The sequence below is a fragment of the Cajanus cajan genome, chromosome 9 (genome assembly GCF_000230855.2).
Source record: "Cajanus cajan strain Asha chromosome 9, NIPB_CcT2T_4, whole genome shotgun sequence".
NCBI lineage: Eukaryota > Viridiplantae > Streptophyta > Magnoliopsida > Fabales > Fabaceae > Cajanus > Cajanus cajan.
In genome coordinates this window covers 27,304,943-27,377,031 of record NC_138525.1, presented here as the reverse complement: position 1 = coordinate 27,377,031, position 72,089 = coordinate 27,304,943, and the positions used below count along the sequence as shown (strand labels likewise).

Below are 72,089 nucleotides of genomic sequence, written 5' to 3'. Positions count from 1 at the left end.
AGACACAGATGCTCTTTCTCTCTGAGTTGAGCGATGCCTTATGTTTGGCTGACGTCCTTTGACGTTGGTGGAGTATCCCGGTTTATCCTTATTCGGGTAACTCTTTTTTGATTTTCTGGTCTTGTTGCCTCTGTGTAGGCTGTTATCCGCTGGGGGATTCTGCTGTGATGATTTTGATTGGCCTCTTCTGTTAGGCGGATCATCTTGACGTTCAATGATCGGCTGAATGCCAAATTCCGCTTGGGGAATGATTATTTGATCTTTTTTGGATTTTCTCTTTTTGAGGGGGTGCCTCTTGAGTAGGCGACTGGGGATTTGGGGATCTTATGTATCCCAGAGTATTATTTAGGAAGCCTCTGCAGGCTTAGCCTCACTCAGCGCTTGAGTCAGAGAGCTATCTTCCACTGAGGAAGTTTCAAGTCCTTTGACTGAATATTTTGCTTTGGATGATCGCGCTTCCATTGGGAATCTTGTCGATCTTGCTTTGATAGCTCTCGCTGGGGATTTTGAATCCAAGAGCATGAGTTGAGGTTCCCTCTGGGGAGTATTATTTCTGCAAGCCTCTCCAGGCTCATTTACTCTGTACAGTTGGGGGAGTATTATTTCTGCAAGCCTCTCCAGGCTCAGTTATTCTGAAAGATGTGAAATCTTTGTCTTTTTTGTCGTCTTTTGACTTTTTCTGTATGTTTGCCTTTTTTGTCATTTTTTTGGCTTTTTCTGTATTTTTGCCTTTTTTGTCATTTTTGGCTTTTTCTGTATTTTTGCCTTTTCTATTGTTCTTCGGCTTTTTCTGTACAGAAATGTCTCAGTTATTATGAGAGAGTATTATTTCGGCGAGCCTCTCCAGGCTCAATTATTTTGAGGGAGTATTATTTCGGCGAGCCTCTCCAGGCTCAGTTATTTTGAGAGAGTATTATTTCGGCGAGCCTCTCCAGGCTCAGTTATTTTGAGAGAGTATTATTTCGGCAAGCCTCTCCAGGCTCAGTTATTCTGAGAGTATTCTTTCGGCAAGCCTCTCCAGGCTCAGTTATTTTGAGAGTATTCTTTCGGCAAGCCTCTCCAGGCTCATTTATTCTGAGAGTATTCTTTCGGCAAGCCTCTCCAGGCTCAGTTATTTTGTATGACGCTGTTGATTTTCTGAATCTTTGCATTTTGTTTGCTGCTGTCATACACAAGCAATTTTTCCTATTTTTCTATTTTTATGTGGTTGCCTCATGACGAGGTCTTTGAAAATTTCTTTATGGCCAATACGGCCGCATCCATTTCAGTATGCCCGTATTTGAATTGAAAATTTGTTCATAACCCTAATTTTGGTACGGGCGTACTGAACATGATACGGGCGTATTGTTTTTCTGAAGTTTATATATTTTTTTGTTTTTTCAATAAACAGAGAATAAGTGATCTTCCAGTACACCTATCATCTGTATGCATGTATGCAGTATGATGCACCTAATTCTATTTGATTCTTTTTTCAAAAGAATCAACCGATGCGTTTTTGTGTTTGGATTTTGCCATTCCTCCAGACGGACTGTGCTCTGCCGATTTCTGTTACCGAGGAATGATGCATATTTGATTTTGGTGTCATCAACCAAGTGATTCTTCCCTTTCTTTAAGAGATGTGTCAACCCTCCTATTGACCACTATATCTCCATGTTTCCACTAGATTATTCAAAAATCGTTGGGACAAGAGAGAAAAGAAGGAAAGGATATATTTTCAAAAGTTTGTGTTTTAGAGGGGATTATTTTATTTTTGAAAAATTGTTTTTGTAAGCATGGATGGCCAAGGTAGGCTTATTGTGTTTAGGTTTGTTTGATTAAACACTTATGAGGTTAAGCACATCTTTGTTATTAATGATTGTGCTTTGACAACTTGGATAACTTCCCTTGAACCTTTCTTTTTGAATTCGGTTCATGGTACCATCATGGATTTCTTTTGTTTTTTGATTGTCCTTATTTTTGCCTAAAACACCCTTTTGTGGCGTTTTAGCGGACCTTTGTTTTTGTTTATTTTTGTAACCCTAACTTTTGCCTAGGTCACCCTTTCGTGGGATTCCTAGCGGGTCTTTTGCTCTTATTTTTGCGCAGTCCCCTTTTTGGGTTTCCTGCCGAGCTTCTTTTATTTCGAAAGATTTCTTTTTACCCATGATGGCACTTGTCGAGGCCAAGGGAAGGTGCTCCAAGTTGTCACACACACCTCCACATAAAAATGATGTGGGTTTATTATCATTAAGATGATTTTAACCTCATTCATGTTTATTCAAACAGGGTTAAAAATAATGTGGTTTAGAATTTTATTATAAGCAAGAAAAGAAGCAATGAAGAATGATTTTATCATAATCTAGAGGAAACATGTGCCCTATCGACGCTCGGGGGTCGGGCTGTTCCCGAGGAGTAATCTCTAATAGTCATCAGGTCTATACATCCCTATCGGAAGGAGAAGAGCACTTGATGACGACGACCGGCCTTGATGCTTGTGAACCGGCCTTCCTAAAGATCTGGCTTAAAGAACGTCGAGAAGGATCTTGATTCCTCTTCGTTCTTTGATCTTTAACAGGGTTGTATCCTAACCCTTGTTTCCTCGGATTATCCTTGATAATGGGTAGCTCCGGGATTCCTTGGGAGTACTTGCCTAATCCTTGTCCTGGCAAGTATCCATTCTTTGTGAGCATATGAGCTACCTTCTTCATTTCTCGGGGAAACGTTTCAACATTGGCAATTTCCAATGCTTGGAAGGCGGTTTCCAAAGCTTCCTCTGCTGCATCCACATAGGGTATGTTGGATGGCTTACTGATGAGTATGTCATCTTCAGCTTGTACAGTCACCAGTTTGTCACCCACTATGAACTTGACTTTCTGGTGGAGCGTAGAGGGTACAGCTTTTGCATCATGAATCCAAGGCCGGCCAAGGAGACAGCTGTATGCCGGAGTAATGTCCATCACTTGAAATTCGACGTTGAAGATGGTGGGTCCAATTTGGATTGGAAGATTGATCTCTCCCACCACTCCTCTCTTAGAACCGTCGAAAGCTCGAACGATCATGTTGCTCGGGCGCATTTGGACTCCCTTGATTGCCACTTGATCGAGAGTTCTTTTAGGCATCACATTCAAGGAAGATCCATTATCTACCAAGACTTTAGCGATGTGATACTCCTTGCACTTTACAGAGATGTGCAAGGGCTTGTTGTGGTTTGGTCCCTCAGCGGGGATCTCTTCATCGGTGAAAGAGAGGTGATCATTAGCCGTAATGTGACTAACAATCGCCTCAAACTTGTCTTGGGAGATAGTGTGCGACACATATGCCTCGTTCAAGACTTTCAACAGAGCTTGCCGATGCGGTTCGGAGCTTAGGATCAACGACAACAGCGTAATCTTTGCTGGCGTCCTATGAAGTTGATCCACGATGGAGTACTCGCTCTGTCGGATATACTTTAACAGCTCATCTGTCTCCTCCTCGGATTCTTTTTCCTCGGTTTTCTCCTTTTCTTTTCTTTTATTCTTGGGAGCTTTATCATGAAGATCTTCGGGAGTGTAGATCCTGCCACTCCTAGTCATGCCCCCAAGTCCAGCGATGTTAGAGATATCGCTGTCGGCAGAAGAATGGATGTCGTATATCCATGGCACAGCCTTATTCGATTCGTAGGGAAAAGGCCTTGGAGCGATGATCCTTAACGGTGTTGGACCTTCCCCTTTGTTCGTCTTGATTACCAACAACGGAGTTGATGTGCGCTCGCTTGGCGCGGTTGTTGGCTTACACTTGATAACGAATGGCGTGCGATCCATCTTGAACATACGCATCGATTATTTCTTTCTTTTATTAATATTTATTAATGGAATACTAGGAGGGATGTATGAAATGAATGACTCCTAGATCCCTCCATGATCTATATGCATGATATGAGATGATGACGTTGAATATGCATGCATTGTGTTTATTCAACTAAGCATTATCATGTTTTTAGGATTTTCCTGAGATGATGCATGATATTGCTTGGTTTGGATAAATAACCTTTTTTTTTTTTTTTTGAATATATATTTTTTTGTATTTTTCTTTGGTGAAAATGGAAACTACCTACATGAATGTGATGAGGGTAGATGTTAACACCAAGCAAAGGAAGATTCTTATTCCTATTTATTTTTTATTTTTAAAAAGGAATGTTGTATGTTTAAATAATGCAATGTATGCTCATACAATGTCACATAAACAATGCACACACAATTCACTCATCCACGAACAGTCACGAGCGAATCACGAGGTAGGGGTCTCCTGCAGAAATGGTGCATATTCAAGGTAGGTTCTAACTGTTCTCACCAGTCCAAGGCCCCCAAGGTGCCCCCATTATAGGGACCCAATTCCTCTCGTCGTAGGTCGATGGAAAGTTCCAACGCACCGTCGGACTTAAGTTCATGGTTATCACCTTGAGTGATGTTTTCCGACAACGGTCTGCGGGCACCTATAGACCCATTCGACAACCGGCCGTACTAACATCCACTCCCTATGGTTAATCACTCATGCCCCCGGGTATAGAGGGAACTGTTGTGTGCAAAGGTTTGTGTACAGTTTGTATTTCAAACAATTGCGAAAATTTAAACATACAACAGTTATTTAAAGCCAAATAAATAAAGCATGTTATCATACAAACAAGGGGTAATAGAGTAATTTTAACTATTATTTGTTAAAAATAATCTGTCACTAAATGGGACTGACTCTCGAGGCTTCCCCAGTGGAGTCGCCATCTGTCGCCACCGGCCCGAAACGGGCTTTCGGCAATCGCGAGGGATGGTTGGACTCTTTTATTTGTTTAAAAATATGGATTGCTAGAATGACTTATTCTCAAACTGAGACCTCATCAAACGAGCAATTTTATTAAATGATTCACCAATCCATATTAATCCCAAGCGGGACCCTCCATGGATTAGTGGTTTTCGCAAAAGGAGGGTTCGTGGAGTCGCCACCAATGTTTTACTCAAAACATTGGAAAAAGGGATAAGGCAATTGATTTTATAAATCAACTTCGGCCATTACAACCAGAGTTGGGTAAGGGAGTCGGTTACGCGTGGGGAAGGTGTTAGCACCCCACAGCGCCCCTTTCGGGTTCCCTATGACAGATTATTTCTAAAATAACAGTGTAAAATTACTAAATTACCCCTATTTATTATAAGCGATTATAAATTAACTATCTACATGATGACAGTTTAAATATGCACACAGAAAGCAGTAAAAGGAAGGATTTAAGAAGAAACCTCTTGAAGCGTGCTTTTATATATTGAGTAAAACTGGGAAGCTTTTTGGCGTTCCCTCGCTCTACAAGCTCGCTCGCTCTCTCCTATAAAATTTTGACTATGGAAATCCGGAGGATTTCCCTTCGACTAGGTTCGAATCTCCAAGCTAAGTGCTCGGAATTCCAGAACTTCGTCGGATCGACTCCCAGAGAGATTTCTAGGGCAGAACACTGCTCAAAAACCCCAGAATACTCAAGGAGGGAGCCAAAACCGTGTGTAGAAGTGTGGTAGGACGTCCAAATGGCCTCCTATTTATAGGAATGGGGCTCAATACGGCCCCTGGGTTCAATACGGCCCGTATTGCATTTTTGCACTTCAATACGGCCGTATTGAATTCAGTACGGCCGTATTGAAGCACCGACACTTCAATACGGCCGTATTGAATTCAGTACGGCCGTATTGAAGCACCGACACTTCAATGCGGCCGTATTGATTCAATACAGCCCGTATTGTAGTGCAAAACATGCAATACGGCCGTATTGAACTCAAGGGAGGCCGTATTGAGCTCCAATACGGCCGTATTGGTTTCAGTACGGCCGTATTGTAGTATAAAATGTGCAGTACGGCCGTACTGAACTCCAAGGAGGCCGTATTGAGCTCTAAACCTCCCACTTTCTTATTTTTTGCTACTCTAAGACCTCTAAACCTACAGATAGTCATCCTATGGTCTTCTGGGAGTCCTTCTGGCTGACTTTCCTTTGATCTTTGAGAGTCTTCGAGTCTTATTTCTGACCCGGACAATTTTAGGGGTCTACAGTTATCAAGGAAGTCTCAAGAGGAAACTTTCAATGAGTCTTTTGCTTGCAAAGACATTGTGGCTCCAAAGGTACTCTACTCGTCTTGGCTTATAGAGCAAGGTTTTACATTTCCTACTCTGTTATCTTGTCAAGGAGTTAGCAAATTTGTTGGGTTAAGTGGACTGTACTACCCTGATCTTGTTAGGGTCTTTTACTCAAATTTGGGAAGAGATGAAAATGGTGCTTTGGTTTCAGAAGTTAAAGGAATAAAAGTTACTCTATCTGCTGATGTATTTTTGAAGATTGGTGGATTAACCAGAAATGGTATTAAACCTACCTTCAATGAATTAAAGATGAAAAATTTCTCAATAGGTAAAGATACGTTTTTTATGAGTATGCTGAGGGATGTTTCAGCCTGGGAGGCTAATAAAGAATACAAAAGAAAAGAAAAGAGGAAAATTACATATAATGCTGGAGGTCTACGAGTGGAAGATAGACTCCTACATTATGTAATTGTTTGGATTCTGGCAGCAAGGGGGAGCAATCACGCACAAATCAGTGAAGAAGATATGGCACTGCTCGCAGCTTTTAAGAACAACATTCAAGTTGATTGGGTATATGTGGTAGAAGACATAATGCTAAAGACAAGGAGGTTAATGGACTGCAAGTGTCCATATGCTGTGTTCATAAGCAAGGTATTGGTGTTCTATAAAGTTCCCTTAACTGGTGAAGCAAGAGAGGTCACCAGAGATGTTCATGATATCAAGGATAGAGCTCTGAAAATGATGAAGCTAGTGAAAACAGATGCTGGTTGGATAGCAAAGGAAGATGTTCCTACTGCTGAGACTACAGAGCCGTCTCAACCTGAAGTTCAAACTGAAGAAGAGGAAGGAGCTGAAGAGCCCAAGCCTCTTTCTACTTTTGAGCTATCTGTTCTGGCAAAGCTAGATGACATCAGAGAAACTCAGAGAAGAGATTATCAAGAGCTGAAGGCTTGTCTTGAAGCTATATCTGAACGACTGGATGCGATGAACATACCCTACCCTGAAGAAATTTAGTTATGCATTACATTTTAGGCACTGCATTTTAATTTGTTCTGCATAAATACTTTGATTTATATTTCAGACTTAAAGTTTGTAATAGTTGTAGTATTTGTATGCTTCTGAACATTTTTAATGCTTATATGATGAAAGTCTTATTAAGTGCTTGTTGTTTTTGTTGCATAAGTATCATGTTATTTCTCTGTTTACTCTATTTTTTTTTTTGGTTTGGTTAAGCCAAACAGGGGGAGAAATTCATGAGAAACTGATTAAATGTTTATATGGTTGTTTATGTATTGTATAAGAAAGAAATGGAAATAGAACTGCATAATGCTTTGTATGGAAGTTTTTGTTCTAGACATATGCAGGTTCAAATTCAAGTTCAAATTTCAAACAAACAAGTGAAACAAAACAACATGATGATTGTGAAAGTCAACATGAAGAGTTTGGCTCATCAAAACCAAAAAGGGGGAGATTGTTGAAGATTGAAGAATCTACATCTGGAAGATGTTCCCTAGATGTTTTAGTTTTGATGTTTTGCTCATGTTGCTTTTTATTTTAAGCCTATGTCAAAAGGATAATGTATTGATTGTTTAAAAGATTAGGCTTGTATGTGTTGTGTTTGTTTGTTATGTGTTAAAAATTAGTAATTAACATGAAGGTGAAAATATCATAATACTCATTTTTCTTATTTCATTCATTGTTGAGAACATGAAGTATTAATTTACTGAGTGTTTGAGACTTTAAATGAAAACTTGAAAACATCAGAAATTTTCTGAGTTAAGGAATAGATTACCTGAACTGGTAATAGATTACCTGACTCATGTTGAAAAACTGATTGATACTGGAATAATCGATTACCATGTGTGGTAATAGATTACCAAACTGATTCTGATGATTTCAAGAGGAAAAAGGATCGTGTTAATCGATTATCTCTTTAAAGTAATCGATTACCTCTGTTCCAAATGTGAGTTTTGTGTTATTTTGGCATCGTGTTAATCGGTTACCATGTTAGGTAATAGATTAAAACAGGAGCTGAAATAATTAGTTCAGTTATTCTAACTCGTGGTAATAGATTACCATCACAGGTAATAGATTATCTCCGTTATGAATATAACTGAAATAACTGTTTCCTTGCACATGAAAATTGTCTTTAAATAAGATTAAAACTGAAGCTTTTAAAAAGAGAATTTTCACACACGGAAAGAAGAGAAATACTTACACGAACAAGAGAGACTTTTTTTTTAGAATACACATTACTGCAAAAGAGAAAAAGATTTTCTGAAAAAGAAAGAAAGAACATATCTGCTGAAAATCAACTTTTGGAAAAAGAAGTGTGCAAGATCAATTCAAGAAGATGAAGTTCATATAGAAAATTCATTCTAAACTGGTTTACGTTGTTGAAGATCATATCTACACGAACAGGTGTACTCGTTTCTGATCTTTTGTTATTGTTTGAATGGTTTTAACTCTTGAGATTAGAGAATCTCTGGAAGAGTTGTGTAAAGAGAAATCTTGAGATAGGTTTTTCTCAAGTAGGATATTGTGGGATCAATATTCTTGGGTTATATGTTTCTTGTGGAGTCAAGAAATGGTTTGTTAATCTTGTGGGTGTCAAGATTTGCTTGTTAAATTCATTGATTGGATATTGCTTGTGCAGGGTGCATGTAAAGAATATCAATAGTGGATTTGACTGGATTTAGAGGTGTATCTAAATCTGAAACTGGATGTAGGCCTTTGGATGGCTGAACCAGTATATATCTTGGTGCATGATTTTCTTAACTCTTACACTCTTTACATTCTGTATAAGTTTCTTGATTAATGTTGTATGAAGAAAAACATTATCTGCAGAAACTGAACTTTAAAGATTCTTGGTAATTGATAAATTCAATCTTTACATATCTTGTATTAATTGTGTTATTCAAATCTTGTTGGATAAGCTGTGCATATATAACTCTGAATTACTTTTTATGTTTAAAGGTTTGTTTTAAATCAAGATTTGTTTGGTAAAGATTTAGAAAGCAAACAAGAAAAGGAAAACTAACATAGAATCTATTCAACCCCCCCTTCTAGATTCTAACCGTAGGGACCAACACTATCTTCCACTGAGGAAGTTTCAAGTCCTTTGACTGAATATTTTGCTTGGATGATCGCGCTTCCATTGGGGATTTTGACGATCTTGCTTTGATAGCTCTCGCTGGGGATTTGTTCCATGAGCTTAAGCTGAGGTTTCTCTGGGGAGTATTATTTCTGCGAGCCTCTCCAGGCTCAGTTATTCTGAGAGAGTATTATTTCGGCGAGCCTCTCCAGGCTCAATTATTCTAAGAGGGAGTATTGTTTCTGCAAGCCTCTCCAGGCTCAATTATTCTGAGAGAGTATTATTTCGGCGAGCCTCTCCAGGCTCAATTATTCTGAAGGAGTATTATTTCGGCAAGCCTCTCCAGGCTCAATTATTCTGAGAGAGTATTATTTCGGCGAGCCTCTCCAGGCTCAGTTATTCTGAGAGAGTATTATTTCAGCAAGCCTCTCCAGGCTCAGTTATTCTGTGAGAGTATTATTTCGGCAAGCCTCTCCAGGCTCAGTTATTCTGATGAGGGAGTATTATTTCGGCGAGCCTCTCCAGGCTCAGTTATTCTGAGAGAGTATTATTTCGGCAAGCCTCTCCAGGCTCATTTATTCTGAGAGAGTATTATTTCGGCAAGCCTCTCCAGGCTCAATTATTCTGTACAATTGGAATCTTTGCCTTTTTTTGTCGAATTTTGACTTTTTCTGTATTTTTGCCTTTTTTGTCATTTTTTGGCTTTTTCTGTATTTGATTGCTTTTTCTGTCGATTTGCGGCTTTTTTGTTGACCGCTGCCATACACAAGCAATTTTTCCTATTTTTCTGTTTTATGCAATTGCCTCATGAAGAGGTCTTTGAAAATTTCTTTGTGGCTAATACGGCCATATCCATTTCAGTACGCCCGTATTGAGTTGAAAATTTGTTCATAACCCTATTTTTAGTACGGGTGTACTGAACATGATACGGGCGCATTTGTTTTTTCTGAAGTTTGATTTTTTTTTTTTTTTTTTTTTTTTTAATAAACAGAGAATAAGTGATCTTCCAGTACACCTATCATCTGTATGCATGTATGCGGTATGATGCACCTAATTCTATTTGATTCATTTTTCAAAAGAATTAACCGATGCGTTTCTCTGTTTGAATTTTGCCATTCCTCCAGACGGGCTGTGCGCTGCCGATTTCTGTAACTGAGGAATGATGCGTGTTATATTGAGATTTGGTGTCATCAACCAAATGATCCTTCCCTTCCTTTAAAAGATATGTCAACCCTCCTATTGACCACTATATCTCCATGTTTCCACTAGATTATCCTAAAATCGTTTGGGACAAGAGAGAAAAGAAAGGAAAGGTATATTCTTTTTTGAAAGTTTGTGTTTTAGAGGGGATTTATTTTTATTTTGAAAAATTGTTTTTGTAAGAATGGCTGGCCAAGGTAGGCTTATTGTGTTTAGGTTTGTTTGTTTAAACATTCATGAAGTTAATCAAATCTTGTTATTGACGTTGTGATTTGACAACTTAGATAACTTCCCTTGAACCTTTCTTTTTGAATTCGGTTCATGGTACCATCATGGATTTCTTTCGTTTTTTGATTGTCCTTATTTTTGCCTAAAACACCTCTTTGCGGCGTTTTAGCGGACTTTTGATTTTTGTTCATTTTTGCAACCCTAACTTTTGCCTAGGTCACCCTTTCGTAGGATTCCTAGCGGGTCTTTTGCTCTTATTTTTGCGCAGCCCCCTTTTTGGGTTTCCTGCCGAGCTTTCTTTTATTTTAAAAGATTTCTTTTTACCCATGATGGCACTTGTCGAGGCCAAGGGAAGGTGCTCCAAGTTGTCACACACACTTCCACATAAAAATGATGCGGGTTTATTGTTATCAAGATGATTTTAACCTCATTTATGCTTATTCAAACAGGGTTAAAAATAATGTGGTCTAGAATTTTATTGCAAGCAAGAAAAGAAGCAATAAAGAATTAATGAAGAATGATTTTATTATAATCATAGTGGAAACATGTGCCCTATCGAGGCTCGGGGGTCGGGCTGTCCCCGAGGAGTAATCTCTAATAGTCATCAGGTTTACACATCCCTATCGGAAGGAGGAGAGCACTTGATGATGACGACCGGCCTTGATGCTTGTGAACCGGCCTTCCTGAAGATCTGGCTTAAAGAACGTCGAGAAGGATCTTGATTCCTCTTCGTTCTTTGATCTTTGTTAGGGTTGTATCCTAACCCTTGTTTCCCCGGATTATCCTTGATAATAGGTAGCTCGGGAATTCCTTGGGAATCCTTGCCAAGTCCTTGTCCCGGCAAGTATCCATTCTTGGTGAGCATATGGGCTACCTTCTTCATTTCTCGGGGAAATGTTTCAACATTGGCGATCTCCAATGCTTGGAAGGCGGTTTCTAAAGCTTCCTCTGCTGCATCCACGTAAGGTATGGTGGATGGCTTGCTGATGAGTATGTCATCTTCAGCTTGTACGGTCATCAGTTTGTCATCCACTATGAATTTGACTTTCTGGTGGAGCGTAGAGGGAACAGCTTTCGCATCATGAATCCAAGGTCGGCCGAGGAGATAGCTATATGCGGGAGAAATGTCCATCACTTGAAATTCGACGTTGAAGATGGTGGGTCCAATTTGGATTGGGAGATTGACTTCTCCCACCACTTCTCTTTTAGAACCGTCGAAAGCTCGAACGATCATGTTGCTCGGGCGCATTTGGATTCCCTTGATTGCCACTTGCTCGAGCGTTCTTTTTGGCATCACATTCAAGGAAGATCCATTGTCTACCAAGACTTTAGCGATGTGATACTCCTTGCATTTTACAGAGATGTGCAAGGGCTTGTTGTGGTTCGGTCCCTCAGCGGGGATTTCTTCATCGGTGAAAGTGAGGTGATCATTAGCCGTGATGTGACTAACAATCCCCTCAAACTTGTCTTGGGAGATAGTGTGCGACACGTATGCCTCGTTCAAGACTTTCAACAGAGCTTGTCGATGCGGTTCGGAGCATAGGATCAACGACAACAGAGTGATCTTTGCTGGCGTCTTATGAAGTTGATCCACGATGGAGTACTCGCTCTGTCGGATATATTTTAACAGCTTATCTGTCTCCTCCTCGGATTCTTTGTTTTCCTCGGTTTTCTCTTCTTTTTCTTTCCTTTTATTCTTGGGTGCTTCATCATGAAGATCTTCGGGAGTGTAGATCCTGCCACTCCTAGTTATGCCCCCAAGTCCAGCGATGTTAGAGATATCGCTGTAGGCAGAAGAATGGATGTCGTATATCCACGGCACAGCCTTATTTGATTCGTAGGGGAAAGGTCTTGGAGCAGTGATCCTTAATGGTGTTGGACCTTCCCCTTTATTCGTCTTGATTACCAACAACGGAGTTGATGTGCGCTCGCTTGGCGCGGTTGTTGGCTTACACTTAATAACAAATGGCGTGCGATCCATCTTGAACATACGCATCGATTATTTCTTTCTTTTTATTAATGTTTATTAATGATTTATTGGGAGGGATGTATGAAATGCAAACCTAGATCCCTCCATGATCTTTGATAAGAATGCATGACATGAGATGATGACGTTGAATATGCATGCATTGTGTTTATTCAACTAAGCATTATCATGTCTTCGGGATGTTCCTAAGATGATGCATGATATTGCTTGGTTTGGATAAATAACCCTTTTTTCTTTTTTGGGTATTATTTGTATTTTTTGGGTGAAAAGGGAAACTACCTATATGAATGTGATGAAGGTAGATGTTAACACCGTATAATGGAAGATTCTTATTCCTATTTATTCTTATTTTTTAAAAGAATAGGAATGTTGTATGTTTAAAGAAATGCAATGTATGCTCAAACAATTTCACATAAACAATGCACAAACAATTCACTCATCCACGAACAGTCACGAGCGAATCACGAGGTAGGGGTATCCTGCAGAAAAGTGCATATTCAAGGTGGTTCTAACTGTTCTCACCGGTCTGAGGCCCCCAAGGTGCCCCCATTATAGGGACCCAATTCCTCTCGTCGTAAGCCGATGGAAAGCTCCAACGCACTGTCGGACTCGAGTTCATGGTTATCACCTTGAGTGATGCTTTCCGACAACGGTCTACGGGCACCTATAGACCCATTCGACAACCGGCCGTACTAACATCCACTCCCTATGGCTTACCACTCATGCCCCCGGGTATAGAGGGAACTGTTGTGTGCAAAGGTTTGTGTGCAGTTTGTATTTCAAACAATTGCGAAAATTTAAACATACAACAGTTATTAAAGCCAAATAAATAAAGCATGTTATCATACAAGTGAGGGGTAATAAAGTAATTTTAACTATTATTTGTTAAAAATAATCTGTCACTAAATGGGACTGACTCTCGAGGCTTCCCCAGTGGAGTCGCCATCTGTCGCCACCGGCCCGAAACGGGCTTTCGGCATTCGCGAAGGATGGTTGGACTCTTTTATTTGTTTAAAAATATGGATTGCTAGAATGACTTATTCTCAAACTGAGACCTTGTCAAACGAGCAATTTTATTAAAAGGCTCACCAATCCATGTTAATCCCAAGCGGGACTCTCCATGGATTAGCGGTTTTCATAAAAGGAAGGGTTCATGGAGTCGCCACCAATGTTTTACTCAAAACATTGGAAAAAGATTTAAGGCAATTGATTTTATAAATCAACCTTGGCCATTACAACCAGAGTTGGGTAAGGGAGTCGGTTACGTGTGGGGAAGGTGTTAGCACCCCACAACGCCCCTTTCGGGTACCCTATGACGGATTATTTATTAAATAATAGCGTAAAATTACTAAATTACCCCTATTTATTATAAACGATTATATATTAAATATCTACATGATGACGAATTTAAATATGCAACAATCAGAAAGCGATAAAAGAAGGGATTTTTAGAGAAGAAACCTCTTGAAGCGTGCTTTTTATATATCAATGAAGTTTAGGAGGCTTTTTGGCGCTCCCTCCCTCTACAAGCTCGCTCGCTCCTTCCTAAAAAATAATTTTTACTATGGAAATCTAAAAGATTTCCCTTCGACTAAGTTCGAATCTCCAAGCTAAATGCTCGGAATTCCAGAACTTCGTCGGATCGACTCCCAGAGAGATTTCTAGGGCAGAACACTGCTCAAAAATCCCAGAATACTCAAGGAGGGAGTCAAAACTGTGTGTAAAAGTGTAGAATGACGTCCCATTGGCGTCATATTTATAGGGATGAGGCTCAATACGGTCTCTGGGGGTCAATACGGTCAGTATTGTAATTTTGAACTACAATACGGCCGTATTGAATTCAATACGGCCGTATTGAAGTTCAAAAAACCTCAATACGGCCGTATTGAAGTTCAGTGCGGCCGTATTGAAGTTCAGTGCAGCCGTATTGAATTCAATGCAGCCGTATTGAAGTTCAGAAACTTCAATACGGCCGTATTGAGTTCAGTGCGGCCGTATTGAAGTTCAAAATGTTCAATACGGCCGTACTGAACCTCTGGGAGGCCGTATTGGGCTTCATTCCTCCCACTTTTCTTATTTTAGCTATCCTAAGACCTCTAGACCTATAGAGAACCCTCCTTGGGCCTTCTGGAAGTCCTTCTGGCTGATTTTCTTTCAGTCTTCGAGAGTCTTCAAGCTTTATTTCCGACCCGGACAATTTTAGGGGTCTACACTGACCTTAGTGAAAGGGTTGCTAGATCCCCAAGACTAGTACAAAGTGGGTTACCTGACCTTAGCGAAAGGGTTACTAGATCCCCAAAACTAGTACAAAGTGGGTTACCTGACCTTGGTGAAAGGGTTGCTAGATCCCCAAAACTAGTACAAAATGGGTTACCTGACCTTAGAGGAGGCCGGCTGAAGCCTTAAATATCAGTCCAGCTTGGAGAGGCTGAGCTACGAAACTACTTCAACAAAAAGTGGGTTACCTGACCTTAGAGGAGGCCGACTGAAGCCTTAAATATCAGTCCAGCTTGGAGAGGCTGAGCTACGAAACTACTTCAACAACAAAGTGGGTTACCTGACCTTAGAGGAGGCCGGCTGAAGCCTTAGAATATCAGTCCAGCCTGGAGAGGCTGAGCTCATAATATACTCTTTCTTCAACAAGCAACAAATAAAGGAACACATTATCACAAGGGAAACAATGCATAAGCATTAGAGAGACGAAGAGAAGACCCGGACGAAAGGTCTACGTCTTTCCTTGCCTTTGGAAAAGCAACACATTACTATTCCAAAGGACAAGTAAAGAGGGGCAGCTGTAGACACCCAATTTCGTCCGGGAGGTACAAAACAACAATATAGGACGTCAGGGACCCAAAAGACAAATTAGGGATTTTTAGGGGCTCGGAACGGGCCGTTCCGAATTCAGAACGGGCCGTTCTGGTTCCCCCGGAACGGGTCGTTCCGATTTCAGAACGCGCCGTTCTGGTTACCCCGGAACGGGCCGTTTCGATTTTGGAACGAGCCATTCTGGCCCGAAACGGGCCGTTCTGAATCCAGAACAGCCCGTTCTGGTCCCCCCGGAATAGGCCGTTCCGATTTAAGAACGGGCCGTTCTGGGGTACAAAATTTAGGCACAACGGCCATATCCAGAACGGCCGTTCCGGTTTTGGAACGGGCCGTTCTGGACCCCCTCCCCGAAGCCTATAAATAGACAGCTGGGGCTCATTTTTCCAGACTCTGAAATTTCGTCCAGCTCGAAATTTCTCTCTTTTTCTCTCTTCCCCTCTCTTTTTGTATTCCTTGAGATTTTTGTGAGGCATTGTAGTGTGAAGGGCTGCCAAAAAGCACCCAAATCTCCATCTTTGAAGATTAATAGAGCTCGTTCAAGAGGTATTCAAATCAATTTTCTTCTCTCTATTTTATTTCTTACATTTGATAAATATTGTTTATAATAAGAGCAATCATGTAGATATTTTAGAGTCAATTGTTAATTTAAATTTTAAATCATGTAAATAATCATCAATAAAAGGGGATATAATATATAATTTATTATTTCTTATCGCATTAACTTCATCATAGGGTACCGATTTAGGGCGTTGTAAGGGTGCTTAATACCTTCCTTACACGTAACCGACTCCCGAACCCAATTCTGGTTATGAAGGCCATTATTGGATCTTTTAAAAATCTTTTCTTTTTCCAATGTTTTGAGTAAAACATTGGTGGCGACTCCATAGAACCTATTTTCAAAACCATTGATTAAGGATTAGTCTGGTGTCCGGGCATTCCTTAATTGATGAGATCTTTAAAAGGATGTTTAAACCATTAATCGCAAGATCGGAAATTTTTGGGTTGCGACAGTCCCTTGCTGCCATTAAGAAATGGTCTTTCATTCAGTTGGATGTCCAAAATGCTTTCTTGAATGGATATCTGAATGAAGACATTTATATGAAGATACCATAGGGATACAAAATAAATCAGAAGGATCAAGGTAATCTTGTGTGTAAGCTGAATCGGTCCCTATATGGTCTAAAACAAGCCTCAAGATAGTGGTTCAAGAGGTTCTCTACATCATTGAAATCTCATGATTTTATTCAGTGCATAAGTGACTGCTCTCTCTTCAGTTTTGGTAGTGGAAACAACATAGTTTACCTACTAGTATATGTAGATGACATAATACTAGCAGGACCATCTATAGATTCTTTGCGACAATGTCAAAATCTACTTCACAATTTGTTTAAACTGAATGTTGTAGGAGATCTCAAGTATTTCCTTGGGTTGGAAATTGCTAAGTCAAATCAAGGCATTCACTTATGCCAAAGGAAATATACTATTCAACTTTTAGAAGACACATGTTTTAGCAATGCAAAACCAACTGTTGTTCCAATGGACCCAAACTAGCATTTCAACTCAGCTGATGGAGAACCACTTCAAGACCCTTCTGCTTATAGAAGGCTGCTCGGAAGACTCATGTACATTAGTATATCTAGACCTGATGTTTGCTTCATTGTAAACAAGCTAAGACAATTCATGAGCCATCCTAGGACACCACACCTTCAAGTTGTTCATCAGGCTCTACGCTACCTGAAGGCAACTCCAGGGCAAGGCATTTTTTTCTCTTCCCAATCCAAGTTCAATCTGAGTGCATATGTAGATGCAGACTAGGGAAGCTGTGTTGACACAAAAGATCCACCACAGGTTTTTGTATCTTCATGGGAGATTCTCTTCTAACATGGAAATAAAAAAAAACAAGCTACTGTAGCTAGATCTTCTGCAGAAGCTGAGTATAGAGCAATTGCTTCTATTACTTCAAAATTATTATGGCTCAAACAACTCCTATGGTTCTTCCAAACTCAACCTTAAATGGTAATGGTGTTATGTGACAATATTTCAGCCATATATCTGTCAACTAACCCCATCTCCCATCAAAGATCAAAACACATAGACATTGATGTCCATTTTGTCAGAGAACATGTTGAATCTGGTTTCATCAGGCTTATCCATGTGAAGACAAATCAACAAATAGCAGATCTCTTTACCAAAGCTCTTCCAAGACATAGGTTTGAAGATCTAGCAAGCAAGTTGGCTCTCAAAAACATTTTTCGTCCAACTTGAGCGAGGCTATTACAACATTCCATTTACTAATTGTATTTCAATTTTGTATTCTTTTATTAGTTAGTATAACCAGTTTAACAGGTAGCCCAAGCAGATTCAATTTTATTTCTCATTCCATCATATATTTGTACAATTTTGTTTTTCTGTAATCACACTTAGAAACATTATTGCATTCAGTCTATTTTTTCTTCTCAATCTCCTTCCCTTTCTCTCTATTTTTCCGATCATTCCCTCAGCCGTTGATGAAACTCTGATGTATGTTTCATTTAAATTCAAAAAATATAAAAGTAAACGAATTAACAATCAATATTAACAATAAAAATTAAAGTTATCAATAAAAGTAAATTAGCCAATGTACACAAAGAAAACTAAAACAATGTACAAAATGATAAATCAATCCTCAAATTGACTCAAGACAAGTGGATACACATCAGATATCTTCCAACTCTTCATCGACAAATAAAATTAGAATTTTGAATGCCTATAATTAATTCAAAATAAAGATATATAAGTTAAACATTAGTCAATCATTAAATAATTAAATAATCATTTAAAGTAATTAAATTTATTTAAAAATATTTTACATCTTTCCGTGTGTAACATCCCAAATATTTTAAAATAAAATAATTTAATTTTAATAAAAAAAATATATTATAGGCTTAATTAATTAATTATATTTATGATGTAAATAATATTTTTATTAATTAAATAAAAATAAGTGTTCTAATAAAAGAGTTATATTTCCAACTGAATTAATTTAATTAATTGGGTTAGTGATATGATTAAAATGTTTTTGGAAAAAAATAGGCAACGGGTCAGCGAGGAGTCTTGGGATGGACTCTTAAGCCCAACCCATAGCTTAATAATAATAAGAGAAAGAGGGTTAGGTCATATATACATTTTTTAAAACTCTAAGAATGTCTGTAGAGGAAAAACCTTGAGGAAAATCTTAATGAGTACGTGGAGTAACCTTAGAAGAATAGAGATTGTGCCTGTTGTTTTGAAAGTCATCATCTAAGGAACTAACCAAAAAGTACAAGCTATCACGCTTCATGAAAGTGAGAATCACTAATAGTAGGTGATTGTGTAGTGAAGAAATTGTAAAGCAAGTTGTTGATGTTGTAACTTGAATAACAATGTTTGTGATAGTGAAAAATTTCGCAAGGTTGTGTGAGGACGGGATGTAACCTAGTTTAGAATGAATTAATATCAAATTTAGTGTATAATCTTTCTAACTATATCCTCTTAACTATTGTACTTATTTTATATATATTATTGCATAATCTGTTATTAAAACTAAACTACTCATAAAATATTTTTATAAGATAATTAAGTTTATGAACACTCAAAAAGTTATCTTCTAAAAGACAAATTCAAAAAGTTATCTTCTAAAAGACAAATTTTCTTAAAGGACGTATTTATAAAATAAAAAAAAACATTTCAACCCCTTTTTATTGTCTAACATTAACTTCATACCTCTTGACTTTTATTCCCTTAACACCAAATACATAAATACCGACACACACACACACACATATATATATATATATATATATATATATATATATGATAAAAATGGTACATATTTGTTTTAATTTAATTATTGTCTCATATTTAAATTTTGAAAATACAATTATATTAAATACTTGAAAGAAAATTTTTATCACTAATTATGATATATAAAAAATAGCTTAATTAAATAAATACACAATAAATAGATATTCGGTGCCTCGTGTCACTATAATATTTGAAGCAAAATAAGATACTATAGTATATCTAAATTGTTGAGACCAAAGAGGCGTGCAAGCCTCATAATGTCTTGGTAACAACAAAAGGATATTAAAATTTACGAAATGTTAACATACGCTATTTTACAAAATATAAATGAATTCTATCTTCCATACGTCCATTAAAAAGATTAGACTTAAATTTTCATAATTCCTTTTTAAATTTTTGGCTAAGCACCCATGAAATACATGGGTTATGTTTTACACTACAAATAATATATGTCGCAAACAAAGCAAAAATGTCCATAAAATGATTTAACTTAGACATCCATAAAGTTAAATATCATAAGCATTCTTCAGTTGATTTTTTTTTAAATAAAGTATGACACTTTGCTATTCAAAAACATTTTAACATAACCGTGTTAAAAATATATGACAATTTACTATGATAAATATCCATACCCATTTGAAAAAAAAATCACATTTCACGTCTTAATAAAATTCAAGTTCATAAAAAAACGTGTCAACTTTTTAAGAGATAATTCTAACTATGGTCGGTCTAATATTATCAAATTTTAAAGCAAATATTAAAATGAAACTTTTTAAGATTAATAATATCTTTTAATAGAAAAATAAAAATATTTCACAATGTAACATTTTAAATTTTCTACTAATATAATATTTTAATTATTAATTATTTTTATATTTATTGAGGTTATTTTTTTATAATTGTTTTAATTAATTAAATAAGTTTTCATAAAATATTTTAGAGATTTTTAATAATTATAAATATTTTAATTAAATAATAAATATTTATGAAAATTATTTTGAATAATATTTATTAGAGAAATATGTATTTTTATCATATTTTGTTATAATAAATATTTGGAGAAAAATATGTCTTTTTATTATAATTATTTATATATTTTATTTTAATTATAATTGTGCCGAAAGAAATAGATTTATTTTTTATATTATATATTTGTTAATTATTAATTATTGTATTTTATTATAATTATTTGGATTAAAAGAAATATGTTTACTTGATATATTACTTATTTATAAGTTTTAATATTTGAAGGAAAGAAAAAGATAATCATGGTTAGATTATTTTTACTAAAGGGTTAAGTGTTTCAAAAGGAGTCACAATTTTCTATTTTTACGCTTCTCATTTTCTATCATTCTAAAGAATGGAAATGAGAATCAGAACTTGTAGGAGAACACTGCAGAGATCTACGTCTTTCATCAAGTGTTCATCATGGTAAGTGGGGGTGAGTAGTGTCACTTTAGGCGTGTTAGGTAGTGAGGTTGGTCACAATCCTTTATCTATTGCTTGTATTGTATGAAGGAGTTTCCCCAAATGATTTCTTTATGTGTTTTTTGATCTTTCATATGATTCTTTATTGTTCTATTTGATGTGGTGTAGTTGTATATGTCTCTAATTTCATGATTAAATATATAATTGTGAAATTTGGATTACCTATGGCTTCTCGTGAAAATCCTATTATTGTGTGAGTAGTTAATAAGAGTATGTAATTAGAATATGAAATTGATATTATATTTATGTAACTAATGGTATAATAGAGTAGTATTAGACTTTAATATAACTTTTACCAATTGGATTGAGAGAAAAGAGTCTGGGTGTGAGTTGTGCCTTGTTTTGAGAATTCTTGTAAGAACATACATTGATATTCATGTGATTTCTGTATGTGTGATTAATGAAATTGAGTTCTGATTGTTGGGTTAGAAAGTAAACATTTGGGACTATAATTTAGACTTAAGAATCACATAAAAATGTTAAGGAATGACCGAGTTATGTGAGTTAAGAGATGAACCTCACATTCTATGCATGAAATGTAACAAGTGTACATTGTAAGCCTTACTCATAGACTACTTTAGTGTATTGCTAACAATAATGCACAAGTGTGATATGTGATATTTTTAATGGCGCCACATGTATGATAACATGTAGTCCGTGTTCATTGCATATGCATTATAATCTTATCTATTGTTGCTTACTATGAATGAGTTAAATATGATGATGTGTAACTGTGTATGTTATATCATGTTATATGTGTTGTTTGTGTTTGATTAATCGGTTTGTATTCCTACACCATGAGGTAGAGTGAGATGTTTCCCACTCCCTTTTCTTTTGTGTTGTTTGTGATTTTTTTTAGGTAATCATCAACATGGTGTTGGGGATATTGGTGATGAGGCCTAGTCTTCAATATTGGTTCGCTTGGATAAGACATGTGATATTGGGGAGTAGTTAGAACTAGTTAAGATTTGATTCATGCTATTTTATTTCCTTTGTAATTTATTATTTATGTTAAATTTAGTTTATGTTAAAATGTGATGCTTTCTTTCTATATAAATTTTGATTTTATTATTTTTTTATTCCAGTTTACAATATAAAATGTTGTTATGTACGACGAATAGAGGGTGTCACACATGAAATTTTAAAAAATAATTATATTCTCATATTTTTTAGAAATAGATTTTTTAAATTGAATTATTAAGGAAGTAAAAAGTAACTTTTAAATTATAAAATATTAAAAAAATTATATAATATTAATATAAAATAATTTTTTTAAAAAACATAAAGTGAAGACTTTGTTAATCTGCCCTTGAAGCTGACACTGATTATAAAAATAGTCTACTAAATCCTCTCTAGAGTTTCTAGCAACTGTTAATAGGGATTTTAGACCTTATTTATTTAATATAATAAAATGCATTATTTTTATTTATTGAAATTGTGTGTTTATTTATTATTTATATAAAATATATATTTACATTTTAGAATTTTTATATATAAAAGGTCTTATTTATTATTTTTTTTGGTTGGTTCCATAAATTTCAAGACTGACCTTAATTGTTTGGGCTATTTTAATTTTTTTTAATGAAAATGATTACTTTTAAAATTAAATTAAACTGAAAATAGAAATATGTAACTAAAACACATTTTTAATTTTTCATCCTTTTATTTAGTTTTAATTTGACTTGATCTCTTAATTTTAGAAAATTAGTATTTTAGTTTATGTATTATATATATTAAATTTTCATTATATATAACTAAAGTTTATAATAAGTTATATATATATAAATTATATTTTAAATTTATAATAAATAATTTATATTATAGTATAAGATTATTCTTTAATCATAATTTATTTTAAATATTAAAAATTAATTCATAAATAATTATAATAAATATAAATAAATTAAATAAACTTTCTAAAAATAAATTAGCCCACCAAAAACAAAAGCACTTCAAGAGATTAAATTAAAAAATAAAAAATATTTTAATAAAAATATATTTAAGTTATCTATCTATCTATCCGGAAATCTAGATAATGTTCAGTTGCAGGCGATTGTGTTGTATTGTCGCTACTCATTGGGCCAGATCAAGTAGGGCCCACAGTGTCTTAGCAAGCCCAACATCCCAATGGACCCAACCCAACCCCATATCCACCACTCCGCGAGCGAGCCATTGCAGATTACACAAGAGAGAGAGAGAGAGTGTGTGTTGTTTCGTTCCATTTCCATGGCGAATGGATAGCGTAAGCGAAGAACCCTCGCCCAGAACAACAATCCTCGAAAAATGCTTCGGACTCACATTCACGTTTTCTCTTCCTTCGCCGCTCCACTCCATCATTCCTCGCGCGTCCGTTCCTCTTCTCTTCCGACACGGCGTCGTTTGGCGAGGACCGCCACCACGACTCACGAGGCCAATCTCAAGCACCTCACTTCGCGCATTGTGCAGCTCACTCGCCGAAAGCAGCTTCGCCAGGTGAGAGAGTGTTTGGAGAGAGGAGAAGAGCGAATGCGGATTGCGTTTTGATTTGATTTCTTGTGTTGTGTGGAATGTTTTCGGTTCAGATTTTGGACGAGGTTGAAGCTGCGAAGAGGCATTTCGGGAAGCTTAACACGATAGTGATGAACGCGGTGATGGAGGCTTGTGTGCGTTGCGGTGACATCGATTCGGCGCTCAGGATTTTCGATGAGATGAAGAAGCGCGATGCTTGCGGTGTGGATACTGTCTCCTATGCCACGCTTTTGAAGGTATTGCTATTAATGTTTATACTTTTTCGCATTTCCTTTTATCATTCCAAAGTTTGCATTTCTTTTCTGTTTGTTCGTTATGACACTGTTAGTTTAATACATCATTTGGTTCTCCAACGTTTTAGGACTTTTCAATTAGGTGCCTAATTTTAAGAATTTTATAGTTAAGTATTTTATTTTATTTTTATTATATTATTGTAATTTAGTCCTTAGAATGTTTGTTTACAATCCATGAAAGTTTACAAAATATTCTTGATACTTATGCACTAAATAATAATCTCATATGGTTGTCTAGGTATGCAGATTTTCATGGTTTGTAAATGAATTTTTAATCATAGAGACAAAATACTAAATCACAAAAAGACGAAAGGCCTAATTTCGAATTTTTTTAGTTTAGGGATCTAATTAAAAATTTCTTAAAAGTCCAGGGGACAGAATGATGTATTAAATTTCTAAATTGATGTATTAAGATATGATACTAAATAATAATCTAATATGGTTGTCTAGGTATGGAGATATTAAGAATATTTTGTGAAGTTTCATGGTTTGTAAATGAATTTTTAATCACAGGGACTAAATTACATAAATATAAAAAGACAAAAGACCTAATTACAAATATTTTTAGCCCAGGGACCTAATTGAAAATTTCTGAAAAGTATAGCAACTAAATAATGTGTTAAATTTTTTTTTTTAATTAAGTATTCTGGTTGTAGAAATGATGAAGTAACTGAATGATATACTGTAATTAAGGTATGTTTGAATGAAGTAAAAGTAAGATAACTTAAGTGTTTTATTTCAGGTAAAATATTTCATTTTTAATTTAAGGAGTTCTCTATTAGATTCCAGTTGACATGTGATAAGTCAAAGATAGAAAAATTTTATGAAAAAGAAAATACTCCAGTTTCTTTTTTCTGTCCACTTAAGTTAGGAGGATAACATACAGGTTTAGGAATGTAACTAATATTAAGAATATTTCTTTTTTATTTATGGTAAGTGTGAAAAGTATTTAAATATTAGCATAAATAAGCATTAAGGACATAAATGGGAAGATAGTAATTAATATTGTTTGAACTTCTTAGTGGACTTATAAATAGAAATGAAATTTTCTTTCAAAGTGGATTGATAGAAGAAAGAAACAGAGGATATTTATTTATTGAAAATACGAAAGAGATTTGATGTCTGTTTATTAATAGACGTGTTCATGCTTTAGGTTCAGCATAAAAACTAAAACTAGAAATAAGGTTTGATACGGTACTAAACTGGTTATAAGTTATAACTGAAGACAACCTCCTAAAAATTAATTGTGATTAGAATTTAAAATTCAAACCAATCCAGTGATCATTTTTCTGTGACTGTGTTGGAGACAAATGTAGGAGATCACCAAAAGGGTTCGAATGAGATCAGATTTGAGATTTGGTTCTATGGATGAGATTAGGCTTATTGCTTTGGGATTTAGGATTCCTAATTTCCTACTTAAGGATTCAGTTCTTAGGATGAAGATGATTGATATGAGTTGAATTGCTTTCTGATTCGGAATTGAGTGTATTTCTGACTGAGTCTGAGATTTAGTGTTTATTTTATCTCATTGTTCTTTAAGTTGGCTTCATTTGCTGAACCAAAAGCAGACAGTTGCGGTTAATGAACTGCTTTAAAGTTTAAACCAAACAGTTTGGTTAGTGAACTTATTAAAAGGTTTGGATCTTTTGTAGTAGAAATGTAGAATTGGATTTGGTTTGCAATCTGGATCGGTTCAATTTGGTTTGCTGAGTTGAATTGCTTTTCTGATTCACAATCGAGTGTGTTTCTGACTGAGTCTGAGATTTAGTGTTTATTTTATCTCATTGTTCTTTAAGTTGGCTTCATTTGCTGAACCTAAAGCAGACAGTTCTGGTAATGAACTGCTTTAAAGTTTAAACCAAACAGTTTGGTTAGTGAACTTATTAAAAGGTTTGAATCTTTTGTAGTAGAAATGTAGAATTGGATTTGGTTTGCAATCCGGATCGGTTCAATTTGGTTTGCTGAACAAGCATTTGATGTGGTATATTTAATGCATTCACACTATGTCTACATGGACACCTAATAGACAACCCCTTAATTAAAATATTCTCTTATGTGAGGATATTTTGAAATGAAAGGATTCTTTCATTTATCACTTAGTTTTATAATCCTTTTATAAAATTCATTTAGCTGCTCCTTTCCTTTTCCTCTAAACCCCTCCAAATGTACCCTTTTAGTCTTACTGATAGTCTCAATTCTTTTAATCAAACAACTCAATTGTCATGCTCTTTAATTGTGTGTTCTTTCTGAGCTTGATTGAAATTTTATTTTACATGCTATATAAAGGGGTTAGGTGAGGCACGAAGAGTTGATGAGGCTTTTGAATTGCTTGAAACTGTGGAAAATGGCACTGCTGCAGGAAGCCCAAACTTGTCAGCTCCATTGATCTTGGGTCTGCTAAATGCCTTAATTAAAACAGGTTAGTCAGAAATCTAACTGATTTTCTGGAACGGTATATAAATTTAGCATATGGACAATGGACATTGGTATTTACTATTTATCCTGATGGGTGTTACTGGAATTGTTGTTATTGACTTATTGATCTCTGCTCTTTGCCTCAGCATGAAGTCGTTCTACTTTTGAGAACTTCTAGCCTTTGAAAGTATATGTTTCTTATTTTCTTGTGCACGAAAATTTTGCTTTTGGTGTTTGGTATATACTACAGTATTGCATGCTTGACAGAATTTTTGTTGATTTTCAATTTTGTAGTGCTAATTGTTTGTTTTTTTTGGTTTGAGACTATCAAGATATTTTTAAAACTTCATGTTGACTGGTGATGTTTTACTTGCAATGCTATAGTGCAGGAGACTTGCGTCGTGCAAATGGTCTCCTTGCCCGTTATGGTTTTGTGCTTCGTGAAGGTGGCAATTTTTCAGTCTCAGTATACAACATACTAATGAAGGTTTTGCTCTGATTCATAATCTTGAAAGAGAGAAAACTTCATTATGAATAACATGTTGCAGTAGTAGGAACTACAAATATTAGTCATAATGGAATTTAATCTTGAATGCTTCCTTTTTCCAAAATTTAGGGCTACATAAACTCAGGCTGTCCACACACTGCAATAAACATGCTCAATGAAATTTTACGTCAAGGCATAATGCCTGACAGGCTCACATATAACACACTAATTTTAGCATGTGTCGAGAGTAAAAAGTTGGACGTTGCAATGCAATTTTTTGAGGAAATGAAGGTAATTGGGATTATTTGAAATTTAAGTTAAATCTTTGGTTGAGAAATATAAAAAGTGTTTTGAATTTTCAATCTTTGATATTTTTAGGGCAAAGCACAGAAATTCGTCAATAATGATCTGTTTCCAGATATTGTTACATATACAACAATGCTTAAGGTCAGTTCAAATTTATCAGTTCAAATTTTGCTTTAATCTGTAGAAGTTTTTGATGGGTAGTATCCATTGTTGTTTTCAATCAGCTTCCACTGATTTCAGTTACTTTCAGTTGTTTTATTTTAATGGATATTTATGTTCACTTATAAATAGTCACGTAACTGATATGCTTTATATATTTGTTTTAGTTTTGGCCTATTATAAACCCTATTGCTGTTTGGGTGTGGGAGGGCTCTTCTCAGTATCTCTCCCTCTTTTTAATGCAGGGTTTTGCACAGGAAAAGGATCTTGCTTCAGTTCTGAAAATAGTGCTGGAAATGAAATCTTATCGGGAATTATACATCGATAGAACTGCTTACACAGCAATAATTGACGCTTTACTAAAATGTGGCTCAGTTAAAGGTATGCTGTCATTTGTTAGAGTTTCTTTAGTTGTGTAGTGATAGTTTCAGGAATGAGTACAAAGTTAAATGTTTATAGTAGTTCCTTTTCCATGGACAGGTGGAGTAAGATATTTGTAATCGTAAGGAGAGCTAATAATTGAAATTATGCCTATGTAATTAATGGATTCTCCTTGTCTCTTGAATTGAAGGGTCAAATAATATTCTACTTCTGTTATTCTTCATTAAATTGTGAGGAAAAAATGTAACTTACAGTTGTGTTTACTGGGGTCACATGTATTCACTAGGATAAGTCAGACTTGTAGGCAACTGAAGCACAAAGCCACTTAAAAATTAAAGCATTCTCCTTTATATGTATGTAATATGTATCTAGCACAAAGAAAAATTAATTAAATTGCAAACAAAAGAAAAAGAAAAAGCTGCTGTTTTTCTAAATATTTGTGATGTATTGGCCACTGCTGCTTGCTGAATGAATTTCAACTGCAAGTTTGTTCTGTACTGTCTGAGATGATTCCATTCTTCTCCCTTATAAAAGAAATACCTATTATTTGGATGGGAGGAAGTAGAGTGGAAGCAGAGATAGGGCGGAAATATGGTTTTTCTATTGTTTTGGAAGGAAAAAGAGAGAAATTTTATGGTGTGGTTCTCACCATTTTTTCTCTCCTAACTAACATGGAGAGAATTTTCTCATTTCTTTACTTTTGTGAGCCACTTACAACTTTTTAAATTTTTATCATCCATTTCTCCCATTCTCCCCTACACAGGGAAAAACTGTATATACGTATCCTCTATTTCTTTCTATTCACTCTTTCACTCATCAAAACAATGCATAGAGAAATTTCCCATTTTTATCCATCCAAATAATACATCTTCACTACATGTGTCTCTTATTTTCTTTCCTGCATTCAAACAAAGGGTTACTCTTTGTGCTTGTGCCCCATCCTTTTGTTTCTTTAAATAATTGATGATTTTCCATTATGTTCTTTTTCTAATTAAATAATCTTTGGGATTTAGATGCTCTGTGTATTTTTGGAGAGATACTGAAGCAGGCTGGTCTGAATCCGGAGTTGAGGCCAAAGCCTCATCTCTACCTTTCCATGATGCGTGCCTTTGCTTTTCTGGGAGATTATGATCTTGTTAAAAATTTTCATAAACGGATTTGGCCAGATTCAGCAGGAACCATATTATTAGTTGCTCAAGAAGAAGCTGATCACCTTCTCATGGAAGCAGCACTGAATGCTGGCCAGGTATTCCCACCCTTACTATTAGTCATTGACATTAAGGCTGAAAAGTTTTTTTTGGTTTTCCCTTGTTAGTTATAATTATTTTATTACGTAAAGAGAAAGGATCTAGGGAGAAAACCTTTAAAAAGGAGGCGGAGTGCATTAATACAACATTTATTGCAGTAGAAGTGATAGTATGAGTACAGCTAATAAAACCATATCTAGTAGACAGTTTTATCAATGATGTATGTGGATGGCATTGTGTCAAATGGTGGAAATATGGTGGTTATATTAAAAAATAAAATATGTACAAGAAATGCAAAAATAATCTGCTGAATATAAATAATGAGATTAATAACTTATATCACGAACAATAAAATTATAGAAAAATCTACTAGGAAATAAAATTCACCAAAAGGTGTAAAACAATATACTATAATAAATACAGATGGATGTGGTAACTACCATCTGAACACTCTCCTCTTCAATTGGGCATATAAATCATATGTATTGAGCTTGTTATAAATGTAGTGAGAACTCCACAGCAAATATTATAGATTTGTCAATTTGGGCCTGGGTTGTCAGGTTGATCCGTTCAACATGGCAATTTTTTGATAAATCAACGAACTCGTTATAAAACCCTGGCTTGCTTAACTACCTTCATAGTTTGCAATAAATCAACGAACTTGGCTAGCTTTTCACTAAACCTAATTTTTTGATCCTTGCATGGCTTGACAATATGTTTTGGTTCAAGTGGGCTGGGTTGGCCTATCTGACGAGTCTTGTAGTTGGTTGTTTCAATTGAATAAAATTAGTAGTCATGCATCAAGACATTCAAATGAAATGGTAACCAACTCAATAGTTTAGTCTTTTCATGAAAGATCAAGTTGGAGCAATGTACAGAGATGCTTGATTGTTGCATTATCCGCTGCATTTGTTTTATTCCTCCAAACTTTAATTCTTGAACCTGAAGCAGTTGACTCAGCCATGATCCATGAGTTCACCCCTTTCTAATGCTATCGCAGCTTAGTGTTATGTGTTTGCACTTGACTTGGAAACGTCATCCTTTTTTTTACTTTTACATAATACTAGGCTCACCCCCCTATAAGAACACATTGCTTTCATCGATGCTAGGTTGCCCCCAATAAGAAAACATTACACTGAAAATGAGCATTAGCAAGAGACCAGACCCAACCCAATCTGCATCTGTAAAGTGAACCACTTACTATGTCCTGTATTCTGAATGTTCCTTTGTCATTTTTGAGAATTGAGGATATGATGGTCATATAGTTGAATTTCCCCACAACTCTCTAGTATCACCTAGGTTATGTTAGTCACTCTTCCTGTACAAGCATAAACTAAGCTTAGATCTGGTGCGACAGCCATGGATTACAGGTTGTATAATAAAAGAGGAATTCAGTTGCTGAAGATGAAGCAAAACCACATAAAAAGGAAGATTCCAACAGGTCAAACATACTGAGTCCAACTGTCCAAGAAACACATCAGCATAATGAGCTGCAGGAGAAACTAGGATCATTATACCTAGCAATTGATATTATGTAAAGGGAGAGAATCTAGAGAGAAAATTGTGTTAATATACAAGTGGGAGAAATTCACCTGCATGGGGTCATTTGGAAACAGATTACCGGTTTGGTATAGTTTCTACTTTCAAAATGTTTTATCCTAATGGGAAAGCTTTGTAATGTTGGAAAATGTCTCCCTTCCCCCCGCCCCCCTCTCCCATGTAAGCAAATGTGGCATTTTGTTGAATTGCAGAACTCACGAGAGTACATTTATCAACCATGCAAAACTGCAGCTCCAAAACCACTTTGAATTTATATCCTGTAGAACATATAATAAGGCCTTGTTTCGCACAGTGATCTGGCTTGCACTCGTCAGGCACGCTTCATGTGCTGGGGTTGAGTCTTGATATAAGATGTTTTTCACTTTGTTTTCTTTTAATTTCATTTCTAGTGCATCAATTTGTTTTGAAAAAGAAAGACAAAATGTTTCAGTTGGGTTTTGAGCCTGAAACCTTGAAGTTAGACCGTTAAACTTAAACCATATAATTTGCTTCACACTTTCAAAGTTCCTTGACACAATATTTGTTTAAATGTTTTTGGCATAAATATAATTAAACCATGTTGGTGAGGTGATTCTGAATTGCCTTTTGAAGGGGTGCACATACTTTCCTAAATAGTGATGGCGGATTTAAGTTATGGACAAAGCAAGGGAGAGATGTTTCCCTTGATAAGATATACTTGATGAGTTAAGCCTTCTCCATGACCATGGAAATGGCCATAATAAGTAGATAATCCAAGAAAAGTATAAGCAAAATGTAGGGTGACTTCGGATTTAGAAGAGTCACGCTTATAATTTTTAAACCCATCCCTATTCCTGCTGGGTTTTTTTGGGTTTAGATAAATCTGCGGGAAACTCATCATATATATATATATATATATTTTTTTTTTTTTCATTTTTAATTTATTTATACATTTATAAATAAATTATGTTATGTGATTAATTATATTTTAATTCAAATAATATATAGCAATTAATAAATAACAAAGAACTTAAAAAATAAAAAGTTGAGAAATAAATAATATTTTTTGTTAAATGTATAATTTTATGTTTGTTATTTAATTATTGTTATGATTTAAGTTATTGAACTATTAAAACAATTTATATTTTTAATGTTGCAGATTTCACATCAATTAGTGGTATGGCCAAATTAGAGAATATAAAAGGAAACAATTTTCACCTTACAAACTGGTTTTGTAAGGTTGAGTTGGATTCAAACCCACGTTCTAAGATGGTATTAGAGCTTATACTAGTTATTGTTGTTGGTATACAATGCCTCACGTGATCAGGCTATTATAGGACCTCTTGTAAATGTCTAGTCTTACAAAATTCATGCTTGAGATGTTTGATCCTCGTGGCATGAGGAGTGTGTTGAAAATCTCACATCAACTAGTGATATGGCAAAATTAGAGAATACAAGGGGAAAACAATTCTCATCTCACAAATTGGTTTTGTGAGATTGAGTTAGGATCACTCACACATTATAAGATTTAGTAATTAAAAATAAATAATGAAAATAAAAAAACTAAAATCTTATCTTTAATATATAGACTCAAGTGAGAATATTTGCTGATATGAGAACATGAAAACAACTAATAACAACTCTTAAATTAAAATAATCAGCTTCGATTAAAAGATTACAAATAAAGTTACTACGTATCACTACCATCATAGTTATTTCCACCATTGTCATGTCATCCCTGTGGCTACTATATCACAACCATTGCCATTGCTACTACCACTGCTGCTGCCGTGTGTATATATATATAAGAACAACTAAAACTAACCCTTGGTTGACTTCATTGTCACTTCCCCCACCCTAGTGCCAACCATTGTTACTGTTGTGACAACTTTCATCATTGTTGCACAACCATTGCCCCCACATTATTATTCCATGTGGTGACAATGATGGTGGGGTGGTATTTGTAGTGACAATGACAACCACCATCATTGCTATGGCTATCGTAACCATTATCACTATCATTGTCACCACAATTAGCATTGTTGCTACCACATGGCGATAGTGAAGGGCGATAGTTGTGGCGACAATGAATGGTAACAATAATAATGATAGTGGTAGAGACAATGACAATGGTGGTGGTGGCAGCAATGGTTGTTATCACTCTCGCCCCAACAATTGCTTTCTAGCTGTTGTGATAGCAATGATTGTAGGGACAATGATAGTGGTGGCATTGATGGTATTGCCACCGTTGCCACAACCACAACCACATGGAGATGGATGTGCTAGTTGTTGCCATAGTGTTGACAATTGTTACGGTGGTGGTGACACCATCTACCCCATATTACAAACATATGAATAATAGTAAACAACTGAAAGTTTGAATAAAAATTTTAATTGTAAGATGAAAATAGTTCGCAAAATGCCTCCTTAGGTAGAGGACTCACATTTGTTTTGTAATATTAAATTAAGTTTTAACTCAAACTTTTAGAAAAGATAAAATTTGAATTAAGAATAATCCGAGAAGCATAAAAAGTCATACAAAACTCCAAAAAAACTAATAAAAAGGTCTGCAATCAACATAAATGAGTTCTAACATAAGATTCCAAAATGAAACATACAACATACATCATAAATTCCAAATCTCCTGATGTCACATCCTTTATTAGAGCATATCCTAACCATAGCCAAGGCATTATGCCTCATCACTAGTATCCTCATGACCCTAGTTGCAAAACACATAACAAAAACAATCAACACAAAACACGAGAGTAAAATGCGTCTAACTTTGGCTCCCATTGTGAGATAATGCCGAGTAGCCACACCCATAAACATATACTGAGGGATATAATATCAGTCGCATAATGCACATTCATTTGCATTCACAAGTCATACAACATACACAGATGATATTAAAATCATAAGCAACACAATAGAATTAACAATAATGTATCACTCAATTTGTAAATATTCACAACTCATACACTTGATGCAATGGACACGGACTTATCTAGATATATACATGCATGTGCCAATAAAATTCATGTACGATAAAACATTTTATGCACATGATGCACATGTATGAGCATAAAACATTTTATGCATATGATGCATGTCATACATATAAGACTCTATGAAACATTTCACTTCATAAACTCATCACATACTCATGTCATTCACATAACATATCCATTACAAAACTCCTATACATACTTTTCTCAATTGATCATATAGCTCACAAACACAAACATCTCAAACACATAATAACTCATAGCACAATAGTTTATCACACAGCATCTCAAATACATAGCTCTAACCCTTTAAACTTTTCATATACACATTATAATTACTCTTTCAACTTTCATATAACAAGTCATGAGACTAAGTCCCTCTGAGTTTGCTCATTGTTCTTAATACTCACCATTATAACTCCAATGCTCTTTTACTATCTTAAGCTTCTATGACCTCATGTGGTATAAAGACGACATCTATAATTACACCTATTATATCAAGTTCATCTTAATTTTATTAGAAAGTTAAGACAATAATTTACAACTTCTTTGTTGACTTCAAGGGTTAGTTTTAACATTACTATTTTTAAAAAATTACAAAACTGTAGCATTTAAGCCTAAATCTAATAGCTTAATCTTCACTCACTAATTTGATCATATCATAAGTTTTAGACCTTCTTTTTATGTGATTCCAACGTCATTGGAATACTAACATTCAAGGTGACAACTCTTATGAAGATCACAAAACCTAATTTAGTTATTTAAGTCTCCTCATAAGGTTTATGAGGTAAAGAAGTTACTTCTCGTGCAGAGGACCTGAGACTCATCTTCTAACTCACATAAATGAATAATGATGAAAGCATGTATTATGTGATTTTGTATCATGATATTTCATAATTCGTATAATTGTTATTTTATTGTATGTGAAATTAATTTATTTCATACAAAGTTGGTTAATAACATTCGTCTTCATATATCACTTAACTTTTCTTTGTATAAAAGAAAACTCTTTCACTTAATTTCCTATCATTTTGAGTTTTGAACATTTTTATTAGCATTGGGAAGTTAATAATGCTCAACCTTTTGATGTTATCTTCATTTGTGTATCTTTGCCAGGTTGATGTTGCCATTAAAACTCTTACAGAGATTGTTTCAAGATGGAAAGGCATATCTTGGACAAGTCGTGGGGGCATGGTATGTAATGTAGTGGTTTACAAATATTGTTGTTTTGAATAGATGCCATTGTTAGTTGTTAAAAGTGTAAACCTTGATTTGTATATCTAGTTTTATCCCTTTCATAGTATATTTTTTGGACCAACTGGTTCTTTAACTGGCCCAGTGGTGGTGTCCTTTAAAGAATGCAAAAAAGAAATTCCCTTGTAAAGTGTAGCTCTTGGCAAGCTTTTGGTGCTAGATTAATATATATTTTTGTGGTCATATGTCATGTAAAGCTGTTTTTTTACTTTCCCCTATTGCTATGACTGTCTAACTCTACTAGGATTCAGAATGTAATACTTTTTGGTCTCATTGTAACTTTGCTCTTGCATATATATATATATATACACACACACACGCACACATACTTCTGCTGAGTGAAGTTGAGTCACTCAAGCATTTATTTAAATCCTCTAAATCTCAAGTTGGTATCAGTGCGAGAATCAACCATAGCCTCACCTGTAGACCTAGGAATAGCAACAAAATCCAAAGAGGAAACAAAAGAAAGATAGGAAGGAGAGAATCGATGACAAGAAAAAGTACATGCATATAAAGGGTTAAGATTACGCGTAGATTGAATCATAGTAGTCAATCGCAGTTGGAGCGGCTGCTATTGCGGCGCTCTGGATCGGAGCGGCCCAACACTGCAACTGTGATGATGTCGCGTCTCGATTTCATGTCACAGTTGGAGCGGCCGAGTCAATCGCAGAGCGGAGCGGAAAAAATCGCGGAATCGTGGCGCATCTTGGACAGATCCTTCATTAAGGGTAAGTCTGTCATTTCACTTGGGTTTTTTTGCCCTAATTCTTCCTTTCTCGTGTGATTTTGCGAAACCACTCTTCTTCTTTTCTCAACTTCTCGCACTCCCTCTCTCTCTCTCAAACACGATTCTCTCACGGGGACGACCGACGACGCACTCCGGTTGTCTTTTTCAGGCGTCTCTCTATCTCTCTCAACGAGGTCATTCAACGTCTCCTCTAGTTTGTCAGATCTGACATCTCTTCCAGTCTGTCTCGTCTGTCTTCTTTTGTCTTCTCTATTTCTAATTCAGTATTTTTTATTTTTTATTTTTTTAATTTCTGATTAATTCAGTTGCTTCTCTATTTCTAATTCAACAGCTTATTTTTTTTAATTTCTGATTCTGTTATCTTTTTATTAGGCTGTTTTTGTCTTTGATAATCAGTGTAATCATGAGCCAACCAACCGCTGCTGGAACTGAAACTAATCCCAATTTTGGTCCCACTCCCACAACAGAAATGTTTAAGCCCATTGGTGACAATATTGATATCTTTTGGAAGTGGAACAGCTTAAAAGACAAAAATAATAAGAGTCACGTTTGATTTTTGTCTAAAAACATCTACCGAAGGAATTACTAGAGCAAAAAAACATCAACTTGGAATAAAAGGCGATGTAGGTGCTTTTAGAAAAATTCTCGAGGATCTAAAATTGGAAATGAAGGTTGCCTATGAGAGGTAAAAAATTTCCTCAGAAGTATAGTTGGAGTGTGTGGATGAAAATGAAGAGGAGGATGACATCCAAGGCATTGCTAGAATTAAGAGACCTTTATCCACATCAAGTGAAGCCACTTCTGTTACCAAGAGGAGTATAAATGTCAAAGGTCCCCTTGATTTGCACTTAACTAGAAAGGCAAAAGAATGTATCAAATTGAATAAGGGGTTGAGGCAAACAAGTTTAAATGATGCTTGTAATAAGGAAGCAAGAGCAAGGGTAATTCAATACATTGCTCGCTTTTTTTATCGGAATGGAATTGCATTCAATGTTGCTATAGATCAAAGAGCTTCAAATTGATGGTTGAAGCTATTGGCACCTATGGTCCCCATTTAACGCCACCAAGCTATAATGAATTAAGAGTGCCATTCCTTAAAAACATAGTAGTCAATAGCGGTTGTCATAGTCGCAATCGCGGCGTGTCGGGTTGGAGCGAAGCGGCTCCGTGCCGCTACAAAAAGTTTGTTGCGGAGCACTTTGAAGGAGTGGTCAGAGCAGCCGCGAAAGCGGCGAAGCGTGGCGGCGCGATTGCGGGTGGGCGACGAATCTTCTCTTCTTTTTCCGGCAGATCTCCACCGATCTGTCTTCTTCTCCGACGAATCTCCGTCGATTTGTCTTCTGTGGTAGATCTTTGTCTATCTGTCTTCTCTGACAGCGCTCTGTCTTCTCCGATGGTGGCTCTGTCTTCTCCAGCATCTACAGACCTGTCTTCTTATAAGAGGGAAGGCAGCGGTGACGGCTCACGATTAGAAGGGTGGAAAAATAATTAGGGTTGGAAAAGTTGGGCCAAATGGGCCAAGTTTTATTTTTTCTTTTGATTTGATTAAGGGCCTTTTACTTCACTATTTTTTTTTTTAGAAACTAACTTCTCTTTATTATTAATTATTATTATTGTTGAGAGAAATGGTAAATGCAATGAACATATCCTTGTGTATTGCAAAATGAAAGATAGGTTTATATACAAAGTAGTGGGCCTAAGCCCATGTAGTCAAACTATATCTAACACTCCCCCTCAAGCTGGTGTATATAGATCATATGCACCAAGCTTGTTACAAATATAATCAATCCATAGGTGTATCAATGGGCTTGGAGCTCATTAGCCCAGTTTCCTCTAAAATATCCAATGCATACTTCCTTTGAGATATTACAATTCCATTTTTAGATTGTGCTACCTCAATCCCCAAGAAATATCTAAGTTTACCAAGGTTTTTTGTCTGAAAGTGATAGCAAAGATGTTGTTTTATCTGAGAAATGCATGATGGTCACTGCCAGTAAGAACAATATCATCAACATACACTATCAAGTAGATGCACCCAACAGTGGAATGTCGATAAAAAACAGAATGATCAGCTTCACTTCGAGTCATACCAAATTGTTGGACTACGGTACTAAATCGACCAAACCATGCCCTTGGAGACTGTTTAAGACCATAAAGTGATTTGCGGAGACGACATACCAAATCGGAAGACTCCCCCTGAGCAACAAACCCAGGAGGTTGCTCCACATAAATTTTCTCTAGCAAATCCCCATGAAGGAAGGCATTTTTAACATCTAGTAGTTGATAGAGAGGCCAACGGCGAAGAGCAGCCATGGCTAAGAATAATTTGACAGAGGCCATCTTGGCAACGGGGGAGAATGTATCACCATAGTCTAATCCAAAAATTTGAGTATAACCTTTGACGACCAAACGAGCTTTGAGGTGATCAATGGTGCCATAAGGACCAACCTTGATTGTGAAGATCCAGCGACACCCAACCACATACTTCCCAAGAGGCAAAGGAACAAGATCCCAAGTACCATTGTTCTGAAGAGCACATAGTTCATCAATCATGGCCTGTCGCCAACCAGGGTGGGCTAAGGCATCACCTACAGTTTTAGGAATAGACACAGAGGAAATAGAAGAGAGACAAGTATACTGGGAAGAGGATAACCTGTGATAACTCAAAGTAATATAATGAGGGGAAGGATTACGAGTAGAACGATTACCTTTCTGGAGGGAAATAGGGAGGTCAGACTCAAGTGGTTGGGCCGGAGGGGACGAAGGTGGTGGCACCGGAAGAGAGTTGCCAGGGGGCCCAGTAGGAAGGCGAGAGCGTTGCCGACGATGATAAACTTGAAGGGGAGGTGGAGGTGGTGGGTCGGGTGAAACAACAAACATAAGAGGAGGATCAAGGGCAAGAGGGGTCGAGGAGGGGGCAAGGACATGTGTAGAAGAAGATGAAGGAGAAGGAAAGTAAAAAGAAGACTCGAGAAAGGTGACATCAGCTGAAATTAAATAGCGACGAAGGGAGGGTGAGAAACATTTATACCCTTTTTGAGACCGAGGATACCCTAAAAAGACACATTTGTGAGACTGAGCGGATAGTTTGTCAAGGCCAGGACTATGATTATGGACGAAACAAGTAGATCCAAAGACGCGAGGAGGTAGAGGGTGGAGAGGGTGATTGGGAAACAAAATAGTGAGATATTTGATTATTGAGAACAGAAGATGGCATTCGATTGACGAGATAACATGCAGTGAGAACAACATCATCCCAAAAAGGTTGAGGAACATGACCATGAAGTAAGAGGGTGCGAGTGGTCTCAAGCAGGTGTCTGTTTTTGCGCTCGGCCACCCCATTTTGTTGAGGGGTATATGCACAAGATGTCTGATGCAGAATACCATGGGAAGTCATGAAGGCTTGAAAGGAGTGAGAGAGATATTCACGAGCATTATCACTATGAAAAGTACGAATAGAAACACCAAATTGATTATGAATTTCATTATAAAAGGATTGAAATATGAAAAATAATTCAGATCGATTTTTCATTAAAAATAACCAAGTACATCGAGAGTAATCATCAATAAAAGTTACAAAATACTGAAATTCTAAAGTGGACTTAACCCGACTCGGCCCCCAAATATTAGAGTGAACTAAAGCAAAAGGAGACAACGCTCGGTTGGGGACACTCTGAGAAAAGGAACTACGACTATGTTTGCCTAATTGACACGACTCACACGACAAATGAGACAACTTAGACAGACGTGGTACAAGATGTTGAAGCTTGGCAAGACTAGGATGGCCTAATTGGGCATGGATGAGAGAAGGGGAATCCACCACCAAACCAGCAGGAGCAGAAGGGCGTAGGTGATAAAGGCCATGAGACTCACATCCGGTGCCAATCATCCGTCCCGAACTCCGGTCCTGTAAGAAAGCAGAATCTTTAGTAAAAGAGATAAGACAATCAAGAGAGCGAGTAAGACGACTAAGTGATAATAAATTAAAAGGAGACTCTGGGACATAAAGGACATTGTCAATGGAGAGAGAAGGAGAAAGATGGATAGTACCAACACCATGAGAGGTGGCGCGAGAGCCATTAGCCATAGTGATAGAAGGTAAATAACGAGAGGTAGAAAGAGAGGAGAAAAGAGACCGATTACCAGAAATATGATCGGTAGCACCAGAATCTAGGACCCAAGGGCCAAGAGAAGTGGAGTGAGTGAGACCAACAAATGAAGGGCCTATGTGCGCAACAGAGGCAGTGGAATTGGAAGCCTGACGTTCCTCATGCCATTTAAGGAAGTCATAGAAGAGAGTCGGAGGTCCAGCTCCAGAACCATCAGAGGGGGTAGCACCAGATGTAGTAGAGACAGAGGAGGTAGAGTGGGCAATATCAGTAGCAGGTCGAGTGGGACGACCATGTAAGACGTAACAACGGTCAATTGTGTGACCTAGTTTGTGACATCACACTTGGGACGACCTTTGCCCGGTTTGCGAGAACGCTGACGATCATCACGCTGAGAAACCAAAGCAGAGGAGTCACTAGTGGGAGCGAAAGACGGTATGTCAGGCAAAGACTTGTAGGGCACACGCAATAGGGTGGACCAAGTCGAGTTCAAGGTAGGCACGGTCGGAGATCCTAGAATCTGATCACGAATGGAAGAGTACTCATCAAGGAGTACATACAATGCCATCAACATAAAGAAAGTTTGGCGTTGCTCTAGTTCCTTGGCAGAAGTGGCAGCAGGAGGCAAAAGTTCATTGAAGTCATAGAGAAGGCCATGAACTTTGCCTAAATACTCAGCCATGGAGCCCTCAAGGCGTTGGGGAGAAATGATACTCTGGATATTTTGACACACCATAGAGACGTTGAGTATCATTGGTGTACAACAATCGTGCCTGTTCCCATACATCAACACATGTCTTATGAGCACGAAAAATTTGCTTGAGGGAGGGATGAATGGTCGACTTAAGGACACTACAAATTTGAGCATCAATTTTCGACCAGCGAGGACGATCTTTCTCATCAACAGAAGCAACTGTCTGTGTAAGGTGAGCAACATAATCCTGTCCCTTAAGCCACAACTTGATATCGGAAGCCCAAGTGTCATAATTGGTTCCATCTAACTTGTCAATGGAAAGAGGGACATTGACATAGTTAGTGAAAATAGAGGATTCAGGCCGAACAGCAGCAGGAGAAGCCATATATGCTGAAAGAGGAGAGAGAAAAAGGCCCAAGAAGGAAGGGACCCGTGACAAACCAAGTCCGATCACGAAACAATATGTAGATTGGGGTAGAGGACGTCGGGGCGAGTCCGGCATCGATGGTCGCTGTCGAAAAGGTGGCCGGACGCGCCGCCACGGCGGCGGCCAACAGGGAGGAGAGAGAAAGGCGCGAGAACGAGATTGGCGTGTGTGGGCGCGTGCGATCTCCGTTCGCCGTGCGACTGGTGGTGTTGAGTCGCTGGAGCAAAGCGACCTGGGTGGGTGGGTCGCCGGCCGGAAAGTCGACTGCGGCAGCGGTGGATGGCGGCAGCAGTGAAGAAAAATGCCAGAAAAATAGAGAAAAACGGCCGAAAGGAAGCATAGCGAGGTGGGTAGCCAGAAAACGGAATGAGACACGTTTTCCGGGCACCGATGAACAGTGGGTCCACCGGGAGGTCAAGGATTAGGCTCTAGATACCATGTTGAGAGAAATGGTAAATGCAATGAACATATCCTTGTGTATTGCAAAATGAAAGATAGGTTCATATACAAAGTAGTGGGCCTAAGCCCATGTAGTCAAACTATATCTAACAATTATAATTCATATAATATTTTAGGTAATAAAAAATTTAATATAAGACCTTAAACATTTTGTTTTCTTAATTTTTTTAACTATTATAAATTTTTATTAGTAAAAATATTTAATGTATAAATTATGTTATGTTTCTATTTTTATATGTATATTATTAATTATTTATATTATACATTATTTAATATATATATAAATTTTAAAAAATAGAATAACGGTATCCCGTTATTTATTATTTAAGGGAGAGGAAGACTTTAATCTTGATGAGGAAGAAGATTAAACTATAATGTTTAATTTTTTACTTAGAGCTTTAGCACTTTGTTTTGAAGATATTTTATATTATGTATTGTTTGAGTACTATGAACTTTTAATTATTAAATTTAATGCATGAATTTAGAGTTATTTTTTGTTTTTTTAGCTTTTATATATATATATATATTATTAATTATTTAATATATATATATAAATTAATATTAAAATAGTGGTTATCTCGCTCCGTGTCATCTCGCTATCCCATTTTTAGGGTCGACCACTCCGCTCCGCTCTGCTATCCGGGATTGACTACTGTGCTTAAAAAAGAGTTGGAATACACCAAGGGCTTATTGAAGGGTCATGAAGAGGAGAGAGTAAAATAAGAGTGCTCAATTATGTCTGATGGTTGGACAGATAGGAAAAATAGAACTTTGATTAACTTTTTGTTAAATAGTTCAATGGGAACAATGTTTGTGAAGGGTGTGGATGCTTCTGAATATACCAAGATCGGTGAGAAGGTGTTTGAACTTTTGAATAGTTTTGTTGAGGAAATTGGAGAAAAAAATGTTGTTTAAGTAATAACAGATAATGGAAGCAATTATGTTATGGCGGGTAAGAATCAATTATATTCTAATTTTATACTCATAGGATTATAAGTTATAACTTCTAATTTTAATTATTTTGTTATTGTGTTTTAGGCAAAATTTTACAAATTGTGAGACCACTTTTATTTTAGACTCCATGTGCTGCTCATTGTCTTGATTTGATGCTAGAAGATATTGGAAAGATCCCTAAAGTTAAAAGGGTAATACAAAGAGGCATCAAGCTCGTGGGTTATATTTATAATCATACCTTGACCCCGAACACCATGAGGAAGTATACAAATAAGGCCGAATTGGTGAGACATGGAGTTACAAGATTTGTTACCACCTTCCTTACTTTGCAACGATTGCATAAGTTAAAGTCAAACCTTAGAAGGATGTTTACTTTCGATGAATGGTTGCAATCAAAAGGAGCCAAAGAAGCTAAGGGGAAGAAAGCAACGGATGTTGTTCTTATGCCTACATTTTGGAGTGATGTTGTTTATGTTTTAAAGGCTATGGGGCCTATTGTACGTGTGTTGAGGTTGGTATATAATGAAAAAAAACTGGCAATGGGTTACATTTATTAAGCAATAGAAAGGGTTAAAGAGGCAATTCAAATTTTTTTTAATCATAATGAAGAAAAATATAAGGATATATTTACAATTGTTGATAGAAGATGGGATTGTCAACTCCATCATCCGTTGCATGCAGCAGGATATTATCTAAATCCTGAGTTCTATTATAAAAATTCAACAAGAATGGATGCTGATGATGAAGTGGTGGATGACCTTTTCAAATGTATTGATAGGCTTAGTGAAAATGATGACATTGTAGACAGTGTTCACAATCAGTTAACAATATATAAAAGGGTAGGAGGAAGATTTGGCATTCCTGCAACAGTTAGAGCAAGGGTTAAAATGGCTCCTGGTAAGTGAGACTTTTCTTAAGCCTTAACTTCACTTACAAATTTTATAGTTATTTGATAATTTATTTATAATATTTGCATTTATAGCTGAGTGGTGGAAGATGTATGGAGGACATACACCACATTTGCAAATTATTGCCATTAAGGTACTAAGCTTGACTTGTAGCTCATCTGGTTGCGAGCGTAATTGGAGTACCTTTTTGAGCATGTAAGTTAACGAATTAATGGATTTAAATTTGAGTTTACTATTGAAAATGGAAAATTAACTAACCGTCATGTTCTTAAATTATTATAAATTCACTCAAAGAAGAGAAGTAAACTTGAGCACCAAAAGCTTCAAGACTTGGTTTTTATTAAATATAATCAAGCTCTTCAAGAACTCTGAGTGTCAAGATCATAGTAGTCAATAGCGGTTGTCGCGGCCGCAATCGCGGTGCGTCGGAGCGGAGCGGCTCCGTGCCGCTTCAAAAAGTTTGTTGCGGAGCGTTTTGAAGGAGCGGTCGGAGCGGCCGCGAAAGCGGCGGAGCGTGGCGGCGCGATCGCGGGTGGGCGACAGAACTTCTCTTCTTTTTCCAGCGGATCTTCGTCGATCTGTCTTCTCCGACAGCAGCGCTGTCTTCTCTGATAGCGGCTCTGTCTTCTTCGACAGCGGCGCTGTCTTCTCCGACAGCGGCGCTGTCTTCTCCGACAGCGGCGCTGTCTTCTCCGATGGTGGCTCTGTCTACTCCAGCATCTACAGTCTTGTCTTCTTCTAAGAGGAGTGGTAACTGGTGACGGCTGCTTGAGTCTCACAATTAGAAGGAAGGTGGAAAAATAATTAGGGTTAGGCCAAATGGGCCAAATGGGCCAAATGGGCCAAATGGGCCAAATGGGCCAAGTTTTATTTTATCTTTTGATTTGATTAAGGGCCTTTTACTTCACTATTTTTTTTAGAAAGTAACTTCTCTTTATTATTAATTCAGATAATATTTTAAGTAATAAAAAATTTAATATAAGACTTTAAATATTTTGTTTTCTTAATTTTTTTATTTTGTTTACTTCACTATGAACTTTTAATTATTAAAAATGTTTAATGCATGAATTTAAAGTTATTTTTTGTTTTTTTTAGCTTTTATATATATATATATTATTAATTATTTAATATATATAAATTAATATTAAAATAGCGGTTATCCCGCTCCGCGTCATCCCGCTATCCCAGTTTTAGGGTCGATCGCTCCGCTATCCGGGATTGACTACTATGGTCAAGATGCAATTGATCCAATTGCTTTAAATGAAGTTGATGATAACAATGAATGGATGTTGGGAGAAGAGAATGATGAGGATGATTTTGAAGATGACTTGATGTTTGATGATGATGTTTTGACTTGGAGAGATGTTGCCCAGGCAAGTGGTGCTGGTGAACCTTTGAAATACACTAGGAGACAAACACAAGTGAACAAGACATCAAGAATTGCATCTACATCTACAAAAGATAAAGGAAAAAAAGTGATGGAAGTACTGGAAGACAAGGATGATGATGAAGTAGAGGAAGAAGAAGAATATAATTCTAATGCTAGTGGGAGTGATGAATTTGAGGGAGAGGAAGAAACATCAGGCAAGAAAGATTGTTGGGCTGCTCAAAACTGAAGGAAATCATGAAAGCTAGAGGCAGAAATAGTGACATTTGTAGGAGAGCCAACACTAGTCACTTGGGCAACGTTGGTAAATGTCGTGGACGAAGCGGAAGCAAGAGTAGCTATGGGAGATAAGGTAGAGAGGGATCAAAACCAAACAGGGCCAAGCAGAGCCAAATAGGGTCGTCAGAGGCAGTCGACTATAGTCGAGGGGTACCCGAAAACAACGTCACATGTAGGTACTATTCCCACGCAGCATTGTTTACGTGTTAAAAAAATTCTAAGCTCTAGATACCATGTTGTGATTTAGGAATTGTGTGTCAATCTTCAACACACAACTCTTATTTATAATAAAAAATAAGGATTTACATGATATGATATGATATGATTCATCCTAACAAATCTCCACAATATCTTAACTGACCCAAATAAAAAATTAATGGTAGAGCAAGGCGCACCATTCCTAGATCTAGAAAGATACAAAACACTAGTTGGGAAGCTCATTTATCTCACTATTACAAAACCTGATATCTCTTTTGTTGTTGGAGTTGAGTCAATTCATGCAAGCTCCTCATATTGATCACTGGAAAGCTGTGATTCACATTCTTAGGTATATTAAAAAAGCTCCAGGACAAGGTTTATTGTATGAAGATAAGGGAAATACCCAAATCTCAAGGTATTGTGATGCTGATCGGACAAGATGTCCCATAGATAGGAGATCAACTACTGGATATTGTATATCCATTAGAGGAAACATTATCTCTTGGAAGAGCAAGAAACAAAATGTTGGGTATAGAGCTATCACCACAACCACTTGTAAGTTGAAATGGATCAAGCAACTTCTCTAAGCTTTAAAGTTTTGTGAAGTGCAGCAAATGAAACTATATTGTGACAACTAGGCAGCTTTTCACATTGTCTCTAATCCGGTGTTCCATGAAATAACTAAACATGTAGAGGTTATCTGTCACTTTATTAGGGAGAAGCTATTATCTAAGGAGACCAGTACTCAATTCATCAGCTCTAATGATCAACTTGCTAACATCCTGACTAAGTCTTTGAGGGGGCCTCAAATTCAGTTTATTTGCTCCAAGCTTAGAGCTTATAATTTATATGCTCCAACTTGAGGGGAGTGTTAGATTAATATATATTTTTTTGTAATATCATATGTCATGTAAAGCTGTTTTTTTTAACTTTTCCCTACTGCTATAGCCTTCTGACTCTGCTAGGATTCAGAATGTAATCCTTCTTTTTGGTCTCATTGTAACTTTGCTCTTGCATATATATATATATATATATATATCCTTGTGCCGAGTGAAGTTGAATTGCTCAAGCATCTACTAAAATCTTCTAAATCTCAAGTGGTGTATTATAATATTTCTTTTATAAATATATTATTATGGATCACATGTAATACTGTTGTCAAATTTTGATATTCGTTTATATGTAATTTTTCTAAATTGTTAATGCTGGCAGTAATTCAGGTTCCTAATTGTATGGCAATGTTTTTGTAATATAGGTTGCTTATCGTATTGAGGCCTTATTGGGATTCTCAAAGTCATTATTCAGTCCTCACTTACTTCCTCAGGTACTTACCATGTGTTTCACTGAAATTCTTTGCACAAGGTGGCACTGGGCTAATATTACAAATATGCTTGTTTGTTCGTGCACATAAAGATGTGTGGTTAAAGCAACAAGTTTTTCTGAATGCTAAAATTCTAGTTGGTTTTTATTCATTTATATCTGCTTGGTTGTTCATAACTACATGTTTGTCACGTCTTTGGCTTGACTGTTTTATTTACACTGCATTTTTTTTGTTGGTAGTTTATGGCTTTATGCACGGAGAACTAGTATTTTGTCTAATAGTGGATCCTCTTGGTTTATTTAGGTTTCACCTTCTGAACCAGTTGAAAATTATATGATACGATTTGATGCGACACGGCCACTACAAGGTACCATAAAGCTGAGGAAAGTGGTTATGCGTTTCTTTGATGAAGCAGTTGTTCCTATTGTAGATGAGTGGGGCAGTTGTACAGGGCTGTTATACCGTGAAGACTGCAAACAGGTATTTTTGGATACTTTGGAATATCTGATTTGTGGGATTACCATTTCAATAAAGTTGTGCATGCAAACTCCTACAATTTTTAATTAACTTATTACTCGAAGTAATTTATATGGAGAGAGAAGCGAATAAGTTTGTGTAAAAGCTGTCGGCCTTTTGCCTTGGCCTGTTGAATATGCCCCTTGAATTATAACATAACTGAAATACTATCTTTGACCCCGTCACTTACATTTTCAACTTAGGAAAATGAATTTTCAAAGCTGCTTGAAAATGTAAACATTAATTAGTTTCCATTAATCACTATTTGAAGAAGCCACATTCCTCTAACTTAGGAAAATGAATTTTCAAAGCTGCTTGAAAATGTAATCATTAATTAGTTTCCATTAATCACTATTTGAAGAAGCCACATTCCTCTCGCATATATAAGGAGACTTGTGAAGAGTTGAAGCATCTATCCAACAAGCAAGTTCATCTCCAAGAGTAATAGAATAAAAGTGAATTTTAATCATCCTTTTGAAGAGCTAAAAAGAGATTTATATTTCCACCATACTTGTGACAATTGAGAGATATTGTAAACTATCTTAGTTGGGTGAGATCGAGAAAATTCCTCGTTTGAAGAGTCCTTGTAATTCTACTCTTTTTTGGTCCATGGACATAGTCCACATTATCTCAAAGTTGACAACCAAGGACTAATTTGCACTTACAGAATTGACTTTTGTTGGTCAAACATTATTTTAACATAGACAAGAATCAAATATGGAAGTACTAAGTCGTCCCTCCATGTTCCAGAGTAGGCCTTACAATTATTGGACCAAGAGACTTGGTTAGTCCTTGTAATCCTACTTTTAACAGAAGGGATAACTTTATTGGAGTAGATTCCATGGCTTATCCCTTTTACAATGAGAAGGTTTCCAGAACTTGTTGAAGGAAGAAGCCAAAATGAAGGAACAAGTGATGGTTACCCAACTTGAAGCTAACATTGTAGAAAATCATGGCCGAAGTGACAAATTTCAATGATGGTCTAAATCTTGTACCTATAAGACCCACCTGTTACTGCTATGGAAATCACAAGAAATCTAAGTGTTGTATCTCAAGGGAGATCATAAGGTTGACATTATCAAGACAAACCAAATTGATTTGAATAATAAAAAAGATAAAAGAAACCATAGTAGCAGATTAAGATGATATGCATTCCTTATTGGAGAAGACAACTAGCCTCAATGTTGCTTTTTTGAAGATTGCTCATGGATTGTTTGACTTAGGTGCTTCCCTTCACATTAGCCAATATGGAGGCTTTTTCTTAGCCTACCAAAGCAGTGATTTTGGGACAGTGAAAAAAAGGATTGTAGTATTGGTGATATCACTTGAATGACTGACATGAGGCATAAACTCATAAGGGAAGAGGTAAAGACATGTACTAGATGCGCACCTCAATCTTATCTTAGTTGGGAAGCTTAACAATGTTGAGCTAGTGAATCACTTTGGTGTTGACAAACGGAAACTCAAAAGACTATGGTCATTGCTTGAGGGAAGAAAGAAGACACACTATATGTCATGTAGGAAATAATATGCAAAAGGGTGGTCAACATTGCCTTTGGTGGCTTAGTATGGAACTATGACATAGATTACTTGGCCATATGAGTGAGAAGGGATTGCATATCGTTGTTAAGAAAGACCATTTATTTGGTATAAAAGGTCAATTGCCTGAATCTTGCACATATTGTATGGCTAGAAAACAATGTAAAGTATTATTTGAAAAATTACACAAAAGATCAAGTATAGGTGTATATGAAACACAAATACTTTAATTTGCTTTACGTATTCGTATCCGTATCCGATGCTTCATCAATATGTACGGGTAAAGTATCCAATCCTCTAAAAATATTATGAAAATCTTATTCAATTTCAATACTCTTGGATATTTCATTGATACTTCAATGATAAATAACGGTGAAGTATCCAAATCTTTAAAAAATTATGAACCATTGCAACTAAATAAGACATGTAAACTTATTTAACATAGAAACATAGAAACATTGTCCCTTGATAACTAAAAATAGAAATTGTCTTTTTTATGGACGATTTTAAGAAAGAAATGAGATTGATAGTATTATTTCCATTTGTAAATAATCGGAAGCAATTTATGATGAAATGATTTATAATTTCTTTCTGTAATGTATAAGAAGTACTTTTTAATTTAGATTTGCAAAATTTCAATTATATATTTAAAGTTTGTTTGGGTACAAGCTTAAAATCACTTTTGAGAGTTTCTCTATTGAAAAGTACCCTATCCAAATAGGTTCTATTATGTTTATAAATTTTGATCAAAATTACAACCACACATTTATTATATTTTATGAATATTGAAGACACATCTTACACATAGCGTATCCTATATATTTTAAAATAATTGTATCGCTGTATTAGATTCGTATGCGTTCGATACACCTACCATATTTGTGTATAATATGTGTTGATCTTGAATACCACCCAATGATAGAGCATGTCATCGGGAGAAAATTGAAATGCCTAAGAGCTGATAATGGTGAAGAATACCATGGTTCTTTTGAAGCATATTGTAGGACCCATGAATTAAACTTGAGAAGACACCAGCAAAGACACCATAACTGAATGAAGTTGCTGAAAGAATGAAGCAAACCATTGTAGAGAAAGTTTGATGCATGCTATCTCATGCCAAACCCCCTAAACCATTATGGATTGAAGTTGTGAAGATTGTTGTAGATGTGATCAACTTGTCACCGACAGGACCTTTGGGTGGTGGTATCCCAAAGGAGGTTTGATTGGGAAAGAAGGCATCATACAATCGCTTGAAGGTATTTGGATGTCAAGCATTTCTCCACATTCCTAAGGATGAATAAAGCAAGCGAAGCTTGACTAGAAGTCCAAGGAGTGTATATATCTCACCCAAAGATGAATTTGAATATCAACTGTGACCCCATGAACAAAAATATTGTTAGAAACAAAAATTGTGTTCCGTAAGGATTAGACAATTGAAGATGCTAAGCATTGAGGAAAACCTATTTCCTGGGCTAACACTAATTTTAATCATGCCTAATTCCTTCTGCTCCATGATGATTTAAGGGGAAAGAATCCACATATGATCCTACCTAGCTAGACGATAATGCAGCCTGGTCTAATGCTAGAACCTGATCCAACAATACAAAGTCGAACGATGCATCCATTGTGGTCAATTAAAGAGCTAGGGATACTGGCTACATATGAACCCAAATAAGACGATCCATAAAAAGCAAACAACCATCAAGATACTTTTCAGATGAATTTGTAAGCCTTATTGATGAAGGGGAGTCTGAAAGCTTCAATAAAGTTGTTGATTCAAATGATAAAGAAAGATGGATGCAAGCAATGAAAGAATAAATGCAATCCTGTAGGAGAATCAAACATATGACTCGGTGAGATTGCCAAATGGAAGAAATATGCCGAAAAAAGGGAGGGATTCAAGCTCAAAACCGAAGAAAACAACCCAAATCTTACATTGATAATCATTTAACATGTGGATTTGGCTCTTCTATAGTGAAGAGATTTCACTTTAGAGGAGAAAGTGTAATAATAACAGTTGATTAAAAAATTGACGATGAATATTATAATTAATTTTAGATTTTACTATACATGTACTTGATTTTATCATGATTATCAATTGTTGATTTTTAAACAATAATTGTGAGTGCACTTTATCTCATAAAGTATACTCCTTTACTTTAGAGGAACTAATTCCTTAATATGCAAGGTTGCATAAAATATCATTAAAACAATACTTTCTATTTTTTGTTGTTTTAAAATTTTACATGTTGGATAATAATCACTTCAGAAATTCATAATTTTGATAATCATTTAATATGTAAGGTACATGTACGACAATTTATATGTAGAGTTGGTTAAAAAAAAGCAAATCAAATTTCAGAATTTTGGAGACGCTTACATACAAGTTTTACACATTGAAGCAGATTTACTTAGTTTAGAAGAGTAATTTTGATTAGACTAATATCAAGGAAACTAAACATATTTGCAAACCATGTATACGTAAAAACACAAACAGAAGATTACTATATCATAAGCCAAGATGTTTAAGCCATAAAATTACTTTTTAAAGTTGAAAAAATTTATATTGTTTAACCCATTTATGTTTCTCTTGATTATAAAAGAAATAACTTGTATGTAACGAGGGATTTATTAAATAAGGTTGTAATATTGAGTAAATTTTTGAAAAAATCTTTCATCCTCATGAATTTTGGATTTAATAATCCTAATAAAATAAAATAGCATTGCATCAGCAGTTATGCACATTTTGTGCAGAACTATTACAGATTCCTGAAGGAAATTCAATCAGAGACAAGATAGTGACGACACAAAAAGTTACCCATTAGCTTTGGAGAGTAATCTGGATACATAGATTATGGTAACCCACACAAAAAGTTACATAGGTTAAATAAAAATAATTGGGGAATTTTTATTACCAGAACAGTTGCCAACCATCAAGTCATCTTGTATAGACGGTTTCAACTCTCGATTCATGCTTACACTCATATCCTCCCAATCCTTTTTGCTGGTTCAGTGATTTTGTTTTACATATTAAATAAAAGAATTAAAAATTTTAATATTGCTCCGCCTATTTTTGCATGTCTAACATGGACACCATACAAATCGAATCATACTTGTACATTACCATTAAGGGAGTTTAGTTTAGTTGGTTGAGTAATGTATGTGAATTGTTCTAATCTCTTGATATTAAGTCTGATTTCTACGGATAAAAAAAAGAAAAACTTGTACATTACATCTGATTTCAGTTCGCGGCTGCTTCTATTTGATTATTCGATGAATTTACAATGCAGTTGGATGCTCAAGTTTCAACAATGATGAGAAGTCCTCCTCCCAGTGTTACGACTTCAACATCCGTTGGCCATGTAGTTGATTTAATTTTAGAGAAGCGATACCCAATGATTATCATTGTAAATTACTCAAATTCATATGCTACTGCTCCATACAGCTCTAGAGCAGTTGGAGTTTTTACACTAAAACAATTGAGTAGCCTTATCACTCCTGTATCTCGAGTAAAAGGGACAGACCTTTCAGTCTACAACATAAGGTAAATATATCATGTTTAGCTTTACCAAAATGTCAATTTCGGTGCTTCTCTGTAGAGAAAGTTTTCTAGCGGTGTTTAAATGAGTTTTTCTGTTTGGATAAATTTTTCTATAAGTTCTTTTGAAAAAAAAATATATGAAAGAATAATGAAATAAGTTTTTCCAAGTTAAAACTAGTTTATGTATTAGTTTATTTGTAATTTTTTTGAAGAAGTTATATGAGAGTTTTTAAAAATTAATTTATGCATAAGTTAATTTTTGTTTATGAAAAAATATATTTCAATCTTTTTTCACATTTTTTTTCAAGAAGTGTTTATGAAGAAGTATAAGCTAATTTTAGCTAATGGAAAAGTATATTTCATTTTTCTTTCCTATGTTTTCTTCTTGTAAATATTTCTGAAGAAACTTATTCAAATATATCTATAGTACTACTACATAATACATATTGTATGAACTGCAAATGCCTCTAATGTGTTTGCCCATGGTGGCTGCGTATGGTTTATGTGAAGGTTTTTTTTTTTTTTTTTTTTTTTTTTTTTAATTTTTTTTAATTTGAAGCGAGTAAATCGGATTCATGCTTGCAGTAATCTCAGTTTATATGCATTTTTTTAATAGGCAATAGAGTGTTCGATTTCAGATAAACTAAAATCTCGTAATAGGATTGCTTTTTCCTATTTATGTATACCATTTGCAATGAATACTGAGTCTTCATTTTGTTGAAATATGCAACTAAGAAAGTTGATAGTGTGTTTGGATGAGAAATTTTACAAATTCAAGGAATTTTAAATTCTTGGTATTTGAATTACTTTGATTTCAATTTCTATCATTCTTAAAATATTTTGTTTGGATGAGTCAATTTAAATTTCTTAAATTTTAAATTGTTAGATTGAATATGATAATTTTATTCCATCATAGTAAAATTGATTTTAAAAATATATTTATATGTTGAGATTTTTAAATTAAATTTTATAAAAATAAATATTAATCCATTTTTAAATATTTAATAATTTTAAAAATTAATATTAGATAATGTTTAATAATTTTAAAAATATTTTTGAATATCCAAAATAATTAAAAGAATGAATAGATAAGATAAAATATATAAGTGAAATAAGAAAAATAAATATGAGGAATTTCAAATTCTCCCATTTTAAAATATGAGGAATTTTAAGAATGATAGAAATTGAAATCAAAGTAATTCAAATACCAAGAATTTAAAATTCCTTGAATTTGTAAAATTTTTCATCCAAACACATTATTAAGGAATTTCACAAATGCTTGAATTTCAAATTCTTTGTAAATTCCTCATCCAAACAAAGCATTTCACCTCAAGGAATTTGAAATTCTTCAAATAAATGAATTACCCTATATAAATTCTTCATCCAAACACACTATTTTAAGGTTCCTATGAAGAAATTGAGCTGTATAAATATATATAATTGGAACAGACTGGGTCCAAAAATTGCTTGACGTTCTAAAGTTGTTTTTAATAAATTAATAATTTCGTTCAGTTACTATTTTAATTAGTTTTAGGCTTTTATTTATTTTTCCTTTTCAGTAAATAGGTTTGGTTTGGACGAAAAAAAAGCTTTAATGTACTTTTGATTAGAGGCATATGATTTTATTTTGGCTTGATTGCTTTTTATTCCACGAATGAGGGAAATCTGTTTAATTCTTCAAATTTTTTGGTAGAAAAAAATATTCTTTGAATTTTTTTTCTCTACCAAAAAAATTTAAATTCTTCAAATTTATAATTAATCTGTAGTTGTAATTTAAAAAAAAGTTTGTTTTAATTTCTTATGATCAGTTCAAGCAACATTAATAGAAGAGTCTATTTGTATACCTACTTATTATAAAGGGATTGTATGTACCAATTTTTAGTTTTCACTTTTTTAATAGATTGTTATACTTCTCAAATATTAAAAAAGAAAGAAAAATAATTTTTTATATTCTCTCTGAATAATTATTCGTAATCATTTATTTTGTTATTTTGTTATTTTTTTTATTTTTAATTTTAAGAATTAAGAAACACGAGGTACTTCTTTTCTCTACTAGTATTAAATAAGTTGTGAAGCATTCTTTTGAATTTGATGTTAGGTTTTCACCTAAAATAGACATTAATAAGTGTCTTATGTGGTAAATTCACAACGTCTGAATAGAGAATGAAATATGGATTTTACAAATTATATGATTAAAAAATTAATTTTAAATTTTAGAGATTAAAATTATATATATATATATATATATATATATATATATTTTGTGTGTGCGAAAATATTATATCTTAATTATTAGTTATGTATTTTAATATAACACAAAATATATCTTTTTAGTGGAAAGATGTCACAATTATCTTATTTCATGCTATTTTATTTTATTCTCATATCTTATCATCTTTTGATCAAAAAATAAGCTATAAACATCAAATACAATAGGATGAATATAATATTTTACTAATATTTTTAAGGATAAAACTTACACGTAGTATTATAGGTAAAATTATTGAATTAAAATTTTAATTTTAATTAAAAAACAACACTAACAATACTTATATTATTACATGTAAGTTTTATCCATTTATTAATAGAAAAATAGGAAAAATCATTTCGAAGAAATGTGGAAACTTTATTAGCCTCTGTTTTCAGAGTATAAATTTTAACAAAGGCTAGGAAAAATAGAGGAAAAAATTGTACAAATATACACAATATTCTTAAGACGAAGAATAAAAGGAAGAGAGATATGAAATTGACCAAAATAACATACATGTTATAATGGTTTCAATTATGGGTGGGGGACGATTGTCCAAGGTTTCAATGTCGGAAGATACCAAATAAAAAATTTATTTAGTTTATATGATATAAAAAATTATGCAATTAAATCATTAAAAATTTATTAGAGACAGTAAAATAATTATCGACAATTAATTAAAAATTATTTTTTTCACCGGTCAACAAAAAACTATCAGTAATTTTAGAAAAATAAATACGTAATATTAGATGTAGAAAGGAAAATGTGATATATTATTGATTTTTAATTTTTTTTTTTACTTTCTTATGTGAACTTCTATAAGTTTTAATATAAAATAATAAATATGAGTTGTTTTTAATTTTTTCTCTTTATTTGTAATTTATTTTATTTTCTTTCTATATTTTAAATCATGAGCTATGTTACTTCAATACAATCTTGAAATCAAATTATGAATCTTCACCTATTCGTTACAAATTTCTTTGCAACTATAATTAATCTTTTTTTTTTTTTGTTGCATAATGGTCTTTAATGATAACTCATAGTCTCTTATATATGTACTGTATCTTTAGTTATTTTTTGCGCAATTGTGCTTAAGTGTTAATATATTTATACCTTTAGATTTGAGAATTGAGAAATATTTATGAGGATATTATTTTTTTACTTAGCTTAAGAGAGCAAAAAATACTCTGGCTTTGTCAATTATATATGTCAGTTCATTGAAATCTAGTAAACAAATCATCCAAATTTGAAGGCAACACCTTCTCAATTTTTGTAAGAGAAACTTGTGTACACATAAGAATAACTTCTTTACCTATATTGTTCTTATTATGGTTTCTTTTTCTTCTTCTATTGTTCTTCCCTTTAGATGCATAAAGTGTGTTTTTCATGTGAAATGCATGTAACATGTTTCATCTTGATGTGGTTTGATAATCGATGACAGTTTGAAATGCTCCAGCCAGTGCCATCACCTTGTTCTTTCTTGTCTCCAAAAGCTTGCCTCTAGTTTCTTCAATCATATCATTAGATAGAGACTCTTTATTCTTTTGTTTCCTTTCTCCTAATTGTTGTTTTGATGGTGTTGCTTTAACCTTGGCCTCTTCTACTCCTTCAAATGCTTCCTTTTCTTCCTCCATTGCCTCTTTTTCATTGTTTTTCTCACTTTTGTGATCTTCTATTATGATTACCTCATCTTCATCTTTAACAACAAATCCTTCTTTAGTTGTAAAATGCTTATGTTGGTGATCACTTTCACTGATGTTTCTTCCTTCATCTTGGTTTATTTTATCATCCTCTAATTCATGTTCATAGTCTTTTGCTTTCTCTTCTAATGGCCCATTTTCTATTTCCTCTGCTTCTGACACTATAGAAATGATTCTCTCATCATCAACTTGGTTTTGGAATGGATCAGAGTTATCAACCCCAAGAACATGTTCAATATCATGTTCAGAGTCAACATTAGGTGAAATATCAGTCACATGTTCAGCCTGATGTACTTTGCGTTCTTTATTCTCCACCTTTATGACTTCAACTTCTTGAGTTGCAACTTCCTTAACTTGCTCAGTTTCAACATTTAATGTTTTTTTAATTTCTTTAGCAGATTTGTTTGTTGAGTTAACAGAAACATGATCCGTATTAGATTTTTTCTTAGCGCTTAAAGTAGTAGTAGTAGTAAGGGAAATTTTCTTGGTGCTCTTTATGACTAGTGGCCTAGTTTTTCTAATACTAGGAATCTTTGAGGTTGTATCTGAAATGGGTTTGGAAGGGTTTGTGTTTCTAGTAACTAGACCAATCGAAGATCTACGTGGTGTAGATCTCTCTCTTGAACCAGTAGACACAAGGGCATCATGTAATGTTGAGTTTGAGGGTTGTATTTGTTTTGTCAAGGTTGAAGAGGAAAGTGGTTTGTCCAAAGATCTTCTCTTGTTAAGAGAAGGCTTATTGTTGGGAGAGTCACTCTTAATTTGTTTTGAAGAGGGGGAATCAAGTTGTGAGGTTAGTGTGGGCTTGAGATAGTTGGGGATATTTTTCTTTGATGAGGTTGAGTTAGGCTTGTTAGTAGAGTTAGTAGTTGTGGATGGTTTGATGATCCTTTTAGTGGTTGTAATGTGAGAATTTGAAGATGGGCCCTTTTTCTCCTTCCCAACAAAATTACTTCCTTTTGCTTTTGTTGCCATATATATTATGGTGTCTCTCAACTAAGAAATTGTTGAAAGAACCTGCACACTGTCAAAAGCAATATGTAAGCTAATATGTTGTTGGCTAACTAATCTATCTTTCTACTCCTCAAAATTGCAAGTATTCATCACTTTAATTCCTAATTTTGCTAAAGACAAAACTTATAATACAATATCATGTAATTTTTTGATTAGAATTAAAATTTCACTTCAATAATATGTACTTAATGGTAACTTCACATATTATTTAGATGAAATTTCAATTATAATTGAAAAATAATGCTGATAATACTAATGGTATGGGATCTAAACTTTGTCCTTTTAATAACTCAAAAAACTAAATAAGGTAATATGGTATTTACGTTAATTTAAAATTAAAGTAACACCATTTTAAGGACTGAAATGCAATTTACTTGCATATCATTTATAGTTTATTTACTGTGTAACTCGTTTTTCAAGAGGCAAATCCTATCACACAATAATTCAAGATACGTTCAACAGTGCATTGGAGAAATAGGTACCTTATTGCATTATTTTAGTTTCATTTTAATTTATTTTCATATGTAAGACCCACGTCCCTTTTAGTTCTTGTATGAAACTGTCACGAATATATATGTACCCAAAAATGAAAAGGAAATTAAGATAAATTCATTCAACTTTATGTTTAAAATACAAGCCTATATCCCCATATATTTGAATGAGTTGTAAGGAGAAAAGGTAATATGCCTAAAGAAAACTTAAAGACCGACAAAAGAAAGAAGCACAATCAAATAATTATGATCATCACCTATAAATCCTTTTTAAAAACCAAAAAATGATGTTCCTTTGTTATGCAAAGATTAATGGAAAGAGAAAATCAACCAAGAGACATGCGACACAATGATAAGTGCTTCCACTTCTTTCGAAGGTTTGGGAGAAAATGATTCCGGAGTTTGATACAAATTAAACTTTAAAAAATATGAAAGAAGAAAAAGGAAGTGGAAATTTACAAAATCAAAAGGAAAAAAAAATAGATAACGTACCTTGAAAGAAGAAAGTTCATGGAAGAGTGAACTTGTGGGCACAAAGCAAAGAAAAATTGCTTTGGAAGGAGAAAATGTATGAGAAAGCAGATGAAGGGGAATTTTTTTTTTATTTTTAAAAAAGGATTAGAAGAGAAAAATAAAAAATAAAAGAAGGGCTTAGAAATAAGATCATAAAAGAAGCGAAAATTACGCACAACTGAGTGGAGCTGTATTGCAAGCCATGGAATCAAAACAAATCTTTTGTTTATTTTTATCAAAAAATCAAACGAGTTGTGAATGACCGAAATACAAGGGATGAACATTGACCTTTTCCTCTTCAATTCTACACATTAAAAATTTATCAAAAAATTATATATTTAAAAGCATCATTTCATTTTTATTATTGATTCTCTAGATATTCTTTGTAATTAACGTTTGTTTATATAAATGGTCATTGGTCGGCCAATCTTGGGCTAAGCCCAATTGAAAAATTATGCAACATGAGCATGAGTTATTTCATTAGGAAAAAGGTTTATGTAAGATTTATTTATTTATTTATTTTTATAAAAAGGTATAATTTCTTTCTATCAAGTTAGTCTCAATAAGAGTACAGTAAAGTGATATTTGTAATTGTGACATCATATTCAAAGGGATGATTGATCTTATTCCTTAACTTATCTAAAATATTATATTACAAATACCATCCACAATGTTAAAAAAAAAAATACTTGTACTCATATTTAATATTTTAATATTATTTAAAGAACTTTTATTTTCTAGGTAAGAAATATAATACATATATTATTTAAATATGGATAGATTTGATTATTACAGTATTTTTACTTGAACTTAGACTCACAAAATTTCATAGATTATTTATAAAGGTTTCTTTTTTACACTTCTTTTTCCCCCTAAATACACCACCCACGGTTTCACTTCTTTGGATGTCTGTAAGCATCAAAAGTCGGTCAAAACTCTTTTAGAAATAAATTTTTAAAACATTTTTACATTAATTTTAAATTTATGAAATGAAATATTAAATAATTTTTAAATTTTTTAAAAATTTATAAATTTGATCTATGCATTAAAAACTTTAAATTCAACAGTTAAATCATTAAAATTTAATATAAAATTTGAGTTATTAAATAAAATAAGTCTAAATAAACTTACTCTTGGAATAAAAGAATTCCTCCTCGTATATATATATATATATTACAATTTCAATATTTCAATGTTTCAATGCCTAAGAAACATTATCTATATTTTAATATTTTTTACTTTTATCCTGATAAGAAAAATATTCAACAAGGCACTGCCATCACGATGCAATAATCACCATCCACTACTTCTCGTAAACACCAACAAATCCACCAATCAAATGCCCCCTACCTAAGATCTCACACAGCTAACAAGATGTCTTTCAAAAAATTTATTTGGTGCCCACGAAAAAAAAAGTGGATTTTACTGTCTAACTTAAGTGTCATGTTTAGAGTTTTTGGTTGGAGATGTTGGGTTTTATGGTGTTTACTATTAAGACTATGTCTTACAATGAGTTCCCTCTTGGTCTTGCTGGTGTAAATCTGGCATCAAAAGACCCCTCACCATGGGAGGCGACCCTCGTCTTGAGAAAAGTCATAAAACATTTTTTATATATATATATTTAAAATAATTTGTACAATAAAAAACTAATTAAGTCATTTGAAATACTACCTCATCAATGAGATACTTTGGTAACTGTTTCATGTTAGATGTAAACAACTAGCTGTATCAAAACAACTTCTACCAAAATTTGTGATCACTAGCATGGTCCAACTTTCTGCTCATCTTTTGGCTTAATCTTGTCCTACTCCCATGATAATATGTTCATCATAGTTCAACAACATTGAAAAGTAAAGATAAACTTGTATGAAAAAAATAATATATAATATAGAAGTCGTTAGCTATCTATATAAACAACTTTGCAACATTCAATGTAATAACTATAGTCATGCTTAACTTTAACAACACAGGAACAACACACATAATCATTCATAAGAATTACCAACCTTACAACAACTCAAAAAGATAACAACATATCATTTCAACAACTTAACAACACAACAACATAACATATATGTGCGTGTGCGTGTGTGTGGAGAAAAAATAGACACTAGAAGAGGAGGTTAAATAATGTATATAAAAAACTCGCATATTTTCAAGCATATGAAGTATTATCTACAACAGACGAATGGTCAATAAGAGTAATCAATAAACACAATATGTTTATACTAGTTCATCTCAACTATTGAGACTACTTCTAGTTCTCAGTCCAACTAGATTGAGTTCCACTAACTTTCAATTACAAGTATTCTTTTATCAAGTCACTTTTGGTTCAAGCAAGTATTTTTTGATTGGCCTCTTCAAGCCACTACTAAAGTATTCTTTTATAGACAAACTTCTCCAAGCTCAAACCCAAGTATTCTTTTACAAACAAACCTCTCCAGGCTTCAACTCAAGTATTCTTTTACAGTTAAGCCTTTCCAAGCTCAATTCTAAATATTCTTTTACAATCAAGTCTTTCTATGCTCAAACCCAAGTATTCTTTTATAGTCAAGTCTCTCTAAACTTAAACTCAAGTATTCTTTTACATTAAAGCATTTTCAGGCTCTACCTTATAACAAAGGTTATAAAGGTATTACAAGGTTGCAGTTGTCGTCTTTTTTAAACGTGATTACAACAAATTATTTTAGTACAAAAAATCTCTTGAAAAATATTTTCTAAGAGATGTGTATTTTTCTATTTTTACACTTTTGTGTATATACATCAATGTTCTATCTTCACTTGAGCTCTAGAGCTTTTTATATAGTAGGTTTGAAAGAGATAATCGTTGCAATTTTTACGACTTTTATGAATAAATTAATGCTGCTATTATTATTGATGTTGTTTCTAGACGAGGTTATTTTCTATACAAATATATTATTTTTTTTACTATGGCAAATTGTTTAGAGACATTTTGAATCCAATTTCATTGCATTAAATTTTGAGCATTTTGGTCATTTTGTTTTGAAATTGTGTAATTGGTCATAATTTTGTATACTTTTCCATAATCCACATTGCGATGTTATTGTTTGGTATATCTAATGTCAATATTCTTGTCAGAGTATGATTTCCTATATTACTTAGGAACTTGTGATCTCATTTTGGACTAATTGTTTGAAGTATTTTCTCAATTTGACATTTTTGGTGTGACCATATATTGTAAATTAATTTGAGGTACAATTTAATCTGACTTATGTTGTCAAAGTGGAAGATTTTTTTTATTAATTTGATATTCTTGTCGGAGTCCCCATCATTGGTTGCTGATATTAACTCTACGTTAATTTCTTTGATCTCAAAGGTGGAGCATGTTACGCATCTGAAGCACATAAGAACTATAGGGCTTTGTAATGTGTCTTATAAGATACTTACCAAACTTTTATCTCACAGGCTTAGAGAAGTTATGGAGAAGCTAGCCCACCCTAATCAATGTAGTTTTATGCCTCACAGGAACAAGGATAATATTATCATTTTTCAGGAGGTCATACACTCAATGCGTCTTAGGATTGGAAGGAAAGGTTGGATGGCTATCAAGATTGATCTTGAGAAGGCATATGATAGGTTGAAATGGAGCTTTGTGAAAGACACCCTTAGTGATATTGACCTGCCTCAGAGTTTCATAGATTTGGTATGGGCTTGTATTTCAACTTTGAGTCTCCGAATGCTTTGGAATGGGGATTCTCTAGAGGAGTTTAAACCTTCTTGTGGCCTTAGGCAATGTGACCCATATCACCTTACTTATTTGTCCTTTGTATGGAACGTCTATTTCAATTGACTAATGTGAAAATAATTGATAAAAGCTGGAAACCTATTAAGCTCTCGAAGGATGGTCCTGCTATCTCTCATCTAGCATTTGTGATGATCTTGTTTTGTTCTTTGAAGCTTCTTTGGATAAGGCGGAAGTGATCCAATCTTGTCTGAATGCCTTTTGTGTAAGTTCTGGTCAACGTCTAAGCCTAGAGAAGTCTCGTGTTTTCTTTTCAAAAAATATGGATTTCTCTATTAAGTCTTCCATTAGCTCAAGGCTTAGTTTTCAACAAACTGAGGATTTGGGTAAGTATCTAGGAATTCCTACTCATCATTCTCGGGTTAATAGGGCTTCTTACCAAGGTATCATTGACAAACTTCATCAACGGCTAAGTGGATGGAAGGCCAAAAACCTTTCATTCGCAGGGAGGTTTACATTGACGAAGTCAGTGCTTGCTGCTCTCTCATATTATACCATGCAAACAGTGCATCTCCTGCGTTTGTTATGTGATGAGATTGACCGCATTTGTCGTGGTTTTTTGTGGGGTGATGGTGTGGATTAGAGGAGGCACCATGCCATTGGTTGGCAAACTTTATGTTACCCAAAGGAGAATGGTGGGCTTGGATTGAGACAAATGCGTGATGTTAATACTTGGTTCGTGATGAAAATTAAAATTGCTAGAGTTTGATAACTGAGCCTCACAAACTCTGGGTGAGGGTCGCTAAAGCTAAATATAAGTGTTCAAATGAGACTATTCCAAAGGTTGGTAGAAGACCTAATATGTGAAACTTGTAGCAAGGTGTATGTGATGTGCTTGGGAGTTGGTAATGGCAGGATGTTGAAGTTTTGGTACGATAGTTGGCTACCTAATAGTTCTCCCCTTATTCAGCAGCCTTTAACTTATATACCTCTAGTCGAATTATTTAAGTCAGTAAGGGACTATGTAAATGCGCAGGGAGGGTTTGGAACCTCATGATTTATGGGAATCTATTTCTTGCCATCCAGCTCCCCCTGATGATGCTGGTTGGTAGGAACTTGGGGCAGAAGGTATTAGTAGAATCTGATTCCACTACAGCGGTTACACTTGTGAACCAAGGTTGCTCAAAGTCCCATCCATACTTTGACCTTATTTAAAAGATAAGGGAGCTGAGCTCTAAGCTATTACTTTTTTCATGTTCTCACATCCTTAGAGAGGGTAACTTACTAGCTGATTCTTTTGCTAAGTGTTTAGAATTTTTTGAGTCCTATGTAACTGTTTTTGAGTCTTGTGTAACTATTTTTGAGTCCTCGAATTCACCAAACAAAAAAAAACATAGTCAATTCTAAATACTTAGATTAATTTGAAATCAAATATTATAGAATATTGTTACACCCAATAATGTGATCATATATATAATATTTATTAGGCTTAATATTATTACATTATAAAACAGCAATTAATACACATGTAGTGTAAGGCCTGATGTGTGGGCTTACTATAATGGTAAGTGAGCCTGTATAAGTTTAATTAAAGGAAAAATCTTTATTTCTTTTCACTTTGTAGTGTGGTTGACCCATTGAGACATCACAAAAAATTTGGAACCGTGGAATATGATTAGTTTATTTCTTCACTCACCAGAGTTAATGGATCAATTTCATTTGCATATCTAGATAATCCTAAAATCCTTTGTATCATGGAGAAATTCACTTACTTCAAGAGCAAGTCTTGACATACTTACTCCATTTAATGACTTATGTCCTATAATAAATTTTAATGATCAAACTATTAAATTAAAATTTTTTAATATATAAATTAACTCTACAAATTTTTAAAAAATTAAAAACTATTTGATACTTTGATTCACTAATTTAAATTGACGAGTATTCATAAAATCATTATATATGTTAATTTGAATCTTATAACGAAGTATCATATGATTTTCTTACTTTGCAAAAATTTGTAAACTTGATTTGTAAATTAAGAACTTCTAATGTAACGATTAAATCGTTAAAATATAATGTAGAACATGAGTTAAGTGAAAAAAGATTGCTAGGACTTATTCTTTAAGTAAGTTGATCTCTCCCCTTGTATTATTCATGTTGTAATTAGGGATTATTGATTTAGGATTAATTATACAATATGAGTTCCTTGTATGTTGTGACACCCTCTACCCCACATACTAATATTCATAAATACTAATGAAACAAAAGAATCTCGCATGAATAAAACTATATTTGAAATTAAAAAAAAAAAAATAGTTCATTAAACGCCTCTAAAAATAAAGGATGCACATCTATTTTAAATGCAACAAAATCAAAACATAAATGTCTCCAAAATGATGATGACTAGACCATAAAAGGCTGCCCAAAAACAATACATGAATCCAAGGGTTAACATTGTTCCTAAAAAAAGATGAAATAAACCAAGTAAACAGAATAACAAATCTTAAGTTATGAACCTTGACATTGCATCCTATTATAACTAATTCACTCATAAGGCCTAAGCCTCAACATTAGTCTTCACCCTTGCCTTTTTGAAAATCACGTTTTGCTTAGAATTTATTTCTTTATGTTCTGTTTTCTTTGAGGAGTTGTGAATGTTTGTTTGTGCCTCTGATTTATTTTCATTTTATTTTCTTGTTAAAAATTAAAGAGTTTTTATATAATTGACAAGACATGTAAAACCTTTTATAATGTAACGAACTTTATTTTATTTTATTCTTTTTAATGAGACATATTTTCATAATAAATTCATAATAAACATTTTGGAGTAAAAGGAGTTTCACAAGATTTGTTTTGATAAATTTTTCTATAAATACTTCTATATAAAGAAAATAAAAAACAAAAATAAATTAAACTTTTTCATATACTAAAATTAATTTCTATACATAAGTTAAAAATAACTTTTAGAAATTTTAATATAATTACTTTTACAAATGAACTTAAACATAAAGTGATTTTAACTTATGAATTTTTTTTTCTTTTCTCTGATTGAGTCACAAAACAATAAGAGGAAAATAAAATAAGAAAAAAAATTATTAACTTCATTCTTATAAATCAAATTATTTATTATCTAAAATAAAAGTACTTTAAGAAAAACTTATCTAAATAATTTTTTTTTATATTAAATTTGAAATTAATTATGATTCATAAGTTCCTCGTAGGCCTGAACGGTTTGTTGACTCTGGCATTTAATGATGATACCATATATATATATATATATATATAAAATGAGTTTATAATTATACTGGTATAATTTTTACTAAGTATTACACCGCTCAATAATTTTATATTAAATGTGAATTTTATAAATCCAACCGTTAGATTGAAAGTTCATATCTCTTAGATCATATATACAAAATTTTATATTAATCCAAGATGATTTGATACTTCATTTTTATAAAAAAAAAATTGACGTAATATATTCATTTTAAAATACGATAAAATATGAACACTTTGATTACATTCAAGTTGTTGCTCAATTTTAACAAAATTTGATATACACGTATAAAGTGATATGAACTTTCAAACTAATATAGGGGAGTTATAATTATAGCAGTGTAACTTTTACTAAGTATTACATCGCATAATAACTTTATATTAATTGTGAATTTTGTAAATCCAACTGTTAGATTGACATTTTTTGTACATTTTGCACGAAACAACGAAAAACATCATTTATATTGACATTTTTTGTACATGCAAGCATGAACGAAAAACGTCATTAGGGTTGACGTTTTGCATGAAGTGGAAAACGTCACCCTGGCTAACATTTTGCTACATCCCTCATGTGTCCCCTAGTCCTTTAGTGCTAGCTCAGTGGTCCTTCTGTCCTAGTCCTCAGTGATCTTTGTAGTAGAAAACTACAGACCCGTGAACATGAAGTCTCATCCGCGTGAATGTAATGTATCATCATTTCTCTAGCTACATGTGATTGTGAATTCATTATCCTTGACTACCCGTGAAGCTTCTCAGTAGAAGTTTTATTATATATAGATGACGAAACTATTCTCTTCATTCTATATTCCGTAACTCTTAAGTTCATATTTTCATTCCGTAACTCCTCTTCATTCTCATATCTCTATCTCTTGATTCTGCATATTTGTACTTTGATTTTCAAAATGTCTTTCATTTTCTTATTGTATTTTAATGGTAGTAGAATTAAGTCTAAAACCCTAATTTGGTCCCTTATAATATTTTAAAATTTCAATTTAGTCCCACTTTAATTTTTAGGTTCAATTTGGTCCCAATTTAATTTAAATACTTTAATGTGGGACTTCCGTCTAAATTTGACTAATGGGGTTAACTTTTGACTACGTGGATGCCAATTGGATGCTTACGTGGATTTACCTAAAGTTTTATTTTTCTTCTTTCACCAAAATCCTAGACTTTCCTCGCTCAGCGCCGCCATGCCAACGACCTCTGTGACACCCTCTACCCCAACGTTAATACACAATAAATGTAAACAATAATTTCTTTTTCTTTTTGAGTAAATAAAATCTTTCATAGTTTAATAACATCTTTCATGTATAAAACAATTGTTTCAAATCTCATAAAGTAGAAGATTCACATTCGTAACTCATCAATCATAAAAAATCAAATATAAATATTAAACTCAAGAAATCATATAAAGGAGAATATATATTAATTCCAGTAAAGGTGGCAGTGCCTCCTAGTTAGGAATTAATATATTACTTTCAAATCATGTAATAAAATAGTATGACAAAGATGTACATTTTGGTCTTTTCTCAAGAACGTTCAAAATTACAAAGGAAGAGAAAATTAAAGCTTTTAAAATAATAACATCCAAAATAAGCCTAGCTATGCCCGATGTCACATCCTATCAAAGCATGCCCAACTGAAGCCTTAAGCCTCATTACCAACATCCTCATGATGCTGATCACCTGCAACATAATTTAAACATATACAAAAACAACAAGGGAGTGAGAAACATCTCACTCAGTTTCAGGTGCAGAAATAAAGGCTAGATAACACACACACACAACATATATAGATCACATGTAAACAATACACATAATAATCAATATCACATATATACTCATTTATCATGTTTGTGATGTCATGAACTCGACTCATAAATGCATGTATGTGGCGCCATACAGAATCTTCACATATCATCACTGGTGACCCTAAGGTACACCTGGTTACATCACTGGTGACCCTAAGGTACACCTTGTTAACATCAACTGTCGGTGATCCTAAGGTACACCTTGTTAGCATCAACTGTCGGTGACCCTAAGGTACACCTGGTTAGCATATCATCAACTGTCGATGACCCTAAGGTACACCTGGTTAGCATTAACTGTCGGTGACCCTAAGGTACACCTAGTTAGCATATCATCAACTGTCGGTGGCCCTAAGGTACACCTGGAGTAATATATGCATATGATGCATGTCATACAATCATTATTTCATGAACTCAACATTTAACTTTTTACAAGATTTCATCAAGTACATCATGTCATTATTTTTCATATTCTTATTATCACAGCTTGTCTCAATAGTCCATTCTTAGGTCTCATAGTCCATTCTTAGGTCTCATGTCATTGTCCATATTTCCATGGTCATGTCATAAATACTCCTCATAAGGTCCGCATAGGTATTCACAGAGATTCAGAGAGCATTCTTATTCATATTAAAACTCATTTATTATTAACATTAATTTCATACTCATTTATTACTTCAACAAATAACAAGGTAGAGTAAATAGAAAATCAAACAGAACAACGACATCTTAAATAAAGAACAAAGTAGAGTAAATAGAAAATCAAACAGAACAACGGCACCTTCAACAAAGAACAAAGTAGAGTAAATAGAAAATCAAACAGAACAACGACAAGGGATTGAGGGCCAATCCGACAAACAAACTATCCAACAATTATCCCCACACCCCTGAGCGAGGTTTCTCACTCCCCCCCTTACCTGGATAAGCGGAGTTGAAACTTGGGCAGAGCCTCCTCTTCTGGATTCCCTCTTTCTTTCCCTCTCTTTCTTTCTTTCTTTCTTTCTTTCTCTCTTTCTTTCTTTCTTTCTTTCTCTCTCTCTTCTCTTTCTCTCTCTAAAATTTTCACTTCTTACTGAATATAAAATTTTTCACCCCTGGCCCCTATTTATAGGCAACCTGGCGCAACCGGAACGGCCCGTACTGGTTTTGGAACGGCCCGTTCCGGATCCTTCAAACATGGGCAAATTTTTCAACTGGAACGACTCATTCCAAAATCGGAACGGCCCGTTCCCAAAAAGCAGAACGCCCCGTTCTGAAACCAGAACGGCCCGTTCCAAAACCCAGCAGAACGGTCCGTTCTGCTTTCAGAACGACCCGTTCTCCCTTCCAGAACGGTCCGTTCCAGGCTCGTTCTGGGACAACAAAAACAACACATTTTTAATTCTTGGAACGGCCCGTTCCACTTTTGGAACAGCCCGTTCCAAGTTACCAAATTACCCCTATAACTTTAATAAATTTACGAAAATACCTTTAATAATATAATAATAATAATAATAATAATAATAAAATAATAAAAGTTGGGCGTTACAATTCTCCCCTCCTTTTAGAAATTTCGTCCTCGAAATTTACCTGAAAACAGAAATGGATAAGCTTCTCGCATCTTGCTTTCTAATTCCCATGTAGCACTTTCTTCAAAATTTCCTCCCCAAACGACCTTAACCAAAGGGATTTCCTTTCCTCTCAGTTGTTTCACCCTCTTGTTATCAATTCTTAAAGGAACCGTTTCATAGGTAAGATTATCCTTCAACTGAATGTTGTCAGACTCAATGATATGGGAAGGATCATGGACATATTTTCTGAGTTGGGAAACATGAAACACACTATGGAGATTTGAAAGAGATGGAGGCAAGGCAATTTGATAGGCTACATCACCGATCCTTTTAAGAATTTGATAAGGACCAATGAAACGTGGAGTAAGCTTACGGGAGTGCTCTGCCTACTCCTGTCCAAGGAGTGACTTTAAGGAATACATGATCACCTTCTTTAAACTCAAGGTCTTTTCTCTTCTTGTCATTATAACTCTTTTGCCTACTCTGGGTTGCTCTCATCTTCTCTTGGATCATCTTAACCTGTTCAGTAGTTTGTTGAACTATCTCAGGTCCTAACATAGCATTCTCTCCAGGTTCTACCCAACATAAAGGTGTTCTACATCTCCTACCATACAGAGCCTCATATGGTGCCATCCCAATACTGGAATTGTAGCTATTGTTGTAGGTAAACTCTATCAAAGGTAGGAAACTATCCCAACTACCCCCATTTTCTAAGATGCAAGCCCTCAACAAGTCTTCCAAAGATTGTATGGTCCTCTCAGTTTGACCATCTGTTTGGGGATGGTAGGCTGAACTCAATCTAAGCTTAGTGCCTAAAGCCTTATGCAAACTCTCCCAAAATCTAGAGGTGAACCTAGGATCTCTATCAGACACTATACTATTAGGAACTCCATGCAACCTCACGATCTCACTGATGTACAACTTGGTTAACCTCCCCAAAGGATACCTAATATTGATGGGAATAAAATGGGCAGACTTAGTCAATCTATCCACAATGACCCATATAGCATCCAAGTTCTTCACAGTCTTAGGTAATCCAACTACAAAATCCATAGAGATGCTATCCCACTTCCACACAGGCACATCCAAAGGTTGCATCAGACCTGAAGGTTTTTGGTGTTCTACCTTAGCTTTCTGACATACTAAGCAAGCATACACAAATTCCTCCACTTCCCTCTTCATCTTAGGCCACCAAAACATCTTCTTAAGGTCTTGGTACATCTTAGTGGCTCCTGGATGAATACTAAGGCTACTCTTATGACCTTCTTCTAGGATTGCTCTCTTAAGCTCTGGCACACTAGGAATGCACAACCTATCCTTAAATCTCAAAACTCCATCCACTCCAATTCTAAACTCACTTTTCACACCTTGATTCAATTTCTCTACTTGACTCAATAAGAAAGGATCTGTCTTCTGACCTTCTCTAATCTCATCTATCAAGCTATTAGTCACTCTCAAAGCTCCCAACTTAATACTCTTAGAAGTCAACTCACACCCTAAGCTCATATCCCTAAACTCCTCAATCATTTGCAATTCCCTAATCATCAAAGAAGACACTTTCAAAGATTTTCTACTCAAAGCATCAGCTACAACATTAGCTTTGCCAGGGTGATAATTCAATTGAAAGTCATAATCCTTAAGGAACTCTAACCATCTCCTCTGCCTCATATTCAATTCCTTTTGATCAAACAAGTACTTAAAGCTTTTATGGTCACTAAAAACCTCAAATCTAGACCCAAACAAGTAATGTCTCCACAACTTAAGCACAAATACTATTGCAGCTAACTCAAGGTCATGGGTAGGATAGTTTTGCTCATGAGTTTTAAGTTGTCTAGAAGCATAGGCTACTACCTTACCCTCCTGCATAATTACTCCTCCTAAACCCATTTTAGAAGCATCACAAAATACCTCAAAAGTCTAACTAGGGGCACTAGTTAACCTTCTCTTAAGCTCTTGAAAACTTTCCTCACACTTAGAATCCCACACAAAAGGTTGGTCTTTCTTTGTCAGCTTAGTCAAAGGAAGAGCTAGCCTAGAAAAATTTTCTATGAACCTTCTGTAATAACCGGCTAGTCCTAGGAAACTCCTAATCTCAAATACTGATTTAGGTGTTCTCCACTCTAACACAGCTTCTACCTTAGCAGGATCTACAGCTATCCCACCCTTGGATATCACATGTCCTAAAAAGTTCACACTATCCAACCAAAATTCACATTTTGACAATTTAGCATACAACTGCTTCTCCTTAAGGGTTTGAAGAACGATCCTAAGGTGCTCAACATGCTCTTCCCTAGTCTTGGAATACACTAGGATATCATCTATGAAGACCACTACAAATCTATCCAAGTAAGGGTGAAAGATCCTATTCATGTAGTCCATAAAAACACCAGGTGCATTAGTCACACCAAAAGGCATAACTAAATACTCATAGTGCCCATAACGGGTCCTAAAGGCAGTCTTAGGAACATCCTCAGCTCTCACTCTAATTTGATGGTATCCTGACCTTAAATCTATCTTACTGAACACACAAGCTCCAACTAGTTGATCCATAAGGTCATCTATCCTAGGCAAAGGATACTTATTCTTAATGGTCACTTTATTCAGTTGCCTATAATCTACGCACAATCTCATGCTCCCATCTTTCTTCTTAACCAATAAAACAGGCGCTCCCCAAGGCGAAACACTAGGCCTAATGAATTGTTTTCCTTGCAGTTCCTCTATTTGTTTCTTAAGCTCAACTAACTCTATTGGGGACATCCTATAGGGTGCGATAGATATAGGTGAGGTACCTGGTACTAAATCTATGCTAAACTCAATCTCTCTCTCAGGTGGTAAACTAGACACATCCTTAGGAAATACTTCTGGAAATTCTCTCACTAAAGGAATCTCATCTAGCTTACTATCAGTCTCAAGTGTTAAGGAAGCGAAGATCATGTACACTCTTTCATTGTCTTTTAAACAAGTTTTAATGTCGGCAGCACTAAGAAATTTCGTACTCTTACATTCACCAAAAGAAATAGATTTCTCGAAGCAGTTTAAAAGGACATGGTGAGAAGATAACCAATCCATACCAAGAATTACATCTAATTGACTAAGAGGCAAACAAATTAAGTCAACTAGAAACTGCTTATCAGAAACTGTCAAAGGACATTTCAAACACACTAGGGATGTAGTCACAGGACCATTAGTAAGGGTTTCAACAACTAAATCAAAATCTAACAAAGACACAGGCAAATTCAATTTTTGGACACAAGAGACAGAAATAAAGGAATAGGTTGCACCAGAATCAAATAGTACAACAAAAGGAATCTCAGCTATGAAACAAGTACCTTGTATCAAATTTTCTGACCGAGAAACTTCAGCACCACTAAGAGCAAATACTCTCCCTACAGTCTTTGGACGCTCAGTTTGCGAACCCGATCCAATAACACGTGTTTTTGGTGGTTCAGGATAGTGGGTGCTGATGTGACCCTTACCCCTGCAATTGAAGCAAGTAACCTCCTTGTCACTACACTCAGACTGATTATGACCAACACGTCCACACTTCCAGCATCTTACTAAAGGAGTGGACACAGACCCTCCAACACTTCCAGTAGCACTAACAGTGGATCCTTTTGTAAATGACTTTCTTTTAGTAGCAATAGCTTTATTCCCTTGAAATCTAGTAGGAGCGGAGTAAGGCTTACTCCTACCCGAAGTACTATAACTCACAGTACGGATAGGACCTCCAACACCTTTATAAAAAGCAGCACGATCACGGTTATCACGATCATAAATACTGCACTTATTGACTAGAGTGGGAAAGTGATATATCTCCTGATAGTTAATTGCAGTCTTTACCTCAGGACGCAGACCATTTACAAATTTTATGCATTTAGCCCTTTCACCACCCTCACCATGGTAGTGTGTACAATAACGAACCAAAGCATCAAATTTGGCAGCATACACTGCCACTGTATCATTCCCTTGATTCAGCTCAAGGAATTCCATTTCTTTCCTACTCCTCACATCATCTGGGAAATACTTCTCAAGAAAAGCCTTCTTGAAACTGTCCCAATTCAAGTGTACCCCTCTATCAATCATGCTCCGAAGTGCTCCTTCCCACCAAAAGTGAGCATCAGCAGTCAACATGAAAGTGGCCAACTTCACCTTCTGAGTAAGGGGACAATCCATGACATTGAAGATCTTCTCAATCTCTGTTAGCCAACTCATAGCAGCATCTGGGTCATATCCTCCTTTAAAGGTAGGTGGGTGATTTCGTTGAAATTGCTCCAACCAGTTAGGAGCGTCCTCAGCCCTATTGTTATTATTCATAGCTTGTGCTAATGCTTGAAGAGCATCAGCAATCGCACGATCATTTCTACCAGCCATAGTCTAAGAAAATAATACAATTAATAAACATAATCAATCATCATACTAGCAT

General features: G+C 34.8%; 2 protein-coding genes across 4 annotated transcripts; one reads left to right on the top strand and one right to left on the bottom strand.

The window, feature by feature from the left end:
* The first annotated feature begins 22,849 nt into the window (after positions 1-22,849).
* Positions 22,850-51,400, top strand: LOC109815006 (pentatricopeptide (PPR) repeat-containing protein / CBS domain-containing protein). 3 transcript variants are annotated; one of them, XM_020379591.3, is made up of 12 exons: positions 22,850-23,177; positions 23,267-23,449; positions 25,793-25,925; positions 26,311-26,408; positions 26,538-26,699; positions 26,787-26,855; positions 27,119-27,254; positions 28,268-28,500; positions 34,144-34,221; positions 45,700-45,768; positions 46,069-46,245; positions 51,066-51,101. In XM_020379591.3, exons 1-12 carry the CDS (start codon positions 22,989-22,991, stop codon positions 51,084-51,086), a joined length of 1,548 nt encoding a protein of 515 aa, XP_020235180.1. In that variant the 5' UTR covers positions 22,850-22,988; the 3' UTR covers positions 51,087-51,101. The 3 variants fall into 3 exon arrangements, with proteins under 3 accessions (XP_020235180.1, XP_020235171.1, XP_020235167.1); XM_020379582.3 differs by lacking the exon at positions 51,066-51,101 and adding an exon at positions 48,743-51,040; XM_020379578.3 differs by lacking the exon at positions 51,066-51,101 and adding an exon at positions 51,111-51,400 and having other exon boundaries at positions 22,851-23,177.
* Positions 51,401-54,782: 3,382 nt separating this feature from the next.
* LOC109815022 (uncharacterized) lies at positions 54,783-57,450 on the bottom strand. The gene is made up of 2 exons (XM_020379604.3): positions 57,307-57,450; positions 54,783-56,333 (listed from the first exon to the last, which is right to left on the bottom strand). Exon 2 carries the CDS (start codon positions 56,282-56,284, stop codon positions 55,019-55,021), a length of 1,266 nt encoding a protein of 421 aa, XP_020235193.1. The 5' UTR covers positions 56,285-56,333; positions 57,307-57,450; the 3' UTR covers positions 54,783-55,018.
* Between the last annotated feature and the right edge of the window lie 14,639 nt (positions 57,451-72,089).

Coding starts and splice junctions, on each gene's coding strand:
- LOC109815006 (XM_020379578.3), top strand. CDS start 22,989: ATGCTTCGGACTCACATTCACGTTTTCTCTTCCTTCGCCGCTCCACTC. Junction 23,450..25,792: donor CCTATGCCACGCTTTTGAAG/GTATTGCTATTA, acceptor TGCTATATAAAG/GGGTTAGGTGAGGCACGAAG. Junction 34,222..45,699: donor GGACAAGTCGTGGGGGCATG/GTATGTAATGTA, acceptor TTTGTAATATAG/GTTGCTTATCGTATTGAGGC.
- LOC109815022 (XM_020379604.3), bottom strand. CDS start 56,284: ATGGCAACAAAAGCAAAAGGAAGTAATTTTGTTGGGAAGGAGAAAAAG.